The 71229-nt window shown below is 41.2% G+C and overlaps 4 protein-coding genes and 1 pseudogene across 5 annotated transcripts in view; 2 read left to right on the top strand and 3 right to left on the bottom strand.

Moving 5' to 3' along the window:
• Window positions 1–555, bottom strand: part of LOC146644307 (uncharacterized) — a 6984-nt pseudogene extending 6429 nt beyond the window's left edge. The window contains exon 1 of the transcript XR_014909238.1: window positions 1–555. This exon is cut by the window's left edge and continues 5495 nt beyond it. The product of XR_014909238.1 is annotated as an uncharacterized LOC146644307 (transcript).
• Window positions 556–24904: 24349 nt separating this feature from the next.
• marcksl1b (MARCKS-like 1b) lies at window positions 24905–27634 on the top strand. Its single transcript, XM_085396413.1, has 2 exons — window positions 24905–25220; window positions 26186–27634. Exons 1-2 carry the CDS (start codon window positions 25134–25136, stop codon window positions 26735–26737), a joined length of 639 nt encoding a protein of 212 aa, XP_085252539.1. The 5' UTR covers window positions 24905–25133; the 3' UTR covers window positions 26738–27634.
• Window positions 27635–40751: 13117 nt separating this feature from the next.
• hdac1 (histone deacetylase 1) lies at window positions 40752–47932 on the top strand. The gene is made up of 12 exons (XM_085395241.1): window positions 40752–40901; window positions 41887–41999; window positions 43376–43493; window positions 43577–43651; window positions 43911–44049; window positions 44835–44976; window positions 45067–45159; window positions 45249–45357; window positions 45444–45824; window positions 45922–46077; window positions 46161–46206; window positions 47097–47932. The coding sequence occupies exons 1-12, from the start codon at window positions 40853–40855 to the stop codon at window positions 47122–47124; spliced, it is 1449 nt and encodes a 482-aa protein (XP_085251367.1). The 5' UTR covers window positions 40752–40852; the 3' UTR covers window positions 47125–47932.
• Window positions 47933–51610: 3678 nt separating this feature from the next.
• eif3i (eukaryotic translation initiation factor 3, subunit I) lies at window positions 51611–56546 on the bottom strand. The gene is made up of 11 exons (XM_085395242.1): window positions 56413–56546; window positions 55937–56029; window positions 55763–55850; window positions 55413–55478; window positions 54800–54949; window positions 53393–53520; window positions 52758–52868; window positions 52548–52637; window positions 52386–52459; window positions 52194–52286; window positions 51611–52092 (listed from the first exon to the last, which is right to left on the bottom strand). The coding sequence occupies exons 1-11, from the start codon at window positions 56413–56415 to the stop codon at window positions 52011–52013; spliced, it is 978 nt and encodes a 325-aa protein (XP_085251368.1). The 5' UTR covers window positions 56416–56546; the 3' UTR covers window positions 51611–52010.
• A 1315-nt stretch (window positions 56547–57861) lies between these two features.
• On the bottom strand, window positions 57862–69361 carry txlna (taxilin alpha). The gene is made up of 11 exons (XM_085395929.1): window positions 69253–69361; window positions 68443–68642; window positions 66434–66691; window positions 64166–64257; window positions 63684–63854; window positions 63316–63510; window positions 63095–63214; window positions 62916–62990; window positions 62736–62828; window positions 62548–62643; window positions 57862–61157 (listed from the first exon to the last, which is right to left on the bottom strand). The coding sequence occupies exons 2-11, from the start codon at window positions 68630–68632 to the stop codon at window positions 60822–60824; spliced, it is 1626 nt and encodes a 541-aa protein (XP_085252055.1). The 5' UTR covers window positions 68633–68642; window positions 69253–69361; the 3' UTR covers window positions 57862–60821.
• Window positions 69362–71229: the final 1868 nt, after the last annotated feature.

The raw sequence follows: 71229 nt of genomic DNA, 5'->3' as shown, positions 1-71229 counted from the left end.
TTAAAAATTACATGGTCTAATATTTACATTTAGCATATAACTGCAACATGCTTTTTTCGTTTTTTTTTGTTTTTTTTTAAAGAATCGAAAGGACTTGAAATTCAAAGTTTCAGACTTGTGACTTGACTCGGACTTTTACACCAGTGACTTGAGACTCGACTCTGACTTGCCTGACATTACTTGAGACTTGACTTGAGACTTGAGGATAAAGACTTGAGACTTACTTGAGACTTGCAAAACAATGACTTGGTCCCACCTCTGCTACACAGTGCCATGTGCAGTAGCGTGATCACATACAAAATTCCCTGCTTTGCACGATGTCTCCCTGCAGCTGAACGCATCCTCTGACTCCCACACACGTGCACAAAATCCACTCTATATATGATCAAACAGAATGCCTAATGTGTACACCTGCACGCAGCCCCATATTCACAGTCTAGGTCCTATAAATGCACAACCAGCTGTGTTACTATGCAAAGTGACTGGAAGCCTATTTCATCAAATTACTGAAACACTGATGTAGGCATGTATTTAGTCTCATCCCAGTATTCCTCTCTCTTTCCACCCCCTCACCCTCGCCTTTCTGCTTCTTCTTCTTCTTTCCCAACCCCCCACTCCCACCCCACCACACACACTTTCTTCTCACACTCATAATTTAGATTCCTCTCTTTTAAACACACGTATATTCCTCATCTTGTCCTACTCTCTCAGCTTCCTAATTGCATCCGCATTCATTTTTCAATTCTGCGCCCGAGACTTTTGCCATTGCTGGCAGCACTTGAATGCTTTCCTGCAAATTCTTAGCCTTATTTACATACGAGGGGGGCTTAACAGTGATGCTCTAATTGGCTGTCTGGACTGTATTCAGTATGCTAACTGCTTGTCTGCGAAAGTGTCCATACAAGGGTCGACCAGTGCCATGGGAGGAGTTTATAGAGTGGGCAGTCAATAACAGCCAACCAAGAATGCTTCTATTGCAATACCTTAAGCAGTGAGAATCTAAAATAAATTGATTGAACCTGAAAGAGATGCAAATATGTGTAATATTGTAAAACATTTAGCACGTGAAATAAGGCTTGAATGTCAGATACACAAAGGCTAAAATGAGGCTAATGTTACTTAGTCCAACAAAAAGCTATTGAAGTGGACTTGTTACGCTCGTTTCCAGCTACACAAGAAATTAACCATGTTACACCCTGCACAACAAAATATTTGATGTTAAAGCTCCTCAATCTGTTTATTACTAAAATACTTTAAAGGTGCTCATTACTTTAGAAATACTTACATATAATTTGATCATTTTTTTTCTTTATAGACTGAGACTCACTGCCTTGTTTTACTGTGTTTACTTGTGAAATATTTCAGATGGAAATTACACCCTAAATTCAAAGAATGATAAGATGTGTTTTCTCAACATTAATCTTAAATCGCGGGTTATATTATGAAGGTAATAAACTGAATGTGAGCAAATGTCCGATTTTAATAAGGTTGCTAAGTCTTATGTCAAAATGAGCTGTAGCAAAAGGCAGATTACTGAAAACAACTGGCTTTTCATGTCCATCCCTTGCGTTAATTTAAATGATCCTTCCCTATCAGCACCATCACGGTGTTGACTGTGTTTTATCTGTAATTTTGGGAATGTTTGCCTGTGAATCCTGCAGCTATTGCACTGTGTGTCCTGTGATAATTTAAGATTAAACGCTGAGAGGCATTTGGGCTGCTGTTGTGTTTACCTTGTAGTAAAAAAAAGCAGCTCATTAACATTCTCGTCATTGTTGTGTGCCACTTCTCAGGCGCTGCGTTGCATCTCAATAGGCTTTTCATTGAGACAGTCCAGGAGTCAATTAGCTTATCTGGCAAATGGCAATATCTACCTTGATGTTGTTGTTGTCATACAAAAGCAAAGAGCCTGTCCACACTGACTCCGAACAGTTCCTTTACACAAAGTCACGTAGCAGCACGTCAGCCACTGATAACACCAGGACCATCTTGAAAGAGACGGTTCCCTCGTCTTCCATCCATGTACACATTCCCCTGGGCTTTAAATGAGAGCAGGGTTTCCCCAACAGATAAACAGGATTTATTGATTCAGTGTAATTTGACTCACTCTGCGCCATAATGACATTATAGGGGAGGACCAGTGACTGTGTTTGTGTGGATGTAAGCATGCATATATGCATGTGCGTGTGCACAGACGCTTAGCACAGTGACGTATTATTCAGCCAGAGGAATTTAGCTGATTGGAAAGTGATATAGAAGAGAGCAAGCCAGATGATAGAAGAGGATAGGAGAAGACTAGAAAAGCACCAGCAAAAGATGGTCTGTGTATGTGTGTTGTATATGAGGAGGTAGCAGTGTGAAAGGCGAAGTAAATTGTGCTGCTCTCACGTGTCTTTTTCCACGGGCACCGTGCCATAAATACTGCCAATCTGTGTAAAACCCCCAGGCGATCAATGAGCCATCGGAATAATGTTTTACTTGCTAATCAAAAGGAGGAGCAGTAAGAGAAAGACACAGTTCAATGGCGAGTTAGTAGATAAAGTCTTGAGCTGAATTCCAATCATTCCCAAATCAGTCTAGAGTTTGACTACAGATTCAGAAATGCTAATCAGCCATCTGTCGATGGCCGACAGCAGATCAAGGCCATTCCCCACTTCTGGTGGATGGACTTCAAAAATAGACACTCATCTGAAAGGCATTTGTTTGGTTTCACTTTGGCGCTTTACGCTTTACAGAACATAAAGATATTGTGGTGAAAATCTAGCAGGGTCAGACGTACAAATATGCATGTTAGAAAATGTTTTGTTTAACAAATAATGTTAAAATTGGATCTGCCAGTGACTTCAATCACAGTTTACACGTTTCTGTTGCTTCCTGTAGCAGCATTTAGCTAATAACACTTGCTTAATAGTAGTGGTAAAATACATGCTTAGTATTGTGAAACCAGTTAAAACACTGGTACTGGGCTCAATTCAGCTTAGGTTAAAAATATATAAATAAAACTCTAATAAATATGCTGAACATCTGTAATGTAGAGTTAAAACGCAGATACTTTACAGCTGTTTTGAAATGCTTACAGAGCTGAACGCTACCAAAAAAGGTCAAAGTAGCATGCTAATATTTAACATTTGTAGTGTTTCCCAATTCCATTAAAGTACAAGCAAGTCTTTTGTGGTGAACTTCACATGTCAAACAACCAGTCTACGCTTCTCTGCTCCCTGATGTGATCATTATAAACCTTTGACGTGAATAGTTCAGTGTCAGTAAGTTTAGTAGCATGAGGCATTTTTATTTAATTTTATTTATTATTATTAACTAGCACCATTTTCATTTTCAAAGTATTTCTCAACCTTGACTAGATGCAGAGAAAAGACCACCAGATGACAGTTAGCCAGTGTCTAAAGACAGAGCGTTCTCACTCCCGAGGCGTAACATGTCGACGTTTTGTCACGTCCCGCGGCGTTCCTGAGGAACGCGAAAGGAGACCTTCGGCGTTCTTATGGTACGCGGTGGGTTATGGCTGGAATCCAGTGCAATGACGCTCCCGCGGTAATAGACGTTCCAGCCCTGTATTCCAGCCCTAAACCTAACCTTATCCCTAGCCCTAACCATAACCTTATTCCAGACCGTAACCAGGACTTTAATGATGTTAAATAGCGTGTTTCTAAGCGATTTGAAGAAAAAGAGCGAACATGTGTAGGTTCAGTCCAGACGGTTCTCATATTTCCTCTTTTTCCGAGGTCGTCATTTAGGAACGTGGTGGGTAGCCGAAAACGTAATATGGTGACGATTTGTCACCTAGCGTAAAATGTTACGCTTTGGGAGTGAGAACGGGTTGCTAAAGAGGTTAAAGCTGCATATGAAGAAAAACTTAATCAGTTTGTTTTGGCTTATTGCCTTAATCGCAGTCAGGATTATTTAACGTCAAAATGTATGCTAGGTTAATTGTCTATTTAAAGATAAGGATTTTAACTTATAAGATTTTGGAAATAATATGGACTGAAGTTGGTCATTAGTATGATTCGGACAAGCATCATCATGGGTGCTGCTTCCTAAATACTCTGTATGAGTATATCTGTCATTGGTGTTTCAGTCATTGTGATGATGTTCCATGATTATTGTTGTTTATGTTTTTTGGGTTTCTTTGGTTCTCTAGTGAAGGTTTAGTTCTGTTTTCTTATTCTCCTCATTTAGTCTCCGTGTGTTGTGTGCTTAGTTTTAAGCCTGTCATGTTCCACGTCTCTGTGTCTAGTCTGTTTTTGTCTCTTGCTTCCTGTTTTATTTTGATATCTTTTTTTCCAACATCACTGTATCTAGTTTTGCTTCCCCTCGTGTCATTATTTCTGATTAGTCCCAGCTGTGTTTCCTCCTGTTCCCCATCCTCTCATTATCCCGCTTGTGCGTTTTAGTCCTCAGTCTTCCCCTGCTTGTTGTCTCGTTGCTCCATCCTGTGTGTTTCTTCCCTCCATGTTCCACGTCAACTCCTAGTTTTGAGTTACTGGTTTATTTTCCCGTCTTTTAGTCTGAATTTCTAGTTTCTAATTTCTAGTTTTGCTTTGTATTTGAATGTGACGTTTTCTAGCATTTAAGCTGCCATTTTGACTTTATACCTCTGTTTATGAGTCCTGCATTTGGGTACTACATCCTGCCTGCCACACAGAAAACCATGACAATATGGTAGTCAGGACAGTGTGAGGCATAATAGTCCCCAATGTGTGCTACATGTAAGAAAAAACAACTCTGAAAAAATGACCCCACCTGATTCTTCTGAAACTGACTGAGGTCAATGTGCCAAAAATGCTTTTGACTCTTTATTGCTGTTAAAATTAAATATAGAAATAGAACCACTGCAGCAAATTTATGGCAAACCTTCCATCTATCTGTATGATATCTCATTAATGCTGCACCCAAACTAAGGAAAACAGCCTTTAGATCTTGGTACGCCCAAACTTATTGCAACTGTGTGCAGTGAACTTCCAGTCTTGTTGCCTTTTAAATGGCTACTTTGTAGACATGACTAGCAATGTGTCCATTCACAGTCATCTTCATACTGACTTTGGCTGATCAAGCCAGTGACAAAACAACAATAAGTCTGCTATCAGTCAGCTTTCAGTTTGTGAATGAATGGGGTCAATTACATGCAATCTGTTTGTAATATTTCAGCAAAGAGCTGTCAGAAATGAGCAAAAGTCTGCATAAACAGTAATTCACATTCAACTTCTTACCTTAAGGGTTCAGTCAGAATGTCATGTTTCTGATTCCTCCATAAAAAGTTATTTAGGTCCTGCAGGATAATGCAATATAACTATTATACAACCAAATGGCAACCAGCTGAGTCACGTCTACTATTACAAGCGATATGATGCATTTAACGTTAATCTAATTTGTGTAGACTGACTCAGACAAATTGCAGGACATTGCCAATTTGTCTTTTTTGATGGAAATTATTTGCAAATTGTTATTATTTACAATAAATTATTTATTGCACTTTGCCAATCAGTCTGAGAGTGATTGCAGTCAACTTGATTTAGGTCCCAACTCTTTGGAGACAGACTATGTCCAACAACCCAATCTGTGCATCTGCTTTGTACGGAAGCGTAGAGCTGCCACCCAGGCAAAAGAAAAATACAAGTGTATCACGTTATAACGTGAAAGGTTTATTGTTCTAACAAGATACTTTTCCTGTTTGTACAATATACTATCATGTTTGTACAATATACTTTTCACGTTTGAACAACATAATATCACGTTATTACAATATACATAATTATCACGTTCGTACAATATAAATATTATATTGTACGAACGTGATAATTATGTATATTGTAATAACGTGATATTATGTTGTTCAAACGTGAAAAGTATATTGTACAAACATGATAGTATATTGTACAAACAGGAAAAGTATCTTGTTAGAACAATAAACCTTTCACGTTATAACGTGATACACTTGTATTTTTCTTTTGCCTGGGTGGCAGCTCTACGCTTCCGTAGCTTTGCAATCGAAAGTGGTTGCGTAAACTACGTGCAATCAGAAATAAATGCAATTACTGGATAACCTCAGATTTTTTTCTAGTTGCACAGAGGTTACCATACTATTTTTACACTAGTGTGGCTGAGTCATAAAACCACAATGGTTAAAATATTTTACTTTCGTTTATTCCTGTCAGGACCATGAATGTCTTTCCAAAAATTGGCAGTTTTTGAGACATTGTAGCCTGTACTCAAGTGGCAGAGCATGTCACATTTTCCCAGAGACCACATTGTCAGTAAAAAGTCAGCAACATCCTGACACACACAAAGCAACAGATCAGAGATGTGTATCCCAGCCTCAATGAGTGCTTCTAACCCCCCAGTGGTGGATGAAGAAACGTTTCACTGTCATTTTGACTTCCCCTGGCTTTGCTTGCCTCCACTTGACAGGCTGAGACCGAGGTAATTGGTGCCACATATGATTCTGTCAGCTTGGACAGCAGGTAACAAGAGACGGTGAAAGACAAAAAGAAATACAGACAGAAATTTACTTCAGGGCCCCCGGTGTAACTGGGCTTCAGTGAAAATTTGTCTTCCACTGCGACCTTAAATTTAATTCCTCTGTGGTTTGTTAATGCAAAAGTGGCTTAAGTGGCTTAGTGTGGAAAATTATATATGTGTGGGTGTGTGTGTATAAATTGTCATATTTATGCAAATTAGCCAATTTTCCCTGACGTCTTTGCTTTCTACAACCTTGTCTAAATTTCTCAAAAGTCAAAAAGTCAAAATATTTAACCACCAACCCTGAATAAATTGATTTGATTTGTTTTAGAAAATGCACACATACTTTGCAGCACCAGCTCTCTCCCCCATCAGCTACAGCCATGCATTTTTAAGCAGGGTGTCAGAAAACACTGCATCATATTCACACATATTACACACGTGTGCACAAGCTGAACACACAGAAGCATCCTCATCCTCAAGTCTAAATATGTGGCACTGATAATTCTGTCTACTACACGAGCAGCCATCGCACAGAATTAGGTCAATTCTCACAACACCCCTCCTTCTCTCTCGCTCTGTCTTTGCTGATTACCAACTCATTTGCCTCATCTTTCTTCCTGGTTATCAGCTCTCTTTACCGTAATTTATATTATCAGCAGGTTCTAGAGCAATAACTCCCAATCCAAAAGTTGCCATACTGTGCCTATTGTAAATATCACATTTTTTCCCAAGGGTTTCAAAGGTGCACAACCTGCGTTGAGACTTGAAAGGGTCTCCAGCAAAAAATGATCCACCAGGAATCATTTCTGGATTTGCTTAACGTGTGATGTGTATTTCTTTGATATGGAATTTTCAAAAGCTCGGTCTGTGATTGCTTATGGCAAAGCTGCAGATGTTCTGATCTTTGCAGATGAATTATTCGGCACAGTGCACCTAGTTTAACAGTCTGGCTCATATACAGCCTTTAATTTAACAGGAGTGCGAGAGGCAGACTGAGCTGTGCAGCCATCTTGCCATCCCCGAATTGCACACTCTTTTCAGTCTCATCCTTGGGCATGCAGCCTCCCTCCCCCCACCACTCCATGTGCCAGCCTAGAGGGTGTGCTGGGAGGGCATAACCAGTGTGTGTGTGTGTGTGTGTGTGTGTGTGTGTGTGTAACCAGCGTGCATGTGTGTGAGTGTGTGTTGATGTGAAGGGCAGCCTTGCTGCTGTAGCTTTTCAAGCTTTGCTGCCAGTATGTCAGTGCTGCTGCCCTTTTCTTACACGTCTACATTTTCCCTCCAATACTGCCTTCTTCCATCACCCATGCTTGACCTCATTGCCTCACTGTCATGCAGAGCACATGCTACACAAATTCATCTCATACTGAGGCTGATGCAGATTCTCCACATTCTTTGGAAACGATGTGACCTGTCTGTGGAGCCCTGCTGGGATGTGTTGTGTGTTTTAATGTCTTGGATTTACATAGTATGCCTTTATTCCCCCCTAACCAGCTGACTGTCTTATCTTGTGTAAGCAGCACTGTAGGCTAAAACCCCCATATGGCTGCCAGAGAACCTGTCTCACCTTCCTTGTCTGTTTATTCACACCAATGGAATGATAAGATTTTATGCTGCTTACAGTCACAAATACAAACAAAGACCCTGCATTCACCGCATTAAATGCTCCGTCTGGCCTACTTTTCATGGGAGATGGCATCCCACTGGTGTGTGTTTTCAGCGTGTAAGGTCTCTAATGGGAATATTAAGGGGCCAGTGTCAAGCCACCCTATAAGAGTGCACATCAAGCCAACCTCCTCGCATCGACCTATCATAAGCTCTCAGTCAAATCACATCCTAATTCTCCACACTGTGTATGTTTGTGTGACTCCTCTCCCTGGTGATATGTGTCATCGTGACTCTTGGAGTGTGTTTGTGCATAAAACACATCTATCAGACTATCCTTGGAAAGTGTTGTGCATTTAATCAGATCCATATCTCTTTAATTGAAATACTGTTTCTCCAGTTCTCTACCATACTTATTTACTTGCTACTTTGCATGTCTCAGTGTGTTCATGCTATCAAGTAAGGCTGCAAAAGTAGTCTACAAGCACGTGGATTGTGTAGTAAAAACCGTCAAAAAGTTAAATGTGGAACAAACGTTGTACATTTCTCATAATAAAAGTTCTCCATCTTGGCTACCAAGCAGAAAGACAGGAACCACCAAAGAATTGTGAGACAGTATGAAAGAGGAAGAACTGTCAGCATGACTCGAATCATGTCATCAGAGAAATGCTTTTTTGTCTGTTAAGCCACTTCAAACTGCTCTACAAATCATTCAAGAACTAATCTTGTGTCTACACTTAACAGACAACTTAGCAAATAACCAATTTTACATTCTTTTATCCTTAGGTACTTTGTTACTAGTAACTCGTAACAACAACAATTATAACAAGGTGGTTGCTGAAAAGCCGTTAGATAAAAACATGGCGTATCTTGGCATGCTGTGCAGAGTGTCCTTACAATATATGAGGAAACTATACAAGTGGAGTGTAAAGGAAGACGTGGCAGACGCAGGAAACCTCCTACAGCAGATGAACAGTATCTGAAAGTGGTGTCCTTAAGAAAGATGAAAAAGTCAAGTAAATACCTAACAAAGAACCTGAGAGATGCATTGAGCTCTTTGGATGAACCATCTACTGTTTGCCACATCAGAAATATTCTCAGTTGAAGGGAGGTTGTGAAGAAGCCATTCGTAAGGAAGGGAAATAAGTGGACAAGGTTGAGGTATTCCACATTACACTAGATGAACTGCTTTTAGCTTTTAGCTTGGCCACCGGGTGTCTCAGAATTCCTTCTTAACCTTGGTGGCTTCTTTCAACTTCAGTGTCCACTGTCTGGTTTGGAATTACCATCACGACAGGTACCAACTACATTACAGCCACAACTCTGTCCAGCCACCTCAATAAAGGAGATGCACGAGGTTTAGACTCCATGTCCCCAGGCCTTTGGAATACTTTATGGAGTTCTGCTGGAGGTAGGAATTGAGGATACCAACATAAGGGGCCCCTGCCAGAACACACTCGGGTTCAGATCAGGCAGGCCATTCCATGTCGCACGTTCAGGTCTCACTGCCATTGCACACATGGGAAGCTGGAGATGGGACCACCCTAGACTGGCACCAAACACAAAATGCAGCCAATCCCTATGAGGCCTCCTGTGGATGGTGAGCCCATAGTAAGGCAGGGCAATGTCAGCTGTTCACCCGACGCTCTCCTTTGTGCTCCCTCCAGTTCCCTCCCTGGACAAACTGGTCTTTTGATTTGTACTTTTTCATATCAAGCAACTCTTTCTTTGTCTGGCCCCTCACCAAATTTTCCTTGGAAAACCCTACCAGAGGCATAAGGCCCAACATCACTGCGTCTGGATCACTGGGATACAAAACATCCTCCACCACAATAAGGTGGTGATTCATGGAGGGGATTAATTGGGGGCACGTACTAACAAACATATTTTATTACCTTTGTCAAACAGCTTACCAGTATATTAGTCTCCCCAAGTCTGCCTTACTGATCAAGACACAAGAATATTATCACTTGTCTCTTGAAAACGAATAACTGTGTTTTCTAGTGATCCCTTTAAGAACAGTTTCAAAAAAGTCGAAACACTTCCAACTAGCTTTGACATCTTAACATCTCTGGTAGTGCTGCATTCTGCACCTGACAGTGAGGCTCTCCACCTTTACACTGCTGGATCAAATGAAACTCAAAAAGGAAATATCCATCCATGTGATTCACTCTTACTATAAGACCACAAAAGAGATGAGAGTGAAATATAGTTTCATTCGATTGATCCCTCACAGACGTTGGTTACATTGAATCTCATCTTTTTACAGCTAATATTTAAGATTAATTTAGATTCTACATGTTGGAATTATGTTACAAAATATCAAAACTACATTGGCTGTTTTCTAAAGGTCAGGCCTACACTGAACTCCATTATGACGTTTTATACATGAACTTTTGGCATTAAGAACTTTATTTTTTTTAAACATATTATGGGGCTCATTGTCAATAGATTTGCCATGCTTTATGCTTGAACTGAAGTGCCTCTTGCCCACACTGTCATGATACAAGGTTCTGAAACTCATTAGATTTTCAAAGCCAAAAATACATCTGACAGATTTAGAAACCAAGTGTGGGCAAAGCTTGTGAAACCTGGTTTATGTTTCCTGTGCTGGCAGAGCATTACTTCCTCCATTTCATGACCTTTAACTACAGAAAGGCAATGATGTAGCAGAAGTGTGCTCATGTGAGATTTCCTCACTTAAACCAAGCATATACCCAGGAGTATAACAATGGAAATGCACATGATGCATAAGTCATTCAAAAAAAGCCCTTGTTGCAACATAAGGGAGTGTTAATTTCGGTAAAAAGGGCTTAGTAAATTGCACGTATCAGTGTGAGTTTCTGTGTTTCATCAGGCCAGTTAGAGCCACTGGCAATACAGCTGCAACATTAGTGGGTCAGTGTGCCATCAGCCCATTCATCAGCACTTCTTCCTCTCTTCCCTCTGCCTCCATCTCCCCTCTGACTCACCATCAGTCCGCCATTCCCTCGCTACCTACCGCTCACTCCCTCTCCCGCTCGCTTAAGTTGGTGAAGAGTGCATATGCAGAGTGTTTTAAAGCTCATGAATGAATTCCTTTAGACAATTCCAAACTAAGTGTGTAGAGGAACTTTGCTAATAAGGTGCATTTTATAAATGCAGCAAGTATTTGAGAGATAGAAAATTAGACAGTCAAGAAAAGTCGAGATTCTCGAGATTTGTGGCAAAACTAAGATAAAACTAAAAACAGAAACTTTTTTGAGTTGTGACCATGTGTTGGAAGCATTCTCAGTAGTTCAGCCAAATAAAAAATAGGTAGTTAAAAGTGTTCACGGTCATGCCTATAGTGACCTCAGAAACTAGTTGATGACACAGTGATCATCAGTCTTCTTGTGGGGGAGAAGTCAGGCCATGGGCAGGTTGTAGAAGATTTTGTGGCTTGGTGTGATGAGTCCTTCCTTTAACTGAATGTGTCAAAAGCTAAAGACACGATTATTGATTTTAGCAAGTCCTCTTATAGCTCATCACTTACTATTATTAAAACAGCTGATACTGGGATTGCGGAGAGTTATAAGTATTTAGGTGTGGTGGTGCTTAGGTGGTGCTTTACCATAACCTGTGTTTTGAAGCTCATGCTGATGCCACTACTAACAAAGTTCAGCAAAGACTGTTCTTTTTAAGGAAAATGAGATCCTTTAATGTCTCATCTGAGATGTTGTCTTTGTTTTACAGAAGTTGTATTGAATCCATTATGTCTTTTTGTATCGCTGCCTGGTTCGGTAACCTGACGGTGAAGAATAAGAATCGCTTGGGACTTCTGGTAAAAACTGCTAAAAAAATTTCAGGGTGCTGGCTAGACAGACTTTCAACCATTTATAACAAACATGTGCTGAGGAAGGCTCGTTCTATTGTTAATTGTTTGAACCATCCACTTCACAGTGAGTTTGACTTGTTGCCCTCTGGCCACCGTTTTAGAGTACCTGTGAGGAAGACCAAAAGACTCCAGGCTTCTTTTATCCCTACTGCAACCCATCTCCTTAATGGCAAATAATTGTCTTGTGGCTTTTTATTATTGTTATTATTATTATTAATATTATTGTTTTGTTTACTCTTATTGTTGCCTTGCTGCTAAACTAATTTCCCCTTGTGGGACAACAAAGAATTTGAATTGAACTTGAATTGAAATAGTTGGTTGGCTAGTTGATTTCAACCGCTGCTGGGTGAAATTATATTTTACAGAGGAATTCATGGTTCTTAAGGATTTATATCATCATCACCAAAATTTGTATTTATTTGCCAGTAAAAGATTTTGAAATTTCCAAAAACCTTCTGATTGTATTTATTATATCGTAGAATCATATAAATTATTTCTGCTTTGGAATTCTGTTAAAACAATACACGGAACTCCCGATAATGTGGGCCACTCTCGTTCATGTTGTGCTGTTTTTACTCCTTTAGCTTCGTCTCTGCTACACAAAAGATAGGGGTCATAATATACTTCTTTGTAGTAAAGTCAAAATGAGTGTTATAAACAATGGAAACTTTCAATTTTAGTGATTGGCTTGCTTCTTGTATATGCATTTTGATTTTTTTTATGTTGTTTTCAAACTACTTCCTCTTTGTGGTTAGCACTGTCTCATTCCCTTTCATGTTCAGGAGAACCACTCAACATTGTAACTACAGTGTGAACACTGTGAAAAATGATTGACATCCTGATATCTTATTCTTTCTTTCTTATTTATCACACTTAAATGTTTCAGATCGTATAACAAATTTTTATTATTAGACATAGATAACCCAAGTAAATACAAATTACAGTTTTAAAATTATGATTTTATTTATTAAAGAAAGAAAAGTTATAGGTCTTAGGTCATGAAAGCATCTCAGTCTGATTTAAGTCGGGACTTTGACAAGGCCACTCCAAAACCTTTTTGAGCCAATTAGATGTAGTCATGCTGGTGTGTTTTGGATAATCTTTCTGCTGCATATCCCAAGTGAGTTTGTGCTTCAGAAGAAGCACTAATAGTCAGACGTTCTCCTTCAGGATTTTCTGGTAGAGAGCAGAATTCACTGTTTCAAGTCGCCCAGGTCCTGAAACAGTAAAGCAGTCCATAGTACTACCACCAACCTGTTTGACTCTTGCTATGATGGTCTTATGAAGTGGTGTGTTAGTTTTACCCCAAATGTAACAGGACTCTTCCATAGATGTTGTTTTTACCAAGTCTCTTTCTTATTGTTGAATCATGAACTCTGACCTTAACTGAGGCAAGTGAGGCCTTCAGTTTTTTAATGCTGTTCTGTTTTGTTTTTGTTTTGTTTTTTTCTATTTGGCTCTCACTGTGGTTCGCTGGAGTCCCAAAACCTTATAAATGGCTTCACAACCCTTTCCAGATTGAGATATATCAATGACATCTTAGCTGATGTGTTTCTTTTTGAGATCTTTCAGCCTACTTCAAATTGTCAGGCAGCCTCTGTATAAGTGATTTCTTAATTCAACAGATCTGGCAGTAACCAGGCCTGGGTTTGGCTAGAGAAATTGAACTCAGCTTTTTTTGATGAAACATTTAAGTATGACAAATATGCAAAAGACTAAGGATTCAGGAAGTGCGCAAATACATTATTGGGCTACATAGCGTTGGCTTTTTGGATGACTACATACAAGGCATTTATGTTATGCTGTAGGCTAAATCTCCAAACATCAACCTGTCTTGATACGCTATTGGGCACCAGTATCAGAAGTTCATTTTTTCAGGTATCAGATATTAATGGTTTGATAGGTTTTCCTATCACAGATGTCATATTCCAGCACTAACTTGTCTTATCTCTAAAATCATTCCACAAGTACACTTTCTGTTTTGATTTCTGTTAAATTCTCGCTTTCCTCGAAGCTGAATGCCTCGCATGCGTACAAGAGATAAACACAGAAAGGCATACCAGCCTAAGATTCTCAAATTTTTTGGTCCAAATGCGCAAGCCTGATTTCCCTTCTTTCAGTGTGTTCCCATTTCCCTGCTTTACTTTGGCTTTCCCTCCATCTCTCGCTGGATGGATGGTAAAGTAGAGAGGAGGAGGCAGAAGAGGAAAAAGGAGGGGGTGGATGTGTTGTGCAGTTCTGCTGAATGTGCTCACATGTATGAAAGAAGAAGCATTTATTTTAGGACTCTCGCGTGGGTGTACACAGATTTGAAACACACACACACACACACAGACACACACACACTGGAGAAGTGAGAGCTCGCAAACGCAGAGATAGGCCTGACCTACCTTTATATCAATCTGGTTTTGAAAGCTGCTGGAAGGGTGCTTTTCTCTCCAGCTCCCAGACTCTTCCTTATACCTGAATACTTCAAATGCATTACACATCCCCTCTACACACACACACACACACACACACACACACACACACACACACACACACACACACACACACACACACACACACAGCCAGGAGAAGCAGGAAAAATAAAGAGAAAAAAACCCAACAGGACAAGAGGTGAGAGCCAGAGAGCATGAAAGGAAAATAAAAGGCAAGTGGTTCGCCTCTCAGCAACACATCGCACAATAAGTGTCCACGTTGTTGTGTCATATTGTGCCAGCATTGCCACAGCATTATAGTGTGTAGAAGCTGTTGTCATGGTAATAAGGTCGCTGGCATGCTCATATGTCAAAAGGGATTTATAATGGGCTGACACCATTTTCGCTGCTGTATGTGCCAGCCGTGTGTGCGTGCATGTGTGTGTGTACATGCCTGTGTTTATGTATACAGTATGTTAGACAAAGACAGACTGGCATTTTGAGTGTGAGTGTGTGTGTGTGTGTGTGTGTGTGGGAGCGGGGGGGCTGTAATTTCCCCAAGAGCAAGGTTGAATTTCCACATTTAACACAAACCCTACATTATTTCCCCCAAAAATCCAGCCTTATTTCAAAATAAAGCCTTACAGTTCTTAAAAAAATACCCTTTCAGAAAGTCCTCAGCCAATACATCCTTTTTCTCCTTCTCAGTATTTCACATTGTTATTTACATTGTGACACATAACTTGAGGGAAATCCCCATAGGGATTCCCCCTCTGATAATAAATTTGTTTGTAATTGGACATAAAAAGCAAAAGTAAAAGTAAAATGTCACGTGGGCGCTCGCCGTACTTGATTCCTCAGTGGTAGTATTTGGATTGTAAATGGAAAGTCCCTGACATTGGCGTTTATTCTTGTTGTGTGAATGTGTCAAAGTGTAAAAAGAAAGTAAAGAGAACCAAGTGTGTCGCTCCAGACAACATATTAATGGAACCTACTTAGCTGGACTTGTGTACCACACAACACTCCACCACCCCATTTCCTTGCTCGTTGTTGTTTGCCCCCCGGCTCCGAGGCTTTTGACCCTAGCTACTAAGGCAGCTCAAAGGTTATTTTTTTGCTCTGCTCTCTATTTGCCCATCTTGGACATCTGTCAGCTCAAATGCTAGACCATATGCTGCCTATTGCTGCAAAGTCACTGCTTATGTGATTGTGCGAGTCCTAGATATTGACTGGCTGGCTTTGATTAAAATCCTGATTATAATCCAAGGCAAGTGATGCATCCATTTTCAAAAAAAAAAAAAGAAAAAAATTGGCGTGGTCGCCTATAAACAGTTTCAAAAAGTGATGTTCAAAAAATAATACAAAGGTAGGAGGTGTTGATGAACTTTCAGAGCACTCTCACACTCTTCTGATGTAAGACCATAAGCCTCTGTCCCTCATCCTTTCTGTCTCCGTCTCTCACTGTCTTCATTCAGCTCTTCTCTAACCCTCCAGCCAGAATTGTGATGCTCATACATAGAGTGAAACAATGGAGGCTTTAGGAGATCATCTGAACATCCAGGGCTACAGAGCTTCATTGACTGCAAGAAAACAAAAGGACAGTAAGGGGGTGGCATTTGCCGTCACATGTAAGATAAAAGTCGCTGACGTTAACATAAATTACAGCTACCGTGGGATTAAAGGCAGGTAACAGTAACTGGGAGATGTAGTCAGCATACCAAAGCTGTTTCAAGAGCCTCAGGCAATGACCTCAAGTCATGCAATCAAAGGGTGGGGGTAGGGCAGGTCAAAGGGCAGGAAAAACTCAGAGAATTCCCCGAGGCTCAGCTGTATAGCTTGGTTTGATAAGGTGACAGCAAGGAGAAAGTTAAAGGGTATGATTGGGCTCTGTTACACTTTTAGTGATGTGGCTAATAATCCTTTTCTGACAGTTGGAGGAGGTGATTGGCTCGTTCAAGCCGAGGAGTTTGATGACAGCGACACATTAAAGTTCAGTGGTGCTTTTGGCAAGTTGTTTATTTTTGAAGCATATATGGAAACTTGCCATTCACATTCACTGCTTGTGACGAACCAGTAAAAACAAATGATAACTGAATGAACTGTTTTCCCACTCGTGCGTGTTTGCCTTTGTGGTTATGACATCATACTTTCATTTCCCACATGCGCTTAGTCACGGCAGTAATGTTACCTGATTGGAAAGTACCTTTCTCACACTGCTCCATCCTGACACAGTAAAACTGAAAAAGTTAGGTGACTTCCTCTGAAGAAGGTTGAATGCCCTCCCCCCACACATACCAAAGTATTTCCCTAAAACATCTGCTACACGTGAGTCCACGCTGTTGGCTGCTTTGACACTTCCCTTTACTTATCCATTTCCAGTAGTACCTACTCCTAGTACAGCTGAATAGGTACTAAAAAGGTACCTTGTACCAGGTAGTACCAACTAGTGGAAAACCCTAAAAACCGAATCAAGCCGTCCTGAGAAGGTACTCCCTGAACCTGGTTCTGCCGGCCGTTTCTTCCTGCTAAAAGGGAGTTTTTCTTTCCCACTGTCGCCGAAGTGCTTGCTCATACCATATGATTGTTAGGTTTTTTTCTGTATGCATATTGTAGGATCTACCTTACAATATAAAGCACCTTGAGGCGACTGTTGTTGTGATTTGGCGCTATATAAATAAAATTAATTGGGAAGTTCTCCTTTTCTATCTGGTGCATCTTTATCATTATGCACCATTACCTGATGGTGACAGACAGTCACAACAGTTGGCAGAGAGGCGGAAATGCTTCTGGACATTTGCTACATCTTTCTCTGGATGTAGCAAATGTCCAGAACCATTCAAATAGGCTGCAAGAAGTTGCTGTGAACTGCGGGTATTCATTCCTTTGAGGTGAAGTATTGCTTTGTCTTTTCAGTTATTTCCATCTTCATGTTTACAATTTAAAGCTCCAGATTACTGATATTAATATGAAGATTAAAGTGTCCAAATGTAGCAAAACTGTAGCAAAAGCCATGGCCTTTCCTCGTTTAGTGGCTGTGTTAACATGTAGTTTTAAACACTGCTCAGAATAATATTTAGCAGCAATTAAGCTATGTAGACTTATGATTCTCAGAATGATCAGCATTTCCAAATAACACAAAACGCATTATTGAATTTTTACCAAATTGAGGAGGTAGAATGCCTATATACTCTAATCAGAAAAATAAATTCTAGGTTTAACATTGTGCTTGTTAGGATGTGGCTAGATCATAGCCAAACAATACCTCTAATCCTAAATGAGGTTTAAATTTCCAAGGTTTTTCTATATATTTTCTGTCTATCATCTTTTCAAAACTCTGTCGTTAAATGTGACTCATTCACGCCCACTTTGCTTCACTTGGCACCATTATCTTGAGTCTTCTTGTCTCCATCCAACCCGTTCTCACTCCCAAAGCGTAACATTTTACGCTAGGTGACAAATCGTCACCATATTACGTTTTCGGCTACCCACCACGTTCCTAAATGACGACCTCGGAAAAAGAGGAAATATGAGAACCGTCTGGACTGAACCTACACATGTTCGCTCTTTTTCTTCAAATCGCTTAGAAACACGCTATTTAACATCATTAAAGTCCTGGTTAAGGTCAGGAATAAGGTTATGGTCAGGGCTAGGGATAAGGTTAGGTTTAGGGCTGGAATACAGGGCTGGAACGTCTATTACCGCGGGAGCGTCATTGCACTGGATTCCAGCCATAACCCGCCGCGTACCATAAGAACGCCGAAGGTCTCCTTTCGCGTTCCTCAGGAACGCCGCGGGACGTGACAAAACGTCGACATGTTACGCCTCGGGAGTGAGAACGCTCTGCTCCATCCCGTCCCAGTACTGCCTTTGTAAAGGCATTGGAATTGGGGAGGGGTTAACAGCTGTTTGATGACCTCTTGTCAGTTCTTTGCCTGCACCTCATGTTATCACCAAAGCTATCAGCACGTCATTCCAGTGCATGCGATGTCCAAACAATGCGTTGACTGCCTCTACCTCCAGCTATCTTCTTTCTCCCCCAGCCACTGCTTTCTTTATATCTGACGTCTCTGCTCTGACATGCTGATTAGAACCCCCTTTCCTCCTCTTTTCCCCCATCCTGTCTGCATTCCAGCCCTCAGCACATCTATATGAACCCTGTCACAGCTGACGTACCAATGCTTTGTGTGTGTATAATGTGCATCTACGAGTGAAGGAGCACTCCTTTGTGCCTTTCTCCCCCTGACGCTAGTTTGGTCCCATGACAATGCTTCCCTTATATGCACATGAAACACAGGGGCACATGTGCAAACACGCAGACGTGCATTACACAGAGCAAAAAGTGTTAAGAGTGGCGCTGCGGAGGTGAGGAGACGATGAGTCTGTTCTTCGTCACTGGTCTCACAGCCGTCGTTGGCATCACACTGTGTCTAAGATTTCAGGGGAAAAGAAGAATGGAGCAGTTTATGTAGTTCAGGCTGCAGAAGTCAACCATGATGGCGCTCGCCCCCCCTCAAGGCCCCCCACCCCCCGCCCACCACCACCACCACCCACCCCCAATCTCCTCCAGGCGTGAGTTACCTCAGGAGGGGTGAAGAAGCCCATTCACAGGAGAAGATGGCTTGAGAAGACGGGAGGGCCTGCGTGCCAGGCATTCCACAGTACACAGTGGACACATTATTATGACATTTACAAGGGCAGCAAGAGAGATACAACGTGATATGAGAGTGAGAAAAGGTTGTCCTCTCAACATGACTGCCAGAAAGTCGAGGCAAAACCACAAACTAACATCAGAGTAAAGAGAACCAAGTTCAAGCACATTCTTTTGAACCTTTGGATGCATATTTAAATCTCTTCTGCGATTAGGGCGAATGAAACATTTACAAATCCATTTACAAAGGTAGACTCATAGACTTTTTGAATAACTTGTTTTTTTGTCCTGCCAGTATAACATTTTCTGTTTTCCAAACAGCCACCCATAAAGATGCTTCTTTGCTTTGATATTGACATTGAGAATACGAAGGCAATTCCGTAAATGAGACAAAGGTAACAACAACATGGCCAAAAGTAAACCCCATTCGGGATTCTCTTGCATTCCTCTGGTTTGGGGCTGTTTTCTTTGGTTTGGGCTGGAGCCATTTGTTCCAATTCAGGGGAAGTCTCGTTGCTTCACCATACAATGCTATTTCAGAGAATAATGTGCTTCCAACTTTGTGGCAACATTTTGGAGAAGGCCCTTTCCTGTTTTAACAGGACAATGCGTTCATGCCTCGAGTCCATAAATGAGACTAAGACAAATGTCTTTTGTTAAGTTTGTTGTGGACTGAGATGTTAGAAGTGTAGACTGTCACTATAAGAAGATATATTTAAATATATGAAAGATGGATGTAATTATATTGAAACCAGTGACCATCAGTGTTGAGAGGTTATGTGTGTAATGTGATTATATTTAAATGAGAGGTTTGAGAGTTACGTTTTCAGTTATTGCTTGCAAGCCTGGTTAGCAAGCTAAATTTATAAGACATCTACTCATCATTGCTAAGCAACAAGCTTGTAATAAACTAGAATTTCACTCTGTTCTATCAAAGAAGCCCATGCCCTTTGATACTATCTAGATAGATGACTTATAAATACAATTCATCCACCATAAGGAAGCTATCAGTAGTTGCTAAACACGTTTTTTTGTTTGTTTGTTTTTTAGCTGTAAACATGTTTTTTAATCCTGTAAAGCTGACTATTTTAACATGGGACTCTATGGTGGCTGACTCTTGGAGACAGCCTCAATGGCCATTACAGGAATTTTCTTTCGCTCAGGAGGTTGACGCTTGATGAGGATACAAACAGGAGACAGTTAGCCTAACTTAGCAGAAAGACCTGCACATGCAAGCAGGAAGAGCTTGCATGAAAAGGTAAATATATTTTCCTAAAAGCACTTGGCGGTGACTTCCTGGAGTCTTGTCCTTAGTGAGTTTGCCAGGCAACCAGCACATGGAGGTCACTGCACCTGTCCAGGAAATACCACACAATAACACCATAAAACCACAATGCTAATCAGCAAGCATCATTTTGATTTTGTTCATGTTTTTCTTGTCCTGTTACCTCCTACTGATCTCATTTGCCTTTTCTGTTTCTCTGAATCTGTTCTGTCTACTTTTATTTGATGCATCTATATTGTTTGCTGGTAATAATTTCTTGGTTTCATTACTAATTAAATGATCCATCTTTTCTGACCACCATGGTAATTTGGTCATGCATTATAGCCTTCTTCCCTGATCACATAAGAATGATAACACTGTTTTTTTATAGTTAATATCTCCCAATAAATGTAACCTTTATTTCACATGGTTTTGTTATGCTAGGCTACTGATGTCAGACAGCGACACAACTTAGACTCTTAACCTTTGCGGGAAGCAGATTGTTGAGGAAGTAAGGCCTGCAAACTCCACAGGAGCCTAAACAACACTCAGGCTAAGAGGCCCTTCTTCTTCTTCTTCTAGTGAGCCTGTAATAAAGTACATTAAACAAAGGCTGATCAAATGTTTTGCCCTGTGAGCTCAGTGTTTTTTCTATCTATTATAAAGACTAAGATGTGCATAATATGTATAAGTATAATCTAGCTTGGATTTTATGGCACTATATGGCCACTAAATATACTTTAATTTGACCATATTTTAAAAGCAAGAGCTAGGTGACGGCTCTCTTTGTTTACTATCTATTAAAGAGAGTGTTATCTCACGTAATGTCTACTTTGGTGCACTGTGCAGCCTGTTGCTACTTATTAATTAATGTGTTGCAAAAAAAAGTGAGATTTTTTTGTAATTCTTGTGTGCTTTGGTTACTTTCTTCTAAAAACAAAAACAAAAACAAAACTCAGGGAGTAACAAGTTGCTCTCATGTGTGTGAAAAGTATCGATAAAACTAACTGATGAACATACGAGCAACAATGTATAGTGTTTCCATCCTCCTTCAAGCCCTCATGCTATAAGATCAACTCAGTAGATCCCAGCTGTGAACAACTATTAGTCTTGGTTCTCCTTTATCTCTTAGCAAGAATTTAATTAACTAAAGATTACTTATTTAATGTCATTATATTAGCAATTACTTACACTATATCGTCAGAAATATTTGCTTGCCTTCCTTCACACAAACGAATGTGAGTAGCATCCCATTCTTCGTAATCCACAAGGTTTAATATGAAGTCAGCCCATTTTTTGCAGCTATAACAGCTTCAACTTTTTGTGTAAGGCTTTCCACATGGTTTAGGAGTTTGTTTATGGGAATTTATGACCATTCTTCCAGACCCACATTTGTGAGGTCAGACGCTGATGTTGGACTGGCTCGCAGTCTCTGCTTTAATTTATTCCAAAGGTCGTCTGTCAGGTTGAGGTCAGGCCAGTCAAGTTCTTCCACACCAAACCTGCTCATCCATGTCTTTATGGACCTTGCTTTATGCACCGGTGCGCAGTCACGCTGGAAGAGGATGGGGCTATACCCAAACTGTTACCACAAAGTTAAATTGTCCAAAATGTCTTGGTATGCTGAAACATTAAAAGTTCCTTTCACTGGAACTGAGGGCAACTGAGGGGCTTAGCCCAACTCCTAAAATGCAACCTACACCTCCAACAAACTTTATACAGCAAAACCCAGACATGTTGATTGGATTGCAAGATGAAGACGGGTGAATCGTCACTCCAGCACATCTCCACTGCTCTAGACTCCAATGGCGGCGTCCTTTACGCCACTACATCCGACTCTTTGCATTGTGTTTGGTGATGTAAGGCTTGGATGCAGCTGCTCAGCCATGGAAACCAATTCCTTGAAGCTCTCTGCACAATGTTCTTGAGCTAATCTGACGGCCACATGAAATTTGAGAGTATGTATCAATTGACTCTGCGCACTCCACGCTTCAGCATTTGCTGGCATGACAGCAATTCCCCCACAATGACACACACATTGTTACAATGCCACTAACAGCTGACTATGGACAATTTACGAGTGAGAAAATTTCACAACTGCACTTTTTGTTGAGGTCTGCATGCAGTCTGCATGTCTAAGTACTTGATTTCATACACCCGTGGTCATGAAAGTGACTGGAAGACCTGAATTCATGTGAGCAACATCAGTAAGGAGCACTCTGCATTCTACAGTGAAAGTCTTCAGCTGATACAGTCACATGAATAACTTTGTATTAACCACATTGATGAAATGTTTGCATGGACAATGCAAAACTGTGCTTTGAGCCCATTGTAAATGCATTAATGATTACACAGTTCAGCCAGTATCTCAAACTCATTTCTGTTCATCGCTGATCTGTACCTGCAAAGAGATGAGCAGGTGGGTTTCTAATAGGACACACATTTCACTGGTCCCGAGTCTTACAAAATCAATTAGACAGATTGGTTGCAGTAAAGAACAATTTGCGCCACTGAACACTGGAGTCTTTGGCTTGCGTAACTGAGGTTTTTAACATCAGCAGCTGTTGTGAAGAATGTTTGTGGAGGCGAACGATCAGGGGGAATGTGCATGATCATCCCGTTGGCATATTTAAGCACTGGTATGTTGTTGACAAGCAGAAGTGAACAACATTTCTAGTCACGTAGACATGAGGAGACAGCGTGACATGCTACTAGCCTCAACAAGAATCCTGTTCTCCAATCTGATGGCCAGAAATGTGTCCTCTAAATCTACATCGAACAATAGAGTAAACTCTCATTCAGTTGTTTTCGTTCATTTGTATTGAATGACAGAAGTGAATCCACTTTACCATTCAGCTGCTCCTCCTGGTGGGAACAGATCTAGATGGGAAATAGTGTACCTGGAGGTAAAAACATTCCCATTCCCAGTCTTTTTCTGTTTTAGTTTCCACCTGTTGATTTTGTCACAGTTAAGTCCTCTGTATAAATGAAAACTGTCATAAAATTTCTTCCATCACAGTGAGGGACTTAATGGACATACGGTAAAAGCAACATTAAAAAGTGCTGAACTCCAAGACAGCGGAGAGGTGATCCATGGGGAAACGAGTGGGTTACTGTTTTTTTTTAACTGCAAAAGAGCACGCTGGCCTTGGCGGAGCATGCGCTCCCTGAATGCCCATTTAGGTTGCGTTTATTTCTGTGTAACCAAGATTTTGATCTAATTGCTCTTCCAGTGTGCCTTTTTCAGATAACTGCTCTGTCAATTAGTGGGATGCAGTGAATCAAACCCATGACAATCCAAAATTACTAGATTTCCACAACAGTACAGATTGTGGTAGAAGTATAACTTTTTAGAGCAAAAAGAAAAGCTGTTTAAAGGCTTTATTTAGGGCATAGTCATTTATATGGTTTGACTTGTTCTTCCATACATGCAAAATCAATAGTCAAGTGACCTCTGAAATTAAGGCTAATTTAGCCGTACTTCAAAAATAGAGGAATTTTAAGATGGCTATAGTGTTGCAAGAATTACTTCTTCTCCTCTTAAACTGTATTTCATGAGCTGTGTTGTGCTAGTAAAGCATAATACATCTACCTGATGGAACTACTATTTTCTCGAGTAATTTGACTGCCCAGGGGAGACTGTGCCTGTGATTTACTCTATATGGAGGCTTTTTCATACCATAAGTTGACTTCTGGAAACGTGTTGGATTTTACTGACAGTCTGACTAATTGCTGAATCAGACTGTAATTTGAGATATGTTTTTGTCTACCATCTGTACTGAGACTGAAACCAAAAGATGTCCAGTCAGAATTCCCCCACTTACGCCAGGAAGCAAAAGTGAAACAATAATGGTGCAGTGCATTACTAAATGCCATGAAATGAGACAGTGGGAATTGGAGGTGAAAGGAAAATAAATCTAGGTAAAAAGGGTTGTCTTTCTACTTTTTAGAGCAGTTTTCACTTCTTCTTTTTTTTGGCACTTTGAGGAAAGGATCTAACAGTCAATTAATAACTCAAAAGAACTAGTTGCAGCCCTAAGGGTGCTTGTGCATCCTGTGTAAATAAACTGCTACAGTGAATAGAGTTGTTATACCGTGTTCATTATTTCTCACTGCTGATTTCTTGATCAAAGCAACTTTAGGTTCAATTTATGCTATGACTGAGTGTATCAGGTGCAATGCTATTAAAGCCCGCACACACATCCAAACAAGTGGTTTAATGTTTACTATAAATATACCTCACTCTCATCTGGTAATCACCTAGATGTTCTATGAAGCTATGTGCTCCATATCTTCCCTCTGAATTATCAGCCATCATGTGAATTGAGGTAAGCAAACACACTCATACAGTAATACTCACTACAAGGAAGGAAACTACTTTTGTGTGGGAGACTTTTCTCTTATCTTTATGCTATGTCAGCATTGTTTTTTTAGTTTCATGCCTATAAAACACTGCATTTAGTAAGGCTGAATTGATTTCATTGCTGGGGGTCCACTAGAGGGGCGGGGACAATTAGGGAGTCAGAGGTGATTGGACAAAGTCGGGCTGGAGCAGACGATGATTGGCCGTTCATGAACAGGATCCGCCCACGGGTGGTGCCCTGAACCTGCTGTATGTTGAAGCGTTGCGTTCAGCGAGCTTCGAGTTTAGAGGGTCTCTCTCTATCGGGGTGGCAAGTCAGACAACGGGAACAACCGAAGGGGAGTAGCTGCTGTTTGAAGAAAAAAAATTAAAAACACACACACTTTTCACGGTTTCACCGCTGGATACGTAACTCGCTCTGGAGTTGGATTAACTTAAAACGCGCCTTTTTTAGTTTTTCTTTTTAATTTGCTTTAGAAGACCGCTACTCACCGAAGACAATGGGATCCCAGGCATCCAAGGGAGAGGTGGCCGCGGAGGCAAACGCTGCTGCCGCTGATGCTGCAGCTGCCAAAACCAACGGACAGGTAAATATACCATCTAGTTGCTCCGTATGACTACTTTATCACAGAAGGATGGCATAATAAATTGATAAAAGTTGAGTTTCTCACACGAAAACCTCGCATATAGCGGATTTGGCTAACGATGAATCGATTAAACTTGAATGTGAGGACATTTTGGGGTAAGTCAGGTGGGGCTTTGTAGCATCTTGTGCTCAGACGGGTGTTCACAGAGCTCCCCCCAAAAACATATCAGTCCGCGGGGAGGGGGGCTGTTATTTGTCACGGTTTTCCCAGTTTCAAGTAAGTATGTGTTTATTTGTCACTGAGGTCGAACCGAGAACGCTTTTTGACAGTGCCAGTCACAAAAGGGGGAGGGGGCGGCTTGCTCGCACGTAGGCAGTCTACTACTCCTCCCTGAAAAGAGCCCTGTTGCCGTCTCACCGCAAATCTTGCAAATTGGTACTTTCCAAAACGTAATGTAAGTAAAATTAGTCATTAATGAGATGTCAAATGTCACTAATATTCAAAACAACGATTTTCCGTCACTCTTACCAAATAGTCTTTGGGGGGGGGGGGTTCATGAATAAAAAAAATTCTTCGGAGTTTTAAATGTTTTTCCCCTTGAAAATTATCACATTTTTCTTTGGTAAACAAAAAATAACAAATGAAGGTGTTTTCATTCGTCCTTCGATGAGCTTCAGCCTCGTCTTTGTTGAGCCCGTCTGTCTGGCAACCCGGGCGGTCTGTGAGACGCTGCCGCCGCCTATCGCCTGATTAGGGTACTGCAAGGCGTCGCCTCTTGAGCCAGACGACATGGTGGTTAATTGATGAGCGCAACGATGCTCGGCAAAGATACGAGACCTCCCCAACAGCAGTTGTTCTTGTTTGTATTTTATGTTTGTTTTTTAATTAAAAAACACAAGACTTGATAGAAAGCTGACTTATTTTGTGTCTTTTTTTTCTTCTTTTTTTTGTAACCCTTTTTACAGGAGAACGGTCACGTGAAGACCAATGGCGATGTCTCTACAAAGCCCGATGGGGATGCTGCAGCTACCAACGGCTCCGCGGAGGCCGCCAAGGAGCCTGAAGCCAGTGCGGGAGGTGACACTATCGAACCGGCGCCTGCTGCAGACGGAGAGGCTGCAAAACCGGAGGGCGAGGCTGCGGCCAAAGAAAGCACCAAAGAGAAGAAGAAGAAGAAGTTCTCCTTGAAGAAGCCCTTCAACTTCAAACTGAACATCAAGAAGAGCAAGAAGAGCGAGGCTGTGAAAGAGGAAGCGGCTGCCGCTGCCCCCTCTGAGGAGAAGCCTGCTGAGAATGGAGCCGCTGCTCCTGCCGAGGAGAAGAAAGAGGAGGTGAAGGAGGAGGCTGCTGACGCCGACGCCGCCTCTGCCGCTGAGGCTCCGAAGGTGGAGGAGGGGCCAGCTAAGGAGGAGGTCCCCAAGGAGGAGGCCAAAGAGGCAGCTGCTCCTGCCCCCGAGGCCACGAAACCGACAGAGGAGAGCAGCTCGACCCCCGCTCCGTCTGAAAAGAAAGAGTGATTGTACGTTTAGCTCACAATGAACTGGGTGAACTGTTTTTCAAGAGAGAGAGAGAAAATTAAGAGTATATATATATATATATATTTATATATATGTGTATATGTATACATATGTATATGGATATATGTATATGTAAATATATACACATGTATGTGAGAGACTCCTTCGACGTGCCACTTTTTTCGTCATGATAACAAGACGACAGACTAGATTCACTAGATCACTTTCCTGGTTACTGCTCGACATCTGAACCTGGACTGAGTTTTAGGCTGCGGGTTTGGTCGCTGTGCGTGGGGAGGGGGGGGGGGGGGGGGGGGGGGGGGGGGGTTGGGGGGATTTTTAATGGCTAGCTGGCCGGCAAATGACACCATGAAGTAACGATGGATGATGATTGGAGGTCGAAGCATCTTTTCCCTTAAAAATCCACAGCTCAAGATGCCTCCTGCCGAAGGAACGACGCTAGATAAGATACTAGGACACCACAACCACTTGAAATGACTGTTAAATAGAAGAAAAAGAAATCAGAAAAGACTTGCCAACTTTTTACATTCCTATATTTTAACCCAAATTTGAAGTATTTTGTGGTGTATTATAGAGAACCATCTTAAAGATTCAGAGAAGCTATGTCTTGTTTGTTCAAAGAAAAAAAAAAAGATAGACGACTTTGATTTTTACCTTACTATGAAAAAAAAAAAAGAACACTTAAGCTTGCTATGTTCACTGTTGCAGTTTGATATGAAGCAGAGTTGTTTATCTGTCTTGTGTGAGCCTGAATCTGCTTTGTCTCTGTAAATAAATTGGATTGATTTCTGTTCTTTATTTTGCTAATGTTGACAGATGTTACTGGTTTTATTGTAAAGTTGATAATGGTAAATAAATGTTGGTTACCTGCCTGTTTATGTGTCTTCATGCTTATTTCCATCATGCACTGCTCTTGCCACGGTACAGTTGACTTAGAATCTCTTGAGCGTGTCTACCACATTATCACATTTTTAACGAGTAAACAGGCGTCCACTCGCAGTAGTCAAGCAACAGGAATTCGAGCAACACACATAAACGCCATTACACAAATAAGTCCTTAAAGAAGCAAACCTTTCCACTTGGACGTAATCTCTGGGCAGTTAATCAGAATCAGAATACTTTATTAATCCCGAAGGAAAGTTATTACAAATCTTCTTTGGTCAGTAATGTATAGAAAACTGTAACTTTGTTGCAAAGATTTCGTTCAGAGTTCTTCGAGTACCAAATTTCTCTACGAAAGCACCAAGAATAAATAAATGCAGCCGCTGTGCTGTTCCCTCCAGGTTTGACCTCAAAATTTATTAAAGTGATAGTATCTCAAGTTTTAGAATCTAGAAATAATGTACCCACTCTTCCACACGTAGAGCAGTGTTACTACACGGTCTGTGGTTTGGTATAACCACTTTCATTAGTCACCACTGTAACATTATCTCTTATGCGTGAATTATGCTTGAATGGGACTTACTTTGTAACTGGAAATAGCTTTTAACGCTACACTGTAACCTTTGACATAACCTAAAGTGCACCTCCTGTAATGTTAAATGTAACTAAAGATCACGTCGATGCAGCCCGCAACGACTTCAGTGGCATGGCAGGGTTAAGAGGGGTTTCCAGTTATGTTGTAAGTAAGGATGTAGATTTCCTGCAGAAGTCTGAATCGAGCTTTAGTCAGCATTTTATACTTGTTTTGTGTGTTTGTATAAATACAAAGTAATTAATGGGTTAACGTCAGGTGGCTCTAGTGACAGATTTAACCTCCTAAGACCCAAACTCATCCACAGCATGCATTTTTAATTTCTCTTTGATATTTGGGCTGATTGGGACCTGATGAATGTAAAAACAAAGAATTACCAGATTTTTTTATTTTACCTAATTTTTGTTTCTAAGAAAAATGAGAGCCATATATGAAGATATTCATTTAAAATTTTGATAGAACAGTAGCATTATAATGTTCTCATAAGTGGATATCAGGCCCTTGTAGAGCAAAATTGACTATTTTGGTACTACTCTGACCACATGAAGGACTTCATGCTATTTATAGATTCGGCCTTCTCATCTAAATCTATGGAAGAACTCTTGCTTTTGCAGAATTCCAGATTTCCATGAAATTTCACAAAATTTAAGATGTTAAAAAGGTAAAACTAAGCCTTTAAAAGCTTTCTTACAGGGTAAAGTCTGCAAACTTTCTGTTAATTTTTATAATAACATTTATACGCTGACACTGTGTGTGCATTGTGTTTATATTCCTCCTGGAATACGCGCTTCTTTTGCGGTGGAGGAACACCAAAGTAATTGCTTACGGAGCTTGCTTCTTCGACATCTTTAAGAGTTCTGAACAAATGTCTGTCCTTCTCCAGAACATCTTATGTGCACAAACGCGCATTCCAACTTCTTAACTGGTGCGCGTCTTTTATTTTGACCACCTATGTGCACCCCTGTTTATATCAAGACAACCATCTGAACAAAGGTTAACATTTCAAAAGTGCTAGGAGGCATTACAAGATGGCTTTCCAGGGAGAACTTTGCTGTTGTTATTCCATTGGGAATGTTTTTTTTTTCTAGATGTATACTTGTAATCAGATACAACCCAGTAAATCTGAACAGGTAAAGATTTATTCTACTAATACATAATTAAGTAATAATGATCAAAAGGGAGTTTTTCCTTCCCACTGTCGCCAAGTGGTTGCTCATAGAAGGTCATCTGATTGTTGGGGTTTTCTATCAGATATTGTAGAGAGAAATATTACCTTACAATATAAAGCACCTTAAGGCAACTGTTGTTGTGATTTGTTGTTGTATAAATAAAACTGAATTAAATTGAATTAATACACAAGTATGAACTACAGGATGGGCCATTTATATTGATACACCGGAATAAAATGGGAATGGTTGGTGATATTAAAGTCCTGTTTGTGGCACATTAGTATATGTGAGGGGGCAAACTTCTCAAGATGGGTGGTCAGCCATCTTGGATCCAACTTTTGTTTTTTCAATAGGAAGAGGGCCATGCGACACATCAAACTTATTGGTAATGTCACAAGAAAAACAATGGTGTGCTTGGTTTCAACGTAACTTTATTCTTTCATGAGTTATTTACAAGTTTCTGACCACATATAAAATGTGTTCAATCTGCTGCCCATTGTGTTGGATTGTAAATGCAACCCTCTTCTCCCACTCTTCACACACTGATAGCAACACCGCAGGAGAAATGCCAGCACAGGCATTAACTTTCCGTAGTTTCAGGTGCTGCACATCTCGTATCTTCACACCATAGAGGATTGCCTTCAGATGACCCCAAAGATAAAAGTCTAAGGGGGTCAGATCGGGAGACCTTGGGGGCCATTCAACTGGCCCACGACGACCAATCCACTTTCCAGGAAACTATTCATCTAGGAATGCTCGGACCTGGCACCCATAATGTGGTGGTGCACCATCTTGCTGGAAAAACTCAGGGAACGTGCTGGCTTCAGTACATAAAGAGGGAATCACATCATCATGTAGCAATTTCAAATATCCATTGGCCTTGAGGTTTCCATTGATGAAGAATGGACCCACTATCGTTGTACCCCATATACCACACCAAACCATCACTTTTGTTGTTCCAACAGTCTTGGAGGGATCCATCCAATGTGGGTTAGTGTCAGACCAATAGCGGTGGTTTTGTTTGTTAACTTCACCATTCACATAAAAGTTTGCCTCATCACTGAACAAAATCTTCTGCGTGAACTGAGGGTCCTGTTCCAATTTTTGTTTTGCCCATTCTGCAAATTCTGTGCGCCGATCTGGGTCATCCTTGTTGAGATGCTGCAGTAGCTGGAGTTTGTAAGGGTGCCATTTGTGAGTAGCTAATATCCACCGAAGGGATGTTCCACTCTCCAGTGACATGCGGTGAGTGCTAGTGTGGGCTCTTGCTGAATGAAGCTAAGACAGACACTGATGTTTCTTCATTAGTGACAGTTTTCTTGCGTCCACATTTTGGCAAATCCAACACTGAAGCAGTTTCACGAACCTTAGCAAGCAGTTTGCTAATTGTAGCATGGGAGATGGGTGGTCTCGTAGGATGTCTTGCATTAAAATCTGCTGCAATGCGTTCATCAGATATCAACACAATTTCGATCCGCTCCTCACGTGTTAACCTCTTCGACATGTCAATGGGTGTGAACAAAGAGAAACTTGTAAATAACTCATGAAAGAATAAAGTTACGTTGAAACCAAGCACACCATTGTTTTTCTTGTGACATTACCAATAAGTTTGATGTGTCACATGGACCTCTTCCTATTGAAAAAACAAAAGTTGGATCCAAGATGGCCGACTTCTAAATGGCCACCATGGTCACCATCCATGTGGAGGAGTTTGCCCCCTCACATTTACTAATGTGCCACAAACAGGACTTTAATATCACCAACCATTCCCATTTTATTCCGGTGTATCCATATAAATGGCCCACTCTGTATCGTAGGACACCTGTAATATTAAAAAAAAAAAAACATATAAAACAGGACTGGTTTACTTGCATTATATTTGGCTTAATACATCCAACTGTCATGCCAAATTATTTATAAATAGCTAAAAATGTAAAATGTAATATAAATTTTAACAATGTCTGGTTACATATAACTTGCAGCCCGAGGCTGTATTGACTTTGTGTTTTCCACTAATGGAAAACGACTGGAGACATCTCAGTGGGTTAAAAAAACAAAGAAAAAAACCCAAAACACATGTGTCTCATCATAGTATGATGGTCCACAGCTCATTAAAAAACCAAAGCCCACTATTTCTATTCTCATTGATAAGGAAATCCCACATGGCCCAAGGTTCTAAGATAATTGAGCACTCTTGACATTCTAGTGGGAGTCCGCTGACCCCTGGCTCCTCAATTAGTCCCGTGGCCCTGAGATCACTACAGCTACATCCACCCCCCCCCCCCACCCCCGTCCCCTTCACATTCACAGTGTTCCTTCCATTAGAAGGAAGGCAACAAGGCAACCACCCTCCTGAACATGGCAAGCTGAGCACATCAGCCCTGCTCTGGGTGATCTGACCTAGTTCACATGCTGATTTGATGAGTTGAGATCTGAGCTACATTTGGTTCCAGCCTTCAAACAATTCTGAGTTATTGAAAAAAAGCCGAAACTCCCAGCTGACGAGGCGCCGTGCGTCTTGTAGATTTCAATTATTAAACTTCGACAGCAGACATTTTCTTACTAATAGACAGAAGTGTGCATAAAATAATGGCAGAAGAAGCGCACTTAATTGTGTAAACCATCCACATCTACCTACACTGTGCACGGGCACGGAAGATACAGTGAGCTACAAATTATTGATGACTGCTCCACACGGAGTTCACCTCTCCATTGTTTGGTTTGTTCTGTACATCGTTGTTCTGTTTGCACTGCGTGATGTAGGTGAGATACTGTGACTGATCACTTCAAAGCTGCTGCATTTTTCATTCAGCACTGACAGGCTATGCAGAGATTTGGGAAGTTCAAGCCAAACACAAATGAGCGCACACCGCCATCTGGTGGCCAGTCTCAAATCCTAATCTGCTTCAGGTTTTGTCATTGAGTTTGTTATTACAGTTTTTTCTGAATGCTTACAGTTTTTTCTGATTGCTTAAGCACATTTTTTGTAACTATTGGCTAATTTTGCAAAACTCTTCACACAAATAAGAAAACCTGTCACCCAATCATCAAAACATTGTAGTTCTCTTGCAAAAGCAAACACAGCTAGATTAACTCTTCACACCTTCGTAAAAATGGTGTTTCCGTATCAAACAGTACACACAAGCCATCATCTACTAAGCACACAATGCGCCAACTGCACACTGATGGTATGAATACAAAACACATCTGGCTTTTGCTTTCTCTGTGCACAAGGTAGGCTATGTCAGTTTGAGCTCATACTTCTGTCATAGATCCATAAGCATAGAGGGATCCAAACTTCAAGTACTACTGTTTATTCAAACACATCAAAACAACCACAAGTGTTTATTTCCAAGTATAGGATTATTTGCAACCGCCATAATGACTCTATGGGTTACTTGGTCTGCAGTGAACATGCTTCCTCTGCCCCCAGCATCTGGTCATCTAGCAATTCTGTAAAGTACAATTTCAGTATTTTTACATCAATGGTATTGGTGTGTTTCTCATTGGCATATGGCAGTGCTACAGATCTTAGTGCGAAGTGACTGTACTCACTGATTCTCATTTCAAAATGTCCTTATGGTGCTTGCTACAGTGTAGTGGCTCGAGTTAGGCTGGACCCGTTGGCCAGCTACCCTCAGGGTCATTCCACGGTTGATTACATGGTCCACTATTGTAGCTCTGATGTCATCAGCAATTCTATTTCTTACTCTTCCTACCCTTCCTCTCCCCCCTCCTCGTCTTCCTCTTGCTCCTCCTTGTCCTTGTCGTCCTCTTCATCCTACTTCTTCACCTCCACGTCCTCTTCCTCGGCCTCCTCTACTTCTCACTCTTTCTGCTCCCTCCATTGTACTCCGCACACACAGCTTACCTGTATTATAGTGCTTAGGCTGATTGCAAAGTGAACTAATTATCTAAAAAAGTTTTCACATGTGAAAGTGTGCCAGACAGTTGGCAAATTAGTGTTAATGATAGCCATACATGTGTATACTTTTGCTAGGAGTGTGTTGGAAATTTGGTAATTGAGTGTTGTGCAGTGAATTGTGCCTACAGTTTTGCAAAGTGTGTGTTACAAAATTGCAAACTGAGTGCAAAGCAGTTTTTGTGCTTTTAGTTTTGCAAACTCAGTGAGTGGTTTTGCTATAAGTCTGAATAGTTTTAGAGATTGTGCTACAGGAATCACAGTTAGGGTTTAAGCAATCAGAAAAAACTGTAAACCCTAACTGTGATTCTTATAGCACAATTTCTAAAACCATTAATACTTATAGCAAAACCACTCACTGAGTTTGAAAAACTAAAAGCACAAACACTGCTTTGCACTCAGTTTGCCATTTTGTAATACACACTTTGCAAACCTGTAGCTACAATCCACTGCACAGCACTCTTTTTGCAGAACTGTAAACACAACTCACTGCTTTACACTCAATTTCCAAATGATCAACGCACTCCTAGCAAAACTATACACATTTACGGCCATTATTTACACTATTTTGCCAACTGTCTGGCACACTGTCACATGTGAAAACTTTTTTAGATAATTAGTTCACTTTGCAATCAGCCCAAGCACTATAATACAGGTAAGCTCTGTGTGTGGAGTACAATGGAGGGAGCAGGAAAGAGTGAGAAGTAGAGGAGGCTGAGGAAGAGGACGTGAAGAAGTAGGATGAAGAGGACGACAAGGACAAGGAGGAGCAAGAGGAGGACGAGGAGGGGGGAGAGGAAGATGAGGAGGGGGGATAGGAAGGGTAAGAAGAGTAAGAAATAGAATTGCTGATGACATCAGAGCTACAATAGTGGACCATGTAATCAACTGTGGAATGACCCTGAGGGAAGCTGGCCAACGGGTCCAGCCTAACTCGAGCCGCTACACTGTAGCAAGCATCATAAGGACATTTTGAGAATCGGTTAGTACAGTCACTTTGCACTAAGATTTGTAGCACTGCCATATGCCAATGAGAAACACAACAATACCATTGATGTAAAAATACTGAAATTGTTACTTTACAGAATTGCTAGCTAGACGACCAGATGCTGGGGCAGAGGAAGCATGTTCACTGCAGACCAAGAAACCCATATAGTCAATATGGCGATTGCAAATAATCCTATACTTGGAAATGAACACTTGTGTTTGTTTTGATGTGTGTAAATAAACACCAGTACTTGAAGTTTGGATCCCTCCATGTTTACAGACCTATGACAAAAGTATGAGCTCAAACTGACATAGCCTACCTTGTGCACAGAGAAAGCAAAAGCCAGATGTGTTTTTTTTTATTCATACCATCAGTGTGTAGTTGGTGCATTGTGTGCTTATTACAGTTTTTTCTGATTGCTTAAGCACATTTTTTGTAACTATTGGCTAATTTTGCAAAACTCTTCACACAAATAAGAAAACCTGTCACCCAATCATCAAAACATTGTAGCTCTCTTGCAAAAGCGAACACAGCTAGATTAACCCTTCACACCTTCGTAAAAATGGTGTTTCCGTATCAAACAGTACACACAAGCCATCATCTACTAAGCACACAATGCACCAACTGCACACTGATGGTATGAATACAAAACACATCTGGCTTTTGCTTTCTCTGTGCACAAGGTAGGCTATGTCAGTTTGAGCTCATACTTCTGTCATAGATCCATAAGCATAGAGGGATCCAAACTTCAAGTACTGGTGTTTATTCAAACACATCAAAACAAACACAAGTGTTTATTTCCAAGTATAGGATTATTTGCAATCGCCATAATGACTATATGGGTTACTTGGTCTGCAGTGAACATGCTTCCTCTGCCCCCAGCATCTGGTCATCTAGCAATTCTGTAAAGTAACAATTTCAGTATTTTTACATCAATGGTATTGGTGTGTTTCTCATTGGCATATGGCAGTGCTACAAATCTTTGTGCGAAGTGACTGTACTCACTGATTCTCAAAATGTCCTTATGATGCTTGCTACAGTGTAGTGGCTCGAGTTAGGCTGGACCCGTTGGCCAGCTACCCTCAGGGTCATTCCACGGTTGATTACATGGTCCACTATTGTAGCTCTGATGTCATCAGCAATTCTATTTCTTACTCTTCCTACCCTTCCTCTCCCCCCTCCTCATCTTCCTCTTGCTCCTCCTCGTCTTCCTCTTGCTCCTCCTTGTCCTTGTCGTCCTCTTCGTCCTACTTCTTCACCTCCACGTCCTCTTCCTCGGCCTCCTCTACTTCTCACTCTTTCTGCTCCCTCCATTGTACTCCGCACACACAGCTTACCTGTATTATAGTGCTTAGGCTGATTGCAAAGTGAACTAATTATCTAAAAAAGTTTTCACATGTGAAAGTGTGCCAGACAGTTGGCAAATTAGTGTTAATGATAGCCATACATGTGTATACTTTTGCTAGGAGTGTGTTCGAAATTTGGTAATTGAGTGTTGTGCAGTGAATTGTGCCTACAGTTTTGCAAAGTGTGTGTTACAAAATTGCAAACTGAGTGCAAAGCAGTTTTTGTGCTTTTACAGTCGCTAACAAGCGCCTACCCATACTTCAGATACTTTTTCTAAACTCTTAACACAGACCCACACCTACAAAACACAATTGGCCAAATGGATAATATCCTTCCCAAAAATACACTTTGTTAAATATATACTAACTCCTCATTTCAAAATTAGAACACATCTTTCTCTGCACACACTAACTGTACAAAAACACTATAAATCTGACTCAAAATGAAATTAGTCTGTCAAAGAATAACACTTGTTTTCACTTCACAAGGTACATGCAGTCAATCAAAGTACACCAGGTTTCAAAATACTGGCTATTATTGACATTACAAAAACTGCATAGACTTTTATGTTTCAGTGTCACAGGTATTTGCATGCGAAACATGCAATCCACCATATTGACACCAGAAATGTCTTGGTTGGTAACTGTATGTCCACATGTACAGTAATGTTCACATTCAAAAGCATTCCAGTAAAAAGCAAACAAGTTTTTGTTTCTTTACTGTTTACCACAGGAGGTACAGTAGAAACACGGTATGATAGGACAGAGAAAGTTTTACAGTATTGCTTACAGTGAACAAAATATCCATGAAACACACAAGAGCATTCTGAACAAAAAAACAACAGCAAAAAGCCAAGATAAAAAGGGGGGGAGGGGGGCTAAAAAAAGGCAAAAAAGTTGCATCTAATCTCTGCGATCTTCAGGGTTAGGCCACATGTTTTCATCAACATCACATCTGATGTCAGCCAAGTCGATGCACCTGGGATAAAACCGCCTGGTATGTCGGATCCACCCTTGGCAATCGTCAACTGTGATGTCCCTGGAGCCAGCATCCATGGCTTCAAGGAGGGACATCTGGTCATGTGGCTGATGGTCATAAACCTTCCACCGCCATGCAGAAAAGAACTCCTCTATGGGGTTGAGGAAAGGTGAATAGGGTGGAAGGAAGAGACTCACCAGTCTTGGGTGGACTTCAAACCATGTTGTTATTGCTTGCGAGTGATGGAAAGCCACATTGTCCCAGGTAATTACAAAGGTCCTCATGTTTTCACCCTCCTGACCCTGCTCTGGAACCGGGCGCTGGTGGAGATCATTGAGAAAGGCAAGCAAGTGCTCTGTATTATAGGGTCCAACCTGACATTTGTGAAGGAGTAATCCTGCATTTGCAATTGCTGCACACATGGTAATGTTTGCCCCTCTCTGTCCTGGCACATCAACTGTGGCCCTTTTTCCAATTACATTTCGTCCACGTCGACGCCTTTTGGCCAGATTGAATCCTGCCTCATCGATGTCTATGAATTCATGAGGGGCCTGGTTGGCCTCCAATTCCATAACTCTCTGAAACAAAGTTTATGTAAGTCATGTTAGTACTGTATACCATACTGTACTGTAACCTAGTATTGTGTAGGTTACCTACTTGCAAAGTGCAAAGCTTATAGAACTGGACATTGGATTGAATATACACTGTACCTGGACATATTGTCGTCGTAGCTCCTTGACCCTCTCACTGTTCCTCTCAAAGGGAACAGTGTAGAGCTGCTTCATCCGCACTCTATGTTTGGACAATGTCCGCGAAATGGTTGTGAGGCTGATTCTATCGATATTGTCGAATATCTCATGGTCCGCCACAATTCTGGTTTGTATTTCACGCAGTTTTATTGCATTATTTGCAGTAACCATTTCCACAATGGCAAGCTCCTGATCATTACTGAGGAGCTTTCCTCTTCCCCTAGAGGGTGGAATACGTTGCATTCTTTAGAAAGACAGACAATTCAACATATGCATTACTGTATGACCATATTGACATGTCAAGTGAGAATAGGAACAATCCATGTAAAATGCAATACTTACCTGTTGGTTTGTTGAAAGGTGCGTATAATGGAGGCAACCGTTGACCGCCTCAAATTGGGCTGCACTCTTTCACCAGCCTCTCTTAGTGAAAGACCATGGTTGATTACATGGTCAATGATAGTGGCACGGATTTCATCACTGACTACTGTTCTTGCAGCCCTTGGAATGCCACCACCACGCATTCTTACACCTATACCTTGCCCTCTCCTTGGGCCTGCTCTTCTCTCTGGGCCCCTTGCTCTTACTCCTCCTCGACCAGACATTACAGTGTTTGTCTTTTTTTTGTTTCCAAAAACATCACTCCTCAAGGTCTTGCCTTATGAACCCCACTGAGTCTAAGCCAGAATGGAAGAAGGTGTGGTTGGCCCAATTTACCCAACATAAATCAGCTGTGTGTCAATTATTCAATTGTTTGTTTGTTTACAGCTGAGATATATTTTTGATATTGATATTGTTTTTGTACTGATATCATTGCAGGGGCAGAGGTTTTTATACTGTATCTACGGTTTGGAATATTGTTTTTGCTATTGTGGGATGTTGTGTGTTAACATTCGTAGATACTACAAGAACAGTCCATAGTTTTGTTGGGAGGTATAACTTGTCTGTTAAGAAAATGTAAGCATTGTGGAAATGTGTTCACTGACTGCATATTGGGTGAACACGACATGAAATGTGTGAATGGTATGGCCACAACAGACCGATCCTGTGCTAATTGTGTTTAGAGTTTTGCAAATGTGACAACTGTTTGGACAAACGCTTGTTAGCGACTGTAAAAAACTGTAGTTTTGCAAACTCAGTGAGTGGTTTTGCTATAAGTCTGAATAGTTTTAGAGATTGTGCTACAGGAATCACAGTTAGGGTTTAAGCATTCAGAAAAAACTGTAATATGATGGCTTGTGTTAACTGTTGGATACGAAAATACCATTTTTACAAAGGTGTGGAGAGATAAGCAAGGGTTATTCACTTTTACAAGAAAACTACAATGTTTTGCTGATTGGGTGAAGAGTTTTCTTATTTGTGTGTAGAGTTTTGCAAAAATAGCCAATAGTTACAAAAAATGTGCTCAAACCATCAGAAAAAACTGTAAAAGGAAAATGGGTTCTTTATGTACTTCACTTTACGTGCATTTGTTAAAGTATATTTAGTAGAAGAACATTTACCTCTGGTGCATTGAAACACTTTTATTTTTCAATGAGAACAAACAAAGCAAACCGACCACCAGGTTCTTTCAATGGCCGAACTCAAATTTCAAGTTGAGACAACAATCAAGACCCAACCTTCCATACAATTAAACTGTGTCTAAATTTTGAAGCTGATATCAGCATGTCGTAAAGATGTGAGAAAGCGGGAATGTTGTAGAGAGCCGTTTTATATATGGTCGTCCACAACACTCCCAGTTTCTCATGTGATCCCTTGGGAATAAGGATTGTTATAAGCAAATCTATGCAGTAGCAGGAACGGTTTGTTACTGCGTTTAAAACATAGACAAACATCAATAATCTCTGTCAAATTGAGTATATTCTCTGTATTATTGGAGGGTCCTGACCATACAACATAAAGCAACAGTTGTGGATTGGCGCCATATAAATGTTAAAAGGAGTCCAGGGATTTAGAAGTAAATGGGAAAATGATTCCCACTGCTCCCTTCACCTATGACCTCAGTAAACACATTCTTGATGACTTTATTGATGTATTTTCCATTTTTCCTGGTTTCAAGTCATATTGATTCCAACATTGTGTTCAGTTTGACTACAGTCACCGATTAGAGCCAAAAAGGATGGAAAAGGAGAGTTGTTTTTATTGTTGGCCTACCTAGCTATTGTTTCGCAGATTTCCACGCCTCACTTGTCACATCTGGTTTCACAACACCAAGATGGCAATGGCCAAAACACCCAGCTCAAGGCTTCAAGATTGGACTTCAAAAAGCAATGGGGTCCATGTACTTCATTTTATACAGTCTATGGTTTCACCCTGAAAGAAGTGGGTGATGACAAATTGATGTTGTTGAGTTTGTCTTTTGTCTTTCTTCTCTTTCCCCCTGACTCACAGGAAGGAAAGGAAAATGATGCAGGCCAATTTTATGATTATTGCCAATTATTTTGAAGACAGCTTGGTTTATGGTCATGGACCTCTGTAATACACATTTAATGTATTACAAAAAGTATTAAACAGAACCTTGCAACAACCTTGCAATAAGATAAAAGAGATTATTTAAAGAGATCAATAAAATGTTGGTGTAACTGGTGTGTTTATGTTAAAGGGTGGATTATACTGTGGAAAGTGAGAGCTGAGCACAGACACTACCGTTCCTATTCAGGTATTTCTTCCGTGAATATCAGAGGAGAGCCATCATCTCCTAGGAAATTTTAGGCATCACCTCATTTCCTGCCTTCACGTAGATTTTTATGTAACTATTTGTAGCTTTCTGTTTCAATTATTTATGCATAGAAAAGTACACAAATCAATGCAGTGAGGTTCCCATGCATTTGGCATTTTCCGTTTTTGGCTTTTCAAATAATTATTCTCAACTGAAACCATTTAATATCGTTCCCTGTGTATCAACACTCTTACATGTTTACTCATCTGCCTTCAGTATATTTTTTTCCTGTTTGTTCTGGTGACCTCATTTTGGCAGGCTAGGGGGATTGGGGGGAGTCCGTGGATTTTAAATATCGGGGGTTCATTTCAATCCCTTCTCGAATCTACAGTAAAGCTGTTTTTCCTTGGGCAAAACCTTGAAGTAAAAGGATTCTCGACACAGGGGAAGAAGAAAAGCTCATTCTTATTTTATCAGCTCACGGACTGGTTGTTGCTGGAGATTACAGTGACCAGTGACCACCCTCACATTGTAGAACTGACACGGGCTACTGTACGTGCAGAAACTTGCCTTCATTGCTTCTTGCAGCTTGAACCCAAATACCAAGTGCAACTGAAAACGAAAAGAAATCTTTGCCATAGAAAGCCCCGAAGGCAAACGGCCTACGGAGCGCACTAGGGCGCTCTTCGGTTTGTAATACCGGCGCCTCCCTGTAGGGCGGTTCAGCCTCTGTGATTGGTTGACAGGACCTCAACGAGTGCTCCCTGGAGCCACAGAGGAACCGGTGAGCACGGAACAGGGGGGTAAAATGGCGCTGTCTCAAGGAACAAAGAAGAAAGTTTGCTATTACTATGACGGTAAATATCGAACGTATGCATCTTGGTTTGCCTTGATATCGAAGTGGCATTGGAAGAGTAGGAAATATTACATGTATTTCATAAAGAATCGAAAAAGGTTGTTATACCATCAGGCTAGCTAGCCGGTGTGGTGAGCTAATGTTAGCTTGACTAACTAGCCTGCTTTAGCCACACGGAAAGCCTAGTTGGCTGTTAGCTTAAGCCTGCACGCAGCACACTGGGGGATCTTCATCGAACTTTCAAGTGCTTTAGTAAAGAGACCAGTTTCGTGAAATTGTTAAAGCATTTTAGTGGGTTTTAGATGCGTGTGGCTAATAAGGTCTTCCCTGCAGCGTGAAGGAGTCGTGAAGCGATCCGACGCTAATCACATCAGTGTTACTCGGGAATTGCTAACAACTTCCGAGAAGTGTGAACGATGTACCGGCTTCCTCTAGATTGGCGCTATCTAGCCCAGTGGTTTCATAGAAGTTAGAATGCGTTTGACTCCATTAAAAAAAAAAAATGTGCAGAATCGCATACATAAGAAACTTCTATAACACTGAACTTATACATTCCCAGCCGAATGATTTGGCTACATTAACGGGTGTATTGAGCGTGGTCCTTCTCTCAAGCCTTCTTGTGTGCTTTTTAAAATGTTTGTCTGGCAAAATAATTCCGATAAAAACTCCCACAAGTCAGCCCAAGACGCCCACGGTGTATTCTGCAGTAGTCGTTTCGTGAATGTGTTACAAGTTTTAATTAAAAAAAAAAGAGGTTTAGAGTTGGCCAAGTTCACAAAAAAGTCATCCTTACACGAAGCCTCGTAGGCTTTTTAACTTAAAGGTGTATTTGAAATGCAGATGAGCAGGTTTTGGGTTGAGCTGAGCTTGAATTTGGCAGTTTTAGAAGAACTAAAATGCCTAAGGCAATGTGGCTTTTCTTTCTTTCTTTCTTTTTTTTTGCAATATCTAAAATAAACTTGTCTGGATGATGTTTTTGCCCACAGGTGATGTGGGGAATTACTACTATGGCCAGGGCCATCCCATGAAACCACACAGGATCCGTATGACGCACAACCTCCTCCTCAACTATGGACTGTACAGAAAAATGGAGATCTATGTGAGTCATACCACCAGACACATCAGACAGAGACACACACACAGGGTTTCTGCCAGGACTGATAGTACTCAGAGGCAAACTGTTAATGCAACTGTACCTTGCAACAGTTTTTAAATGGTAAATGGCCTGTATTTGTATAGCGCTTTTTTACACACATAAAAATGGGTAGTTATTTGCTGTTTACTGCAGAACTGCGATGAAGTTTTATAAAAAAAAATTTAAAATAATGGTCATCGGTTGCTGTTTTAACTGTGTTAAGCTTTGAACGATGTCCATGTTGAGTAACATTTATAGAGCTTCATGCAGCTGTAATTGTGGTTTATGAGTCTGTGACTTGTTCCTGTGCAGCCACAGTGAGGGTTTGGTCTCCAGCAGTAAGTTAAACTCATTCCAAATTGGCATTGGACTTATCCAGGGATCCCCTTTGTTACTGAGTCCCTTTCTAACTTTTATGGACAGAATTTGTAGGCAGCAGGTTAAAATCTCTAGGTTTGGTGAGCTCAGCTTCACATCTTTGCTTTTTGCCAATGATGTGGTCCAGAGGGAAACACCTATCAGGTGAGACGAACCTTCTTGTTTGCAGTATTCCCAGAGTATTTGGTGTCCCTGTGTATCACCACCCAAAATATCATGACGCTGTGCTGAATCTTTTTTTTTCTGCCCCCTACCTCTACTGGTTTTAATTGAGTGATAGTGTCTGGCTCAAACTGGGGGAACTGGGCTGTCAAATGGGTTTTAGCTGGAAGTTCAGACTCATCAGGTTCTTGTTTGTGAGCGTGAAGTCGTAAGGTTGTTTGTTTTTGTTCCTAATCTGATTTAAGGCCACAAACTTGGAGTAGTGACCAGAATCCTTTAATAATCCCTAAGGAAATTATGTAAAGAATATGGTCTTTGATACATTCAGTAGAGCTCAGAGCAGAGCTGCTACTCCTCAGCATCAAAACGAGCCAGTTGAGGTGGTACAGGTGTCTTACTGGGATGCCTCTTGGGTGCAACTTAGATGACATATTTGAGGTATGGTGAACCCAGAGGGGACTCGGAACATGCTGGAAAGATCGTGGCTCTCTGTTGCCGAATCCCTCAATATCCCTTCTAGACTGGTCATGTGACTTTGACGTCAATAAGTGATAGACGATTGATAGATAAATGGATAGTTTGACTATGGAAGGTTTCCATATTTGTTTTATCTCAGAAAATTAAATAAAAATGATTTTTGAAATATATCTCAAGCTGCGTTACATAGGACTGTCAGTTATATAAGACAGGTAAATAGGGCTTGAATGATGGGTTAGCCCTGTCTGTATTCACACACTTGTACCAAACTGCACGAAATGTTAGTTACAACTAACAATTATTGACAATGTCTGTTATTTCAGAGACCACACAAAGCCAGTGGTGAAGAGATGACAAAGTACCACAGTGATGATTACATTAAGTTCCTGAGGTCCATCCGACCGGACAACATGTCTGAGTACAGCAAACAAATGCAGAGATGTGAGTGCGCTGTTTTCTTCTCATTAATCCTCGGCTTTTCCTTCTGTTCAGGCGTGTAAAAACTGGTTTTCTCTTTCTTACAGTCAATGTTGGAGAGGACTGTCCAGTCTTTGATGGTCTCTTCGAGTTTTGTCAGCTCTCAACAGGTGGCTCTGTGGGTATGTTTTCCAAACACACTTCACATAATCTCAGTCCTTTTGTTTACAAAGAGCAGCTAATCAGAAGAAATTTAAAAAGGAAGGTGGATGCTAAAATGACTTGTTTCAGACAGGGTGAACTGAGAGGCCCAGAATAACATACATGAGGAATATTTTGACTGTTCAAATGCAAACTTACAAGAATCAAAATACAGTTAAAACTCCCCTTAAAAGCTCCATCAGATTGTTTAATGTTGATTATTCTTTTTCATTCCTGTAGCTGGAGCAGTGAAGCTGAACAAGCAGCAGACAGACATCGCCATCAACTGGGCCGGTGGGCTCCATCACGCCAAGAAGTCAGAGGCCTCTGGTTTCTGCTATGTCAATGACATCGTGCTGGCGATCCTGGAGCTGCTTAAGTAAGCAGCACAGCTGTGCTCTGTTTTTACATGACTGTATATCCTTGTCCTCTGTCAAAGTCAAAGTCAACTTTATTGTCAATTCTGCCACATGTACAGGACATACAGAGAATAGAAACTACGTTACTCTCAATCCCTAGATAAAAAAGCAAATGAACATTTAAATATAAGAGTGATTAAAAAAATGCAGGTAAAATAATTAAAAAGTAAAAATTTAAATAAATAAATACAATACAATTTTACATATAACAAGAAAGCTATACAATATACAATATAATGGGTAAATGACATTGGGTGTAAACCAGGCAGAGTAGTGCAAATAGGCAAATAGTGCAAATGGAGATTTAGTAATGTACGGTAAGAGATAGTGTAACAACAAAGTCTTATGAGGTAATGGCAGTCCAATGCTCCACAAAGTGACTGGTAACTGGTGCAGGCCAGTGAGTGAGTCAGAGTGTGTGTGTGTGACAGAGTTCAGTGAGACCGTGGAGGAGAGAGGGGAGAGGGGGCAGAATCGGGAGGGAGTTAAGCTTCCTGACAGCCTGATGGATGAAGCTGTCCTTCAGTCTGCAGAGCGCATTTATGAAAGCATTCAGAAATGCTCTGTTAGGCTCCCTGTCTTTGTCCTGTGTCTTTCTGAGTGGTTGATTTTCATCAGCATTTATTTGCTTTTAAGTAGAAACACACACTGGGTGCACTTTTGGAGTGTTTTTTGTTTTGTTTATGTTATTATACAGTAGTAGAACTGTATAAGTTTATTAACTGAGTTCTATGCCATGTTTCAGATACCATCAGAGGGTGTTATACATTGACATTGACATCCACCACGGTGATGGAGTAGAGGAGGCCTTCTACACCACAGACAGGGTCATGACCGTGTCTTTCCACAAGTATGGGGAATACTTTCCTGGCACTGGAGACCTGAGGGTTAGTTTTCTTACTCTTACGTCTGACACGTGACCAGTGCAACTTGAACATGTGTGACCATGAATTCAACAATATTCCCAATGTGTGCAGGACATTGGAGCAGGAAAGGGCAAGTACTATGCAGTGAACTACCCCCTCAGAGATGGTATTGATGATGAGTCCTATGAAGCCATCTTCAAGCCTGTAAGTTTTCTTTGATAATGTTTCTGTAGCCAGCAGAGAGCATGTTCACTGTTCATGTTCTGACTTTATTATTACTGTGTATGTGTTAGGTCATGGCTAAAGTCATGGAGATGTACCAGCCCAGTGCTGTGGTGCTGCAGTGTGGAGCTGATTCTCTGTCTGGAGACAGACTGGGCTGCTTTAACCTCACCATCAAAGGTATAACCACACAGTCCAAAAGATAATGCTCAGATCTGCCTTTGTACCATCAGGAATTTCACGCCAATATGTGCTGACTCCTACAGGTCACGCCAAGTGTGTCGAGTACATCAAAACTTTCAACCTTCCTCTGCTGATGCTGGGCGGCGGAGGCTACACCATCCGCAATGTGGCCCGTTGCTGGACCTACGAAACCGCTGTCGCCTTGGACTGCTCCATCCCCAATGAGCTGCCGTACAATGATTACTTTGAGTATTTTGGGCCTGATTTTAAGCTGCACATCAGCCCCTCCAACATGACCAACCAGAACACCAACGAGTACCTGGAGAAGATCAAACAGCGCCTGTTTGAGAACCTGCGTATGCTGCCTCACGCCCCCGGTGTCCAGATGCAAGCGATCCCAGAGGATGCCCCTCACCCAGACAGCGGAGACGAGGAGGAGGAAGACCCAGACAAACGCATCTCTAGTAAGAGACTTCAGGAGGAATTATTTTTTTTAGGATTAAAGAAACAGTGGCATGAGGATTTGTACTGATGCCTTTTTGTGTGTGTTCTGTTTTTCAGTCCGAGCCCACGACAAGAGGATAGCCTGCGAGGAGGAGTTTTCTGATTCTGAAGATGAGGCGGAGGGGCAAGGTGGGGGACGCCGGAACGCAGCTAACCACAAGAAGGCTAAACGAGTGAAGAAGGAGGATGAGAAGGGAGGAGAGGAAAAGAAAGGTGAGGCTAGTGAGACAAACCTATCGTAGAACATGATTAAAGATAACAGGAACAGTATTTACCCATGTGTCTTTGCTTCCTAGAAGTCAAAGAGGAAGAGAAGGAGGAGGAGAAAATGGACACATCAGGGTAAGAAACATTCAGACTGGGACAGAGTGGTTCACTTTTACTTGTCTCGGTTGTTCACTGGATATGGAGTAGAGAATTTTGACACCAGGTTCCCAGCTTGAAGCAATTTCAGATTCATGACATTGTGGTTTGTAACTGGTTGGTGTAGTGGTTTCTTGCATTTATCATTTAGGGTTTTCAGTTAAGGCCGTGTGTGTAGTAAGGCAATGCTGTCTACCTCTCTGCATACTGTGTGGCTCACACACAACAACAAAGCAGCTAATGAGACAACAAGAGGCATATAGTGGAGTTGCATTGCATGATTTGACCTACTTTTTAGTTGTTCTTTAGACTTGTAGTTGAAGTCGTTCAGTCGGTTTTTAAGTGTTTAAAAAAATGGCTTCATGCATACAGACAGGTGTATTAAGCTCCAATCAGAGGAGCTGCGTACCACACACATTCATTTATAGAAAGAGGTGTGAGGCATGAACAAGCAAATGATCACCGTCCATCACCTCCCTAATCTGTTCTGCAGCTGGTAATGTTGCTGTATGAAAGTACTAATGATTATTCAGTGCTGTTGGTAACTTGCTATGGTTAGTAAAAGCACGAGGTTATTGGTGTGTCCTGGCACACTGCTGGCTAATCAGTTAATTAGTGATATGACCAAAGCTTCATCTGATTGGACAGTTGTTTTGATAAAGAGATACAGGAGTACAGTGTGGGTGTAATATGGTGCTTCACTACATGACGTTCATAGTTAGTGTTTGAGAAAAGGGCTGGTAACAGCAGATAAGTTACTGAAACTGCTAAAAGAAAGGGAACCCTCTTTGTCTTTGTGTTAGCTGTTTAGATGATGTTTTCTGAGTAAACTCAGTGTAGTAACTGTAGCAACTTCTAACCTGTTTCAGACCAAAAGAAGAGGTGAAGACGACCTGAAGACCGGCACACAGAGGAATGGATGGTTTTATTGTTATCCTCAAGCCCCTCTTGATTCCTGTATTCTCCCGCTCCAGTGATAGGGCCTTTTTCTATTCCTGTTTTTATTATGTGCTCTTAGAGGCAAGCCTGATTTACACTGTCACCTGTTTACAAGCCCAGTAATGCGCCGGTATAAACCGCACCCGCCTGGTGCTCCATGTAGAATAAAATCAATCCCTGTGAGCTGGTGTGTAAACCAGGTTTGCTCTAATAATATTTGAAAGCCACCCAGAGTGTTACTGTTCCTATCCTGGTATTTCACTCGGAAGTCCCTGCAGAGATGTAGATGATTTCCAAGTGCTCACATGCAAAAAGGCTTCGTTAGTTTTCAGACATCTATTTATGATACTGTGATACTGAATAACCAGCATGAGGCACTGTTTGCCTCTGTGTTGCTTCACTAGTGAATGCATGTTTAGATTGGTCTCGCCTTTAGCATGTACGTATTACTGCCTTTGCCCAAACAGTCCCCGATCTCTGCTCAGTAACTTATTTAAAATCACGAGTACAGTCCCCTCAGCCCATTTTCCTATGAATATCTGCTCTGTTTTTTTATTTTCTTCCTCCATTGTGTGTTTATGTAAGTATGAGTGTGAACCTCTTCTGGGGTTACTGTTGGGGTATGAGTGACTTATTTTAGATATTTTGTACCATTATACATGAAGGTGGAGTGAGCCTCTACACGTGCTTGTTTGGAGTTCTATCCTTGTGAAATGTGCATTATCAGAACTTTGTTATAAAAAAATAAATAAAAGATAAAACAGAATCTTATATTGTCCTGACTTGTTATTCGTACTGACACTGTAAATTAAAGATACAAAGGCAAGCCAGAATTTACAGTACAGTGCCACCTAACTTGTCATCAAGAGCAGCGGTCTCCAACCTTTTTTGCGCCACGGACCGGTTTATGCCCGACAATATTTTCACGGACCGGCCTTTAAGGTGTCGCGGATAAATACAACAAAATAAAACTAGTACTGGTACTGTAAAAAAGAAGATTTATTCATAACACACGTGAAAAGACCCAGGAAAACAGAGTTAACGATAAAAACGATAACAAAATAACGCTGGAAACCGATAAAAACCCTGAAAACTATACATTTCACACCTGAGCCTCAACTCTCGCGGCCCGGTACCGGTCCGAGGCCCGGGGGTTGGGGACCGCTGATCAAGAGTGTTTTAAGAAGACCCAGCTCCCCAAGTTTGCTCGATCACACTTCCACATGCAGTGTACTGAACCCCAAATTGTCCGTGCACGTGGCTTTGAATGCTCAGAGAAAAAAATGGCTACAAGTACATTCGGTTCTGATGACGTTATTAGAGACAATTTCCTTACCACACCCAGACAGTCTTGGTGCCTGTGGAGGTTAAGGGCTCAGAGTAGGGAGTTGTTTGGTGTCAGCCAGCTTCTTGCAGAGCGTGAGATGAGGTTTTCTATTGTATAATCACAGGACGGTCTGAACTATCAACTTTTTCTGGTCCAGCCCACTTAAGATCAAAGTTTGACATCCCCGTCCTACAGTATTGGTCAACTGCTTGTAACCACTTGAAAATTTCACACCTCGTGGATATCGTGCAATTGTACAAAAATAAATCTTTCAAACTAAAAACTGCAACTTACTAATAAAAGTTCCCATTTTTTCTCACCCAATATGTGAATCAAGCATTAATGCAAAAACACTGAGTACACAGGCCAACAGGCATTTCATTAAATATGCAGATGACACAGTCATTGTAAGCCTCCTTCATGGTGAAGAGGATTCCCATGGGCCTGTTGTGGATGAGTTTGTTTCGTGGTGTGATCAGTCCTCCTTAATGATTAACACCTTGAAAACCAAGGACATGGTTATTGACTTCAGGAAGACATCCCCCCATCCTGCGCTAACAGTGGTAAATGGTGCAGCCATTGAACTGGTGGACAGTTACAAGTATTTGGGGGTTGTTCTTGATAAGACTCTGTCCTTTGAGTAACATCTTGCTGCTACAGTGAAAAAGGTTCAACAAAGACTGTACATTTTAAGGAGGTTGAGAGGTTTCAATGTTTCATCTGAAATGACTTTTTTTATAAAAGTTTTATTGAATCTGTTTTAACTTTCTGTATCATTGCTGTACGGTAATATGTCCCTGAATAATAAGACCAGACTTAGCAACCTGGTTAAAGTGGCTGGTAAGATTTTAGGGAGGTCTCAGGTCCAGCTTGTGGACTTTTATAACAGGCAGGTGCTGAGGAAGGCCACCCCTGTCCTGTTGTGTTCAGATCATCTTCTCTTTAATGATTTTCAACTGCTTCCATCAGGTCACCGTTATAAAGTGCCTGCAGTGAAGACAAAGAGACATAGATTGTTTTTTGTACCTGCTGCTATTATTAAAGTTAATAACACTAAACCATAAGTGTTGTTGCCATTGCACATTGTACTTTTTTGATGAAAAATCTAGGTTGTTTTGTCAGGCTTATATTAGATTATTTTGGAGTGTGTATGTGATGTGTTGGTTGTCTGTACGGACATACTGCAAATCAATTTCCCGTTAGGGACAATAAAGGTACCAATACCAACACACTGTACTTCGATGTGTAAACGTTTTCTCACCCTGCTCTCCTCCTTGGATCAAGTGTCAGAGCTGCAAACCATGTCTGACTTGGTAAAAAACTGTTTAAGGTTTTACAAAGAGCGATCGATTCGTTAGCAGATCACTGAGCTTAGTAGAGAGAATGGAAGAGGTACAGTGGGGCAAAAAAGTATTTAGTCAGCCACCGATTGTGCAAGTTCCCCCACCTAAAATGATGACAGAGGTCAGTAATTTGCACCAGAGGAACACTTCAACTGTGAGAGACAGAATGTGGAAAAAAAATCCATGAATCCACATGGTAGGATTTGTAAAGAATTTATTCGTAAATCAGGGTGGAAAATAAGTATTTGGTCAATAACAAAAATACAACTCAATACTTTGTAACATAACCTTTGTTAGCAATAACAGAGGTCAAACGTTTACTATAGGTCTTTACCAGGTTTGCACACAGTAGCTGGTATTTTGGCCCATTCCTCCATGCAGATCTTCTCGAGAGCAGTGATGTTTTGGGGCTGTCGCCGAGCAACACGGACTTTCAACTCCCGCCACAGATTTTCTATGGGGTTGAGGTCTGGAGACTGGCTAGGCCACTCCAGGACTTTCAAATGCTTCTTACGGAGCCACTCCTTTGTTGCCCGGGCGGTGTGTTTTGGATCATTGTCATGTTGGAAGACCCAGCCTCGTTTCATCTTCAAAGTTCTCACTGATGGAAGGAGGTTTTGGCTCAAAATCTCACGATACATGGCCCCATTCATTCTGTCCTTAACACGGATCAGTCGTCCTGTCCCCTTGGCAGAAAAACAGCCCCATAGCATGATGTTTCCACCCCCATGCTTCACAGTAGGTATGGTGTTCTTGGGATGCAACTCAGTATTCTTCTTCCTCCAAACACGACGAGTTGAGTTTATACCAAAAAGTTCTACTTTGGTTTCATCTGACCACATGACATTCTCCCAATCCTCTGCTGTATCATCCATGTGCTCTCTGGCAAACTTCAGACGGGCCTGGACATGCACTGGCTTCAGCAGCGGAACACGTCTGGCACTGCGGGATTTGATTCCCTGCCGTTGTAGTGTGTTACTGATGGTGACCTTTGTTACTTTGGTCCCAGCTCTCTGCAGGTCATTCACCAGGTCCCCCCGTGTGGTTCTGGGATCTTTGCTCACCGTTCTCATGATCATTTTGACCCCACGGGATGAGATCTTGCGTGGAGCCCCAGATCGAGGGAGATTATCAGTGGTCTTGTATGTCTTCCATTTTCTGATGATTGCTCCCACAGTTGATTTTTTCACACCAAGCTGCTTGCCTATTGTAGATTCACTCTTCCCAGTCTGGTGCAGGTCTACAATACTTTTCCTGGTGTCCTTCGAAAGCTCTTTGGTCTTGGCCATGGCGGAGTTTGGAGTCTGACTGTTTGAGGCTGTGGACAGGTGTCTTTTATACAGATGATGAGTTCAAACAGGTGCCATTCATACAGGTAACGAGTGGGGGACAGAAAAGCTTCTTACAGAAGACGTTACAGGTCTGTGAGAGCCAGAGATTTTCCTTGTTTGAGGTGACCAAATACTTATTTTCCACCCTGATTTACGAATAAATTCTTTACAAATCCTACCATGTGGATTCATGGATTTTTTTTTTCACATTCTGTCTCTCACAGTTGAAGTGTACCTCTGGTGCAAATTACTGACCTCTGTCATCATTTTAAGTGGGGGAACTTGCACAATCGGTGGCTGACTAAATACTTTTTTGCCCTACTGTATGTCCCACATGAGAGTATAAGAAACACAATCACCACTATAAACTTGTATCACTCCACACTGTTCAGGCTTATTTTTACTATCAAGTGCTATCAAAATGAGAGATGACAAACTGGAACAACTTTTTAAGGTATTTTATAGCGATTTTTGGCAGAATGGCTTCACAACAGAAAAATGATTGATAAGTCAAATTCTTGTCAAATTAAATACACTTCAGGAGAATGGGTTAAAGTCCAGTCACAAAATATGTAGAGATCCAGACGCCCCTGATGCCACAGGAGTGTCAAAAGTGATGTTAGATAAAAAGCCTTACAATAAACACCACACTCTCGTCGGCGCTATTCCTTTATTGTGAAGTAATCTGGGAGAAGTGTACAGCGTAGACCTTTGTTGTACCCTGACTCCAGATCAGTTCAGATGAAGGGGAGGAGACAAAGTGCCGACTGTCCGTTATTCCTCTTTCCTGACTGGACTGAGTCTGATGTCAGCTGAAGCTGTGGGGTCAGGCGGGCTGGCAGTTTACGCCTCCAATTCAAAGTCAAAGTACTGTGGGTCAAAGTAATGAATCCTTACGTATCCGTCTTCTCCTCCACTGCTGTAACTGCACAAAACGACAACAGCAGGAGAAAAGTGTTAACAACTGCTTCAACCACGCTGTCTGCATATTTGAAGATGATGGTCAGGAAGACTGTCGTCTTTTACCTCTTGCCGTCAGGGTGGAATGCCACACAGTTGATTGGGCCGAAGTGACCTTTGACCCTGCCAAACTCCTCTTCATAGGCAGCATGGAAGAACCTGAGTACAGCAAAGAAGGTGGTTACCACCACAACAGGTTCCTGAAAGGACTAAAATCAAGCATTAAAAGGGGAATCCACATCTGTCACGTTAGCTTACCTGGCCTCAAACTTCCCGATCCTGGTGGAGGTCGTAGTGACCTCCATGGCCTCCTGTCCACCTCCCATCACCACCTGAGTGACACAGCATTGAGTAAATATTAAATGTCAGACTGATCCTCTGTGCAAAGGACATGCAGCACCTGTGAGGGGCTTCTCTTACATGGTCCATTATCGGGGAGATGGCAGCAGAGTTAACAGGTCTCTCTGTCTTAAATGTCTTGATGTGATCCAGAGAAGTCGAGTCAAACAACTACAAGAACATGAGGAACATGACCAACACTCAGTAACAGCATCAGAGACATCTGCATGTGACGTTTAAAGCGAACGTACATCAGTGACCTGATCTCAGAGGTTGTGTTTAAAGGCTTACCTTAGCAGTGTTGTCCTTGGAGGCAGAGATGAACATCGTCAGATCCACAGATGTCTGGATGTCATTGATCTGCTTGGTGTGCTCCTTGGCCTTCTTCAGGATCTCTCCAGACTGTCCAAAACATGAAGCATGTTTCAACATGACGCTTTGAAGCGGGATTCATTTTTTTCTTGTTTCAAGCTCCGCATTTTTATTCAGGCACTCAACAATTCAAAATAAGCCTTGTTCATTTCATGTTACAGTGGACCTCATCAGTTCATCCTGTCTGAAACAAGCCGTTTTGGCTCTGCTCCCTTTAAGCCATTTCTGTCCTGATAAGCTGCCTCTTGCATGTCTGAGATAACCATACAAGGACACCCTCTCTGACATCACACAGGGTAGGGAAAAAAAAAGATGGTGTGAAACTGTTTTGAGCAGTCTGGCTTACAATGACTCCTTGTACATACTCTGGTGTCATATGAAATTCTGGTCATGTTTAATATGAGCAATCACCATGGTAACAGCATATACAGAAATCAAGGGAAAGGTGAAGAGGCTCCATTTTCGTAGCACTGTGGGCTGTGTGTAGATCGCACGTTGCTTTCTATGTTGCCTGTTTAATACATTCCCACATGTTCCCAGTGTGTGTGACAAACCTTGGCACTAAACTGGTTGATCTCTCCGTTCTCATGGCCGGCAATGACAAATTCTCCCAGAGGTCCCCACACAGCACTGGTGATCTTGTGGTCACTGCATGGTACGGTCAGGTAGGGCTGGTTGTCCTCTGCAGAGAGAAGAGAGAGAGAAATTACAACTTTATACCACTGACATGAGCCATAATCCGCATATACGGCAATAATTCCACCAATACAGTAAAAATCTCTAAATTAGAGATATAAGATTTTTTCATATCACGATATTTTTTTTTTCATTTCAGGCGATAACGATATCTATCACGATATAAGCCAAATAACTATATTTGTAAGATTTAAATGTGCCGTTGCTCACAAGTAAAATGTGAAATAATCAGCAGCTTGTTTTGATTTAAATATTTATTTCCCATAATAAATAAAATATTGCAAAATAAAATATAAGGCAAATATTGCAAACTACACAAAAGGCAGCCGCTAAAGCGTTTAAGTTTCAAAATAGAACAAACGAAACAGACTAAATCGTCAATTCCACTTAGAAACAAAATATTAATTCTAAAAATAAATGGTTTGTTTTACAGAAGAACAGAAAAAATTGACTAACTTTTGTCAATATCAAATAAACTGAGAACTAAAAGGAAATTCTCAATCGCTCCTTGTTGTATAGCTTAGCTTTTCAAACAGTTTTAACAGTTACTTTAGTCTGACAAAAGCCGAATGACGAATTAGCGCTTCCAGTCAGAGATTGAGCATGCACCGCTTCATTTCCAGACTTGCTTTTGGCACAATTTACAGTGCGCGCTACTCTGTTTTTTGTCAGAGTTGAAATAGCAGAAATACCTTCACACTACGGAACTTCTATGGCTCTTCCATTCAACAATCTCTCCGGCATTGGAACGGTCATCTGTTTTCTCTTCGGTAACCTTCGGTCACGCTCTCAGTTGATTTTTCTGTAGTCAGCACACTCATTTTCTCCATTACCCGGGCGGCACGGCGGCTGGCTGCTTCCCAAACAAATACACATGTGCGGCTTGGCACTTGTGCTGTACGTAACAAGTCATGTGACGTGACGCTGCGACTGTGATTGGTTCGGCTCTGCGCTACTTAATTTGGATTGGCTGTTCTTTTTTTTTTTCTTTTTTTTTTTTTAAGAGGACAAGAGTGGTGAGGCCTATCGCAATAGTTTTTTCTATTGAGAAAAAGTTAGTTCGCAATATATATCGTTATCGTTCTATCGCCCAGCTCTACTCTAAATACATATAAAACTGAGACAAAGATGAGTTACTTCACACTGGTCTATGGAGGACAATGTGCCCAATGGTGGCTTCAAAGCACCTCTGATGTGTGACTCTTTAGTCTTGTAGCCCTTTTTCTTTAAAGATCAACATGACTGCTAACACTGTGTATATGCACCTATCTGCTGTGGATCCCGCAGGTCAAAGAAGTTCAGGAAACACTGGTAACCCATCTGCTTATCTGTGGAAAACATGATGATGTTGCCGCTGAAGTCGAAGCCGCACGTTCGAACAGCAGAGTTGGTGTTGAGCAGAGCCAGCTGTTTACCTGTGGACGACACACTGTGGGCTTTATGACACTGTAGAAGAAGCTACTTCCGGTTAGAGATTGTCTCATACCTGAGTGGTTCAGACGATGCTGCAAATATGGCATTAAAGTGGATACATTATGTTTTTCCCTTTTCTCTTATACACCGTTAAAATGGTCGATGCTTTTATTAACCTCAGACAAAATTTAAAATGACAAGTAATCCCCACAAAATCCTCAGTTTTTTTTTCTACCCATGGCTCTATATGTCATTGAAAACTTAGGCTGTGAGCACAGAAGCCCCACCCACCAATCAGCCAATCAGAATATAGTTACACTTAACATGAAAGGAGCTAAAACAGCCAGACTGAGAGAGAAGATCAACTGAGGGAGCAGAGCAAAGCCCAGTATACCACACATGAAGATTAGTTTGAAATCATGCAAAGCTAGTGAAAGAAAAATGATTAACTTGTTTTCAACCTACCGGTCTCACAGTCCCACAACCGACAGCTGTTATCTGCTGATCCTGTTAGCACATTTTTAGTGTCCCCTGAGAGAAGACAAGTTAAGGATCCAAACATGCGTATCCTCAGCACAGACACTATCACAGGATTACAAACTCATCCCAGAAAGTTTGCTCTGTTCATCTCGATGTCACATATCTAAGACCACCTCAGCTCATGTTTTTACGATGAACATAATTACTTTAGTTGAATTTCCTTACCTGGATGATCGAGCATGCACGATCGATACATTACAATCTCAAACTACATCCGTTTGCTACAAAAAAAAAAAAAACTTTTCCAAGCATTTTTTCCAGAAAAATAAGGATACAGTCACAGTCCACACACCACACAGCTCCTGTGTGTCCGTTGTAGGTACCAAGCCTCTCGCCATTGACCGAGTACCATACGTTAGTTACCTGTAGAGAGAGATGATCAACGAGTTGGCCAGCTGCAAACAAACTAACAAACAATGGATGAGTGAGCTTGGCTATTATGAACCCACCGTGTCTTTAGCTACAGAGAACAACAAGTCTCCTTCTCTGTTGTACTTGATCTGAGTGATGGACCTCTCGTGGCCCTGGAGCAGGATCGGTTTCTGTGAACAACACAAACATTGATTTTAGATCAGCAGGTCGCCCTGTTTCAAAGGGGAAACAATGCGCAGGGCTCTACGATGACGAAACAACTATTAACGTTGAAATGCTTAGCAAAACAGCGAACGAGAGAAAATGGCAAAGAAGAAAACGGGAAAGCAGCTTTCCACTTGTAGCAACCACCACAGGCCGGCGAAACCTCTTTTAGCTACACCCAGCTAACACTAGCTCAAATATAAGCTGTCGCTGGCTAATTTTCGAGCTAAGCTAACGGTAGCACCAGCAGTTACGCTAGCTAAGCTGGAGGCGATCCTGGTATCAACAAACCGCTTCATTCGAAAACAAATATTAGCATCAGGAACCATTTACCAAGGAGCACACTAACCATTTTTGTCAGCTAAGTGTCGGCAGCAAGTCCAGTATTGTCGCCGTTCCGCCCGTTGAAAGAGAAATGATGAACACTCGTGTTTCATGCACCGGAGCCGCGGCGGAAGAGGAAATGTTCTTCTTCTCTTGGCAGATGGGGAAATCGCATTCGAGCGCATTACCGCCACCTTCTGATTAGGAGAGTAGAGTAAGGCTTAATAGTATAGTAGTAATATAGTAGTTAAAAAGAAAATCCCCAAAATCTCTAGTCTTTTTATCTTTTTTGAACCCATTTATTCCAACATATTTGTTGAGGCTCCAGTCTGATTAAATTCGTTTTCACCAATAGTCAAAGGAGCTTGCAAAGAAAAGCGTCTGGACTTCTTTAAGTTGCTTGAAGACGTTTCACCTCTCATCCGAGAAGCTACGATGACCTGGATGACTGAGAACCTTCACAGACATATTTTCACCCATACTATAAACAGCGTATATATTGCTACAGATAATTGTAATTTATAACAGTATATCATTTTAACTTATTTCCACATGTATAATTTTCCCTTTGCCTTTTCCTCAATTTTACATTTATTTGAATGTAAAAACACATAAAACCAGTATCATATATATGTATCAGGTCACATTTCACTGCGTGTTATACCTGTATAACCATGCATGTGACAAATAAAGAATCTTGAATAATAATTCAATACCAAGTCCAATAATTTGTAGATGCAGGCGGGGGAAATGATCATTAGGTGAAAAATAATAAATTAATTAATTAATTAATAAACCTATCAGGGACTTAGCAAAAAAGTGTAGGTGTGTTATTTTTTTGTAGTATCTACTATAGAAATTCATGTTATTGTTTTTTAACTTTGCAGCAAAAAACTCAGCAATTTTCTGAAAATAATATAAAAATCTCCTGTTTTATAATACAGGTCAGTCTCAGCAATGAGCTAACAGAACGTTTTTTTCTGCAGCGCTTTCATTTCTTACAGTTTAAACCCAAAGAGTTTTGTTGACAGATTACTTTACTACAGTAACATTTGTCTACCATGCAAGACCTGAGATGTACTATTTAAATTGCACATCATTTCCTTATAATTAGATAACTCTGGGATTAAACATTTAATTCAACCTCTTTTCCCGCTTATAGTATGGGGAGCTTTACTGGGCTGGCCCCTTAAAGCTCAAATTGGGCCATACATGGTCAATGACATAAAACATCTTTGACATCCCTGATCTTAAAGGTCTGAAAGTCCAGGGACTTCTGACACTCTAAAATTCGGCACAGTATCGAAAAATGTCTGGAATTCCTGAACAGTTAATGCGGCATTTTTGGAAAACCACCTCGACTTAAAATCCACCGTGGTGCTGTAACTGAGGCAAAATTACACACATACTCAAAACACAAGCATCACTGACCAAATATTTATAGAAGCATCAGATAAAAGCTTGAGTCTAGAAGGTCAAAGCTAAGTCAGTTCTTTTATTTAACAAGAAACAAAATATACAGAGCCAGAGAAAAGTACTGCAAAAGACCAAAAAAACAACAAAAACAGAAAGATCTTTGGTTCCTTCTTATGGTGAGTGAACCTCTCAGTCCACTGTGGGACAGGAATGAATCTGTCCTACGGGACAATGGAAGAGATTAGGTTTGTCATTGCGATATCAGATGAAAATGAGTCGTCACTCTGTTCCCAGTGCTACATATTATGTAGTACACAAGAATGTCAGAAGACACGTGTTCAATGGTCCATTAAGAGGCGGTCTAACTTTTCCATCTGTATTCACATCGGCTCAGTCGGTGCATCTTTCAAGAGATTCACAACATTACACTCAACATCGAAACAATCCGGTGTAGCTCAAGTGTGGGCCAAAAGGAAAAACAAATCTATATGTGTGTGTGTTCCTCTGTGAGATGTCATGTGTGGTACAGCACATCCATGCAGGACAGTGGATATAATAAAAATACATTCTCAGCTGAGTGCTTGTCAGATCAGACTGCCATAGAATAAAACCAAGACACGAGCGTTGCATAGAGGTCTTTGAACATTCAACTGGGAAAAACTGAAAGTACTTCTATCACACACACTCACCATACACACACCAGACAACCATGGAGTTTAAAGAGGTCATTACTGCAGAGTGACAAACCCGAACAAAATTAGCAAAAAGCAACTGACGTCATAAAACTAAAACTCTTTAGCAATGCTCTAAATTAATGGAGAGTATAGCGTGCTCTGCCAGATTTCCACATTTCAATGACAGATTCATCTTCCAACAATGCAGACGGACCAAAAGTTCAGGAATGCAAGATATCGGAATATTGACAAGTAAAATGATTGGTCGATATTTATCTGATGTCACATCAGTAATGTGCTGCCTTAATTTTCAAAAATAACATGCTTAAGTGCCATAAAATTGTCATTTTAAACATCAGTACGACGCTTTAATAAGTGGGACTCAAATTTCAGGACAGGCCTAAAAATGATTTTCTGTTTTTATGAATTGAACCTGCTAAAAATATTGTGCCTGATGCTGCTGTTAAGACTTCACTTGAAAGAAACACATAATGTGAGTTTTAGGATAAACACTGACAATCAGCGGGCAAACTGAAGCAGACTAACTGGACAGACACACACACACACACACACACACACACACACACACACACACACACACACACACACAGCCTCTGACTCTTTACACCATAAAGCAGGTTGGCTTCACCTTACAGCAGTGTTGCTGTTGTTGCCGGGCCGATTGGACCGGAGGTGTAGGAAAACAGCACAACACAGAGGCGGTCGGTGGAATTACATGCACACTAGTAATGAGGTTAATACGGACATATATTTTGGGATTGTCAGCTAATAAAATAATATTTATTAATTGTCAAAAAAACATGATGAGATCTGAAGATGATGCGACAAAAACCTCTGGGCCTGAAAAATGTGAACACACAAAGTGCCAGAAACTGCAATTCCTCCAGTGGCCACTTGAGGCCTGCTTCAAAAGTCCATCCCCAAAGCCTTAAACTTTAATAAAAACGTTTCCAGCCTGGGAAAACAAATCCCTTCATAACACCACCATGATAACCTGTTATCCATGTGAATCAATGCCTGCCCTGACCGACACAGGGAGCTAGAGTAGTTAATTGCTGTTTGCTAGGTCAGCTAATTCTGAGCTGGACAGCTCCACTATGTCTGTGCTGCTGGGACCTTCTGGAAGATTTTATTAAATGAAATTAGTTTGTAATCTAGCTTGAAATTCTACTATTTTATTCTGTTGCAGGCATGTGTGCCTTCGGTTCGCACCCCTACAATTTATGAATGCAACCAAGCAAATTAGCATTAGCTGTTAATTTAATATTTCCACATGCTTGTACAAAGATGAAAAGTCACTTCTGACTTTGAAAATCCAACACAGTCGTGGCAAAAACACTAAATTTGAGGCTTTTAAATGTGACTTAGAAACCAAAGGGTGATGCCACTGTGGCCACCGTTTACATACAGTCTAAGAGCAATATTAGGGCCCTGGAGGTTATTTCAAATACGTTATTATAATCAATATGTTAAATATGGATAATGCTTTTAAAAGAGATGTTTCTGGAACTCTCATGGTGTGATTTAAAGCAGGAAATAAATTTACTCAGAGTATTGAGTACAGGAGTACATGTGAGTTCAGAAACGGAAAGGAAGAATATGGCAAACTTCAAAACAAGGGGAACAAACTCGAGAGTTAGAAATGAAGAGTCAGAATAATAAACACTTGCTCTGGATCTTAGTAAATAGAATGAACAAAGTGATGTAGTTAATGTAAATTTATTCATACGAGCTTTATATATACTTTTACTTTGCTAAAAATGCTTTGATAATTTGTATATACACAAATTTAGATGTGTTAATATGACTACATGGCATAGTTTATGTTGTTATGGTGGTCCTTTATGTCATCCTTGGTTTCTGTTCTTTGATCATTTTTACACATGTTGACATTAATATGTAGATAATAACTTGTAAATATGATCACTATCCTTTCACTATAGTTATTTCTGAAAGTATTGTAATAATATTAACTTGCGTGGCTGATTAGTTGCTTCCTGTAGATGAACACACTCGATAGATGCTAATAAAAACCATGAAAACCAAATTATTGCAGAAAATTGCATTATACATTCACGGTAACTGTGTGATAGTGTGCATGTAATTACACCAGCAGACTGTTTTGCAGAAGATTCTGGGAGATTACAACTAAACCCTTCTGTCAAACGCTGATCTGGTATTCTGGCCTCGTACATAAAGGTGTGACTTTGCAGTTTGCTTCGGTCCCAGTGTTTAACATGGGCTCCATCCAGCAGAGGAGTAGTGGGTTGCAGGCTGGTGGCTTATCTGTGGGTGGTTTGAAGAACGTGTGAGCAGTGCTGCTTCATTCCTGTGCCTGGACAGGCTGAGTGTTTGCCTCTTCCAGCAGGGTGTCTGTGTCCAGCTGCGGCTCACAGGGGCAGGAGTGGGAGCAAGAAGAGGTGGAGGCGGTGGTGGTGTCAGGGGCAGGGCAGGTGCCAGGCTCCAGCAGAGAGTCTGTAGGTGGTGGAGAGGGGGAGTCAGTCCCTGGGTTGGAGGTGGGGGCTCCCTCTGTGCCGCCGCTGAGGCTCTGGACCTTCTTGTTCAGCTCATTCCGTTCGACTTTGAGCGCCCGCCGGAGCTTCTCCAGCCGCTGGACTTTTCCCTGAAGTGCCTCAAACTCACGATCCCGAACGGCTTTCTGTGAATAAACACACACACACACACACACACACACACACACACACACACACACACACAAAATTACAGCAACTGTGCTGTCAGCTTTTTAGCCATCTGTGCATTGAAAAACAGAAGATTCCACTTTCAGCTGTAAGGAAGCTGAAACATTGTCATGTTGTCACAGAAAAGATTCCCATTAGTGAGGTTTTTGGCTTCTTGTATCCATAAAACGAGTAAGCATGGATCTGTTTAAAACCCTAAGAGAGACCCAAAGGCAGTGACATCGTTAGGACTCTGGACTGAGTCACCTGTGATGTCATAACCTTGCTGCAAAACAAGACTTGCAGGTTATTCTACTGTTCATGTGCAAAGTCACCAAACTTTTGGTTTGACTGGAGATTTGATGCATCCACTTCCTACACCCACACTTGCTTAAAAAAAAAAATGAATAGAATCACAAATGAATATAAACACTGCAGCCATAATAAACTGTCTACGTAAGATTCTACTGTCTAGAACCGTGGCTTGAAAATTTGAAATTTTAAGGTTAGGTTACAAATGTGATAGTCTGTGAACCAAATGTGATGTCAACGAAGCCTGTAACCATTTATACTGCAGCTTCATGCCAATTTCACTGCAGTCTTATCATAAAGTATAAAAAAACCCGACTAGAATACAAATAAAGGAGGTAAATCGACAACAAAGCTCAGCTCAGCTATTGTAGCATCACTTTTAGCACACGCCTCTGTTCACAAGGGTAAACAGGTTGAGCATAGAAGGGCCAATAATCCTTGTTCTGCTCTGCAGCTCAAAATAGTGGCACATACTCCACTATTTATGTGGCATCCTAAAATAAACTAGCTGCAGGTTAATTTGGGGATTGCCCTTCATCTTGTTAGACAGTTAGCAGCGACTGCCCCTTCAAAATAAAAGCAAGGATGTTGTCCACTAGTATACTAGTGGGGCTGTTCTCTAAGACAGCTGAAAAGATATACAGATTTTTAAATAGCTACACCAGGGGTGTCAAACTCAAATACACAGTGGGCCAAAATTCAAAACTGGAACAAAGTCGCGGGCTAACATTAATATTTATTGGAAAAAAAAAAAAAAAATCTTCCTCCAGATTTAAGAATGAATCTCTTCTTATGAACTCAAAGAAGTTTTGCTGAAAAACTGAATATGGAACAAGCAAAGCTTAATACTAAACAATATATATATTAGCTGTATAATAACAGTAGGCCAGCTCTAATAATAATTTGGTATGGCTTCGCGGGCCAAATGTAATTAGGCTGCGGGCCAAATCTGGCCCGCGGGCCAGAGTTTGACACCTATGAGCTACACTATTCAAACACAGATCTTACAGCTTCTTAACAGCAGACGTGGACACAATAAGCTCAAACCAGCTTTACCTCCTCGGCCATCTCCAGCAAGGCCTTGTTGCTGCTCTCCCACCTGGAGCGATACATGGCCGTCTCCTTCTCGAGCTTTTTGATCTTTTTAGTCATCTGTAAGCACAAAGCGAACAAGACTGTCACCACAGCCAATAACCACGGAGACGTTTCATTCTTACACCTTCAAGTTAGTGGAGTCGCCTCACCTTCTCCATCTCCTGCTTGAAAGTGGTGAAGACCTCATTGCTCTTGGACAAGGTGGTCTGAAACTCTTCAAACTTCTCCGTGTACAGTGATAACTAGTGAGGGAAAACAACAACAACATTATTTAAATGTTAAAGTCATTCCCGAGTTCAGCTGGAAAATCTGAAAGGCTGATGGGAAACCTGCTGCTTGAGGTGAACTTCCTGCTGCTTCATGAGCTCACACATCCTCTGGGATTCTACTGCTTCTTTTAACAGCTGTGGAGGGAGAAAACAAAGCCGTTAGAGATTGATTGTTGCATGTGTAGATTCAGTCTTGTGCTTGGACTGTGTATTTATTTTAAAAAGAAAAGGATAATTACAAAGTCTTTCTCTCTGTCGTGGCGGTCCTCAGACTCCTTGAGCAGCTCCTGGGCCTGGTGCAGTTTTGCATCCACCAGCTGCTGCTGCAGGTCTTTGTGCTTCACCACTTTCTCTATGTGCTTTTGGGATTACAAAGTCAGACAGGCGAGAGTTTCAAATAACTGAGGACTCACTGGTGGCGCTTTAACCAAGCGGGTGAAGGAAAACACTGCCTACTCACTTCTTCGCGGAGTTTGTACTGTTCATACAGTTTCTTCAGCTTCTCGGCGAGCTCTGCGTTCTCCTGTCGAAGGCTGGCGTTCCTCTCGTCGTGCTGCTGCATCTGAGCCTGGATGTCGTTCAGCGTCACCTGGAAATGAGAAGTCACCTCCTTCCTTTTCTCCTCCTCCAGCCGGGTTCTTTGCATTCCTTCGTCCTGCGGAGACACGATGATGATAATGACAACGAGTGCTTTTTTTATGTGATCGTCAGCTTTACCCTCCAAACTGTTTTCGCTTCATCAGTAAAATAAGACTAAATTTCAGGAGTCTCTGTGCATGTGCGTTGTGTATACATGTAACAGATAGAGGACAGGGTCTGTTTTTGTACCTTGAGTGTGCGGTTGTGTCTCTGCAGTTCCCTGCACAGACTCTCCAGCTTGCTGCGAGCCAGGATGGCCTTGCTGTGTTCGTTCCTCAGGTTGTCTTTCTCCTGGACCAGCTGGTTCTGCTTCTTCTGCAGCGCCCTCATCTGCTTCTGGGTGTTTCGGTGCTCTTCCAACTGTAAAACACACACATGCTCTTTCAGGTGTGACACCGCCAAACTAACATTTATATCTTTTTATGCAGGACGCTGCCTTGCTTTCCTATAAGACACGACAGGACAAACTTGCCTTACACACTTTCAAATGTAAGAATAGTGCACGCAAACAATATGATGCTTGGGTTGTTTTTTTTTGTCCTTAGAGGCAGACTGGAAATTTTACAGCAGTTAAAATGTTGCTGTTAATATGTTTTGAAGTATTTGTGATCGTTAACATAATAACAAAGACGTTTACAGCCAAAGCTACAAACTTCAGAAGAACTACTCACCAGTTCAGCATACTTCTTACAGAGGCCTGCGAGCTTCTCCTCGGGGGTGCTCAGTGTGTTTAGAGTCTGCATGAGAAGTGTGATCTCCTTCCCTGCTCACAACAAAGGCAAATAAAAACATCAGGATGGAACCTCGCCCACCTCACACAAATGTTAGCAGCTTTTTAAACTACTACAAACTGATGGATTTTGGATGGACATTTTTAAGAGATAGGCCAATTTACAGAAGGCAGTGTAAGATACTTATTTGTAGAGGTAGCAGTAGTGAGGCGGAATGCACATGTGCACACATGCATGAATGAAGAAGCAGCAGCAAATCCTGCATACGTTTGGTCTGCAGTAGGGGTGGGCGATAAACGATATACGATAGAAACGATATAAATTTGGCCAACGACAGAGATTTTGACTATACCGCTCTATCGCGATAGCGCATGTTGATGATGTCATCAAGCTGCGACTGTTTTGGTCGAAAGCATCGCAGCGGCTAAAACCATTATCATCTGCAAATTATGCCGGACGACAGTCATAGCAAAGAGATGAAGCACTTTTGAAATATGGGGAAATCCAAAAACTGCGCTTCCTCCACTTCCGTAACAATGATTCATTAATGTTGAATTCTCTCGCAGCTGTTCTAGTCCCATGTTGTTGCAGTATATTAATAACTAACCTTGTATTGTGGATGAATGATCTCAGTTGTTCTCCTGACTGAAGTTTGGCCCGTGTATAGCATCCTGCTATGCGATTGCATTTGTCCCTGACCACCAGAATCCCTCACGTTAACTTTTATCGAGTGGAAAAAAAAAGTTGGTGTTCATCCTCCAGCTTCACTGTGCTAATGTTATGCTAACATAGCTGTGTCGCTAGCAATCACATAGCACAACATTATATACCAGGTAGTCCAGTAATAACCCTGCAAATGCCACTGCTGTTTAGTTTTCTGTCTTCATTTATGTTGGAAGTGGTAGCAGAGCTGTACGTTTTAATTAGTTTAAATCTCTCGGTCAGAACTTGGTATGAAATGTTTAGGTGGAAACTAGCGAGCTAACTTCCTGTTAGCTTATAACTCTGTTAAATTTAATAAATTCTGTTTTCATGGATGTAAAACTTAATTGTTACACCCGATAAAGCAGCAACGTTGATGATTTAATTAAAGATGAAAGAATTTAGACCGTTTTTAACTCTTAGTGTTCGTTTGACTTTGGGACCTGAAGCGGACGGAGTTTTGGACCCAGATTACTCCGCGAAGCTCCTCACTACGGCAGCCGTAATGCTCTGACAATCCATCAAGCAGTGCGGCTTACCAAAGTTGTACTAAAACATATCGCCCAGCCCTAGTCTGCAGCACTGCTATTTTAAAAGAGTAGACAAGTAGGCCACAGATGTATTACAGGCAGCACTTTTACAGTGAGCCGAGCAGTTTGCGGTGTTTCATGGTTTTAGTCACATTTCAAAAAACTGCAGAGAGCACAAGCTCAGCAGTGAACACACACAGAGCTCTGTGCCACAAATCCACTTATTTTTCTAACTTTCCTTAGATATAGAATCTTTCACTTAACACACTGAAGCATCTTTAAAAATTAATCTTTTAATGTGACTCAGACAGACCTGACGCAAACGTGACAAACAAGAATGTCTGACTCCCACGTTATGTCGTTCAGGTACTACTAAGTGCAACTCGAGATTCTGCTACTCGCAGCTGTCTGAGAGTCACATTATTTTCTTTTATCTTTAATAAACACCTGCAGACACAAATGCAGGAAAAACAAGAGTCATGCACAAGTTTACACAAACATTACATTAAGTCCAACAAGACATTAACAATATGGTATCTAATGTTTTGTGTCCTCCTTCTAAACATATCACATGAGCTGCCATATACAAACTTCAGGTTTGTCGAGCAGACAACAGCAGCCCTTCTCTGGATGAATACTGCTGCACTCCATTAGCGCTCTCAGAGAACAGCTGCCTCAGCCTGTAACATCTGTTACAGGCTGTATTTCAGATCATGTTGAGTCTGCTTCTCTTTGACCTGAAATGCTATGCCGTTATTGAAAAGATACACAAAATCTACTCGTTTTATATCGCCTGATTTGCATTTCTGGACTGTGCTGGTGATTACCGAAACAAAATGGTTTTGTGTGCAGTCATAAATTTGCATTTTCAGTAGATTACTCACAATCTTTCCACTTGTGCAGCGCGCTCACACTAATTTCTCCCACTTATTCCTATAAATCTGGCCAAAACACTGAACACACTTCCCCCTCTTACCTAGACCCTTCACTTTTTTCTTCTCGTGAGTTTTCTTCTGCTGCTTTCCCACACCGCTGTCACCACCGTTGACTTTGCTTTCCTCTGGCTTGTCATCTTCCCTCTCATTGGTCAGGCCATTGAGCTCTGGGCTGTGTGACTGGCCGTTAGCTAAGTCGCTGGCATCGTCTGAAATGCTTTCCCGACAGTAGGTGCTAAGGATGTCCTCCAGCTGCCGGCTCAGCTCCTCTGCCATGTCACACTGAGACAACGGAGCCTCTGCAATTACACAGAATGGAGGGGAAAAAATGACTAGCTGCTTTTCTTCTTCTGAAGTCAAATATGTTGCATTTTGGGTTTTCAGTTCATAATAATTAAAAAAACAAATAAATAATACAATGTAGAATTAAACAGTTACAGTGAGAGAAATATGAAGCTCACTTGCTACAAGACCGTGTTGGAAATGATACTCCTTAAAAAAAAAACAAAAAAAACACCCAGATTATCAGATCAGCAACAGTTTAGAAGTTTTATTTACAATATCTTGAAAATAAATGAGAATCTTTAATTGATTTGTGACTTTGAGATGCTTTTAGGCACCGTCCTCAACCATGATGCACATCTGAAGGCCTGTGACTGGCGTTATCATCATCACAGATGATCACATGGTCAGCATTTCTACTTCCTAACTGTCACTTTGGCCGTGCTGGATCTCACTTAGCAAATTAAAGGCTTAAGAATAAGAAAAATGAAACAACAACAGAGAGCAAACTATTCTAAGCAGTGTAGAGTCAAACATTAGTGGTGCCAGCATTATAATATGGAGCTGGAACCTGCTATTAGTAAATTCTCCTAACACTGCTTATGATGCTTGCATGGCACTGAAACTGATGCAGACACTTCATAGCTGGAGTTTGACAACTGAGATGCAGAAAATGAAAGAGGCACTGAGCTTTTTGATTGTATACTTTATCATACTGCTGTTAAATGCTGAATGTTGTTGTTTTTCGCAGCAGTATTTTAATTTATCAGTGAGGGGATAACTTTCTCTCAGTATAAAAAATAATTATCCTAGCATCAATGTAAGGACAATATAAGACTGCTGAAACTATTGGAATGGACATGAAGGAATGTACAAAGAAGAGGGAAAACTTCCCTGAAAAAAAATTGACCACAGCAACAAGCGAGGACCCAGGAGGCACTGCATGTGAAACACTGGGACAAGGCCCTAATAATAATAATAATAATAATGTGTATGTGTTAGTCCCCATAGGGAAATAGTTCCTCTGCATTTAACCCATTCACCCAGTGAAGCAGTGGGCAGCCACCAATGCAGCGCCCGGGGGGCAGTGTGTAGGGACGGTACCTTGCTCAGGGGTACCTCAGGGTAGCCGTTCAATGGAGTTGAACCCCCGACCTTCCGATCATGGGGCCACCACTCTACCTACTGAGCTATCCCTGCCCTATGTTAATTAACAAATATTGCATCAGCACCAGCATAAATGCACTTACATAGGTTACATCTTGGGCTCTACAAAGTTTCCCCACAGAAGTCTACAGCAGGCTGTAGAGTACAACCCCCCCCACAGGTTGTAGTGGGAAGGACACACTAACTAAAGCACTGGATCACATGTTGCTATTAGCAAGCTTCCTTGCTTCAAATCAGAATAAGAACCATCACGACCAACTGCCAGGCCAATTAGGTAGACAGCAGATGAGTAATTTGCAAAAAAAGAAAGATTTTAGCGCAGGAATTTATAAACTATACCGGACAACTGAAAAAAATGTGTCCTCCTGCCTCCTCCTTTCACAGGGAATAAACAGGTACATGCACCCTTCGGGTTGCATGTAGGTTAATCAATGATATAGAGAAAAAAGCTCTACTCCTACATCTTGGTTGCTTGGTATACATACGCATGCACAACTGGGAAACAAGATGATAAACTTGAGTCACAATGACTGATGATAGGAAGGTTTTAGCCTACTATATAATCTAGTACAGCTGGGATTGACATGAATTCACAGTTTACCTCCCCCCGCCCCCTCCTCGCCCTGTGGAGGTGTATCCGTCTGTGGTGTCTGTGGTTCAGACTCTTTGGGGCTGTTGCTTTCCAAGCTGTCCTTTGCAGCTGCAGGTGACTCTGTCCCTGCTGCTGCTGCTGCGGGTGGAGCATTCTCCGCAGCCTGAGTGGTGGACTCTTCGGTATCTTGTTTTTTCATCTCTCGTTACCTGTTACAAGGAGAAAAACCTGCCATGGTTAGCTCAGAGGGATGGAAATAATAACAGCAAGTAGACTTATTTATTGAGCAACACTTAACCGTCAGCGCAAATGAGTCACAGAACATTAAACGTAATAAAGTTTCTCTTTTCTAGCCTAATAAAGCCTCGGCTGTATGGGGACACAAACAAAGTGGCAGCAGCTGAACCACAAGCGAAATAAACCTATAGTTACTCCTGCTAAGCTATGCTCCTTCGCAGTGCAGTAACGTTTCCTGATGAACTTGTTTTTAAGTTTTGGTTTTAAGACAGGCTCCGCACGATTGGTTTGGTGAAACCTGAACTTTAGCCTGGAAATTCATATACATTTCTATCCTCCAAACATTAAAGAGTAACTTTTTCTAGCTGCTTTCTTTTCTACCGTGCCCTGTCCCCATTAGCTTTCACTTTGCGTTAGCTAGCACAAGCCGCCAGAAGCAGCTAAACTAGCTTACACAACTGCCAGGTAGCCGCTGTGAGCTCGTATATATCAGGCTCAAACTACTGAAACAAAAAGACACACTACACGGCTACCTGCTTATAAATGATACATGTTGTTTGTAGGTAGTATACAACTGTTTACCTTTAGAGTCAAGGAGGAAATTGCTAATGTGTCTGTAGGTTTCCTTAACAGCGTGAGACAGAAAAAAAAAACTCACTTCCGGTAATAACTTTGGGGTCTTCTTCTTCTTTGAGGTTTATTGACGCTTGGCAAACAACTGGTTGGTGCTTTACCGCCACACGCTGATCGGGAGGTGGATTACAACGTTACAAAGCAGCCCGTCAGTCAAATTAACTAATGCTGAAATTAATGCTTTATATGTGGCGTGATAAAACACTTACTGATAACTTTTTAATTGTATCTTTTTGAGCTTTTCAATAAATTGAGTTATTTCTTCCTATTACTTATTGTTTTCTCCTATCCACAGTTGTAACTCTTGCCTGTTTTATGTTTCCCTATTTTAAAACGTGCACGTCAGGGGTGTCAAACATAAGGTGCAGGATTAGCCAGACAAAGACCCACTGGGTGCATTTGGAAAATGTGACAAAAGACGTGAATTTTTGGACTTATAAATATAAATTAAGATGTTTCGCAGCTTTACTTACTGATAAAGATCTTCCCCATGGCTATTCCAACTACAGCAAATGAGTTAAAAAAACAGGTAAACAATTACATAACAGAAAAGTTCGTTGTTGTTCTCACTATTGACTATAGAATTTTTTTTTTTTTTTTACAAAGGGTCCACAAAAAAGGAAATATTCTGTGAATTACCAACTTTCTGGACCATCTGAGCTACAACTGATGTTTTTGTAATTTTATACATTTACCTGTTATAATTTAAGCCCAAAGAGTCATACTGAAAGATTGGTTACAGTAGCATCTCTTTATTGCGGAAAAACTAAATAGTAAACACTACACACTAAATAGTAGTTTTATATATAAAATAAAGAAATGAACTGTTTTAAAAGTATCTTTAAATTCATTATAACCAATCCAGACTTTTTTGGTCCCAGTGTTTGCCACTCTCTTTGGAAAATACATTTTAATGTATGAAGAGAAAATCTCCGTCCCGGTTTCCCTCCAAGGCGTGAGCACCGATAAGCAGAGTTTTGTCCTTTCCTTATAAGATTCCTAATTATTCAAAGTAACGCTCAAGTATGCCGTTCAGCTGGGTTAGTTACAGCGCCGGGAGTAGCTTGGGAGAACAAGGAAACACAGACTGCTTCAGGTTGCCTTCCCAAACCAACTCAAAGGTTTATTCAGTACAAAACAGCTTATATAGAGGAAAAAAAGGTTCGTGTGTCAGCAGGTTCTCAGTTCAAAACCGGTACAGACCAAATAAGGAAACGTCTTCCTGCCTTCTGAGCAAAGAAGTATCCTTTGTGTAGTTTATCAGTTCAGCTACAATTTATGATCATCCCAGCAAAATACACTCCTAGGCATAGAATACAGAGTTCTTTCATTAGTGAATTCTGAAACAAACCACCTGGCTTTTAACAAGCTCTTTTCTAAAAGATAAGGAAGGGAGGATGGGAGTAAGGAAGTGGTCTCGTCTCTGTGGTATTTTCGACCTTGGGGTACCAGCCTGTGATTCTTACACATCAATTCTTGGGTCAGAGAGAAAGAGAAAAACAACTAGTAAATGGGCCTTATTGAGTAACTCTTTTCTGTATAATATCACTACAAAACAATATCCTGTAAATGCTACCATGGTATCAAAATATCACAATAATGTAACTTTGCCAAAAACTAATTGCAGCTTCTACCTGCCAATAGGAATGTCCTATCGGGCTCAAAATGACTTGATGTCATAAGCCAGCATATCATTGTAAACCAACTTTATTGAAAGTTGCTTGGGGATCAAACACCACTGTGTACTATTTGTGAGTAACAGACAGACTGAACTTAGATCAAAATTCACCATATATTAATAGATTTGTTTAATCATTTCCCACCCAGTTTTTATAATAAAACCCCAGCAGCTGGGGTCGGCAACCTGCGGCTCCGGAGCGCACGCGGCTCTTTAGTCCGTATAGTGCGGCTCTGCGTGGTTTGGGA

This window comes from Rhamphochromis longiceps, linkage group LG22 (genome assembly GCF_057381845.1).
Source record: "Rhamphochromis longiceps isolate RC_006_pf linkage group LG22, R_longiceps_female_GT1.1, whole genome shotgun sequence".
Taxonomy (NCBI): Eukaryota; Metazoa; Chordata; class Actinopteri; order Cichliformes; family Cichlidae; genus Rhamphochromis; species Rhamphochromis longiceps.
This window is presented reverse-complemented; position numbering and strand designations above follow the sequence as displayed.

What these genes read in the sequence shown, in the direction of transcription:
- eif3i (XM_085395242.1), bottom strand. An exon ending in GTGGTGTGTGGACTGTGACT is followed by an intron (nt 55,479 to 55,762) that starts GTATCCTTATTT and finishes GTCTTCTCTCAG; the next exon opens with GGGACACTAAAAATGTGCTA. An exon ending in GCGGGATCCACAGCAGATAG is followed by an intron (nt 53,521 to 54,799) that starts GTGCATATACAC and finishes TTCTCTCTGCAG; the next exon opens with AGGACAACCAGCCCTACCTG.
- marcksl1b (XM_085396413.1), top strand. Translation starts at nt 25,134, where the DNA reads ATGGGATCCCAGGCATCCAAGGGAGAGGTGGCCGCGGAGGCAAACGCT. An exon ending in CTGCCAAAACCAACGGACAG is followed by an intron (nt 25,221 to 26,185) that starts GTAAATATACCA and finishes CCCTTTTTACAG; the next exon opens with GAGAACGGTCACGTGAAGAC.
- hdac1 (XM_085395241.1), top strand. Translation starts at nt 40,853, where the DNA reads ATGGCGCTGTCTCAAGGAACAAAGAAGAAAGTTTGCTATTACTATGAC. An exon ending in CAGCAAACAAATGCAGAGAT is followed by an intron (nt 43,494 to 43,576) that starts GTGAGTGCGCTG and finishes TCTTTCTTACAG; the next exon opens with TCAATGTTGGAGAGGACTGT. An exon ending in CTTTAACCTCACCATCAAAG is followed by an intron (nt 45,358 to 45,443) that starts GTATAACCACAC and finishes TGACTCCTACAG; the next exon opens with GTCACGCCAAGTGTGTCGAG.
- txlna (XM_085395929.1), bottom strand. Translation starts at nt 68,632, where the DNA reads ATGAAAAAACAAGATACCGAAGAGTCCACCACTCAGGCTGCGGAGAAT. An exon ending in CGAGGAGGGGGCGGGGGGAG is followed by an intron (nt 66,692 to 68,442) that starts GTAAACTGTGAA and finishes GTGTAATTGCAG; the next exon opens with AGGCTCCGTTGTCTCAGTGT. An exon ending in TGCTGGAGATGGCCGAGGAG is followed by an intron (nt 61,158 to 62,547) that starts GTAAAGCTGGTT and finishes GTTTATTCACAG; the next exon opens with AAAGCCGTTCGGGATCGTGA.